Below are 72,089 nucleotides of genomic sequence, written 5' to 3'. Positions count from 1 at the left end.
CAACCATTGCAATTGGAATTCAGTGGGAAAGGGGTTACAGGTTCAGTAGCACAGCAACTACTGGACTAGTAATCCAGGCACCTGGATTAAGAATAAATTCAAATCCCACCGTCACAGCTTCAAAATTTGAATTTAGTATTTAAAAACCCTGAAAATATTAAATAAAAAAATAGAATTAATAAAAATGACCTCAAAAACCCTAATGTCCTTTTGGGGTTGGAAACCTGCCATACTTAACGTGTCTGACCTATATCTGACTCTAATCTCATTAATGTGGTTGACTCTTAACTGCCTTGTGAAGTGGCCTAACATCCACTCAGATGTGTCAGGGCAACCAAGGATGGGCAACAAATGCCAGTCTTGCCAGCCATACCCACACATTGAAAGTGGATCACAAGACGAGTGGGTGCTGTGGAGGGTGTGGATAATATACAGAAAGATGCACATTCACTGAATAGTAATATTTGTATTCTCCTTAGGTTGCAACTATATATCAAGAAGAGGCACTTCAATTATTAAAAAACAAGTACACTGGATATGGTGACAAAAATTTTGCAAGTTATGGATGGGATTCTGTTATGTCAGCTGTAAGTTCCACACGATTCCGCATTATTCTGTACTGATGGTATGATAGAAAATCAAATAACTACCTTGGCATGCTAATCCAGAGGCAAGGAGTTCACTAGACGCTACACAACTGCAAAAGGAAAAGCTAGATGAAAAAATAAGGATGGCTAAGGTAGAAAATTGTAGCTCCCAAATGGATCAGCAATTTTATCCCATGAGCCGCTGAGACTTGTGGACCATGAAGACTTGAGATCGATCACTAGTTTGTTTTGTTAGCTTATCTTATTTGAGCTGTGAGCATGCATGTGTGGAATTTGGATGGCCAGCAAATTTCCTAACGTATTTGACATCCTGTGAACTTCTTTTTTCAGAAAAATAGGTTTGATTGGCAGCTATATTTGAGTTGAAGGCTTGAGTTAGATCTGTGCTTCCCGGGGCCATAATTCTTTTCAGCCTATTTGACGGACAGTCCTGGAACTAGAACATGCCACATGTGGTTTGATATTTGACAGCCTGCATGCTGCTCTCACTGCTCACTAGTCAGTCTGAAACCATCAGGATTATAAGGCTGATCAGAGGCTCAGTGTTAGCAAGTAGCCGTATAAAATGAGAAACTATATTTCAAGAGTTTTAAGAATAAATTAGATAGATACATGGATGGGAGAGGTCTGGAGGGTTATGGACTAGGTGCAGGTCAATGGGACTAGCGGAATAATATTTCGGCACAGACTAGAAGGGCCGAATGGCCTGTTTTCTGTACTGTAGTGTTCTATGGTTCTATGGTTGGTTTTATGTTGGGAGTTAGTGCAGGAGAAGTATCTTTGATGTTTTGGCATTTCAAGAAGAGGCAAGTAATTACAAAAGCCTACAATTACAAATATCATGTTTGTACTGAGCACAGTCCTTCTTTACTTGCTTAATGGTCAACATATGTCTAGTGGCTTATAGTTTGAGCCATGGTCTGAAAGTGTTTATTCTTTGTTTACCAAAGTCTGCAAGATTATGTGGTGGTACATGGTACTGGGACAAGGGATGTCTGACTGTTAGGATTCACTACTTTTATGCAAATTTTGGGCATTTTGATGGATAGGAAACATAAGGCCCACTTACATGGATACAAAAATCTAGCTCAAAAACCCAAAAGTGCACGCTATTTCAAATCCAGGCCAGATGAATTAAGAGTGTTCTCTTTCAATCTACTTTAAGTAACTTAAATGTTTAAGGCACAAAGTAATTTGTCACTAAATCGGAAGCATAGTGGCTCAAAGGTATCTGCAGTATTTTGCACTTTTTGTGATGGCAATTTAGAAATGTTTTGTAATGTTCTTCCAGATATTTTATGAATAAAGTGTATTTTTCAACAAAAAAAAAGTTTTTGCTTTTATATTATAGCACAAAGGTACTTTGGAGAGGCTAAATGAAACTATTAAACCCTAATCCTTAGCTCCCCTGAAATTTGTCACAATCTATAGAAATTCTGTTTCTCTTTCCACAGATGCTGCCTGACCTGCTGAGCATTTCTAGCATATATAGTATTTTGCTTTTGTACAGAAAAACAACCAGCTTGGAAGGCAACATCCTGAGATGGAATGGTTGTTGTATGATGGAAATACTATGTTGTTATAGTAAATAGTGTTTTTCAGAGGTTTTGATAAGAGGCATATTGTAGAGACAACTTTATTTTGCACCAGACCTGCATTATACTTCACTGGAGACCTCTTAATGCTGACATCCAGTGACTAACCGTGAGAAGCACAAATATTCTAGCCTCACTGGAACAAAATAAAATGAAGTAATTAAAACTAGACTGACTCAACATGAGATCTGAACATTGAGGCGGTTATTTCAAAATCATATGTAACAGTAAACTCTGGTACTAATGCAAAATCATGCTGATGCTGGATATCTGAAATGCAATCAGAAAATGCTGGAAATACTCAACCGGCACTTCCAAGGAAAGGTCTCCGACCTGAAACACAGATGCCACCTGTCCTGCTGAGTATTTTCTGTTGGTTTTAACAATAAACTTTTAGATTTAAAGAAGCATTAGGAGCGAAGTGGCCTTGAACAAGCCCCCAGGCTATCTTCTGATTGAAGAAGGTACAGTACATAAGGACACCATAGAAATAAATGGAGCGTAAAGTCACAACACAAGTTAAAACAAAATGTTCAGAAGAGCTCTTTTGTACGATAGTACTTGTCAAATATGCTTTTATCCTCGTGTTTTTCATTGTATTAGATGGTACATTTATAACATGTTTGAAGAGTTTTCTGAAAGAGCATTCTTTTTGCCATTTCAGTTTCACTGCTGTGGGCTAAATAATTACACAGATTTTATAGGATCATTCTATCAGGAACGAAAAGGACGCTTTTATCCTAGGAGCTGTTGTCAAGACCCTACTTCTCCTGACTGTGATGGCATAGACATATCAGATACAGTTATATATTCAAAGGTATGAATTGCTGGCTATGAATTGCTGATTGGTAAGAACGCCCAGAAAGATGGGATTTCATAGTCAACTTTTGCTTTGCCAACTTTTATGGAAAAAAAGCAAGGATACCAATTTTATTCTTTTTTAAGGGCTGTTTTGCTGCTATAATCTCAATGATCAAAAGGAACAGTGCTGTTATTGGTGGTGTTGCTGTTGGGATTGCTGTAATAGAGGTAAGGTCTAACAATAGCAATCAAAAGATAGAGCTGGATTGTCAGTAAAATGGCAGGGTGTGACTTCCGTCTGCCCATGTATTCCCACCAGCAGCTGTTTAGATTCCTCTGAAGGAGCGGATGGTTGGTGGAGTGGAGTGTGGTGTGGTGTGTGTGGAGAACTTGAAAGTTTCACTGCAACATTCAAAAGCAGTGACATCAGAAAAGAGCACCATTTCTGTGTTCTGCAATCCCGCAATTCTCAGAAACTGTAGTGGTGCGAACACTGGCAGGGTTATCGTCCAGAAGACAAAGATTCTTTAGTAACTAACCAATGCATGAAGCTTGGAAGGAGATGGCACAAGCAGCCAATGCCAACTCTACCATCCCACAAACAACTATTCAGTGCCAAGCTGGAAAAGGAAGTAAAGGCACAAGTGCTCAAGCAGAGGCTGCAGCATTGCTGAAATCATGATCTACCTTCATACTATCCAGGACCACAGTGTCTGTCTCTAGTGGACACAAGAAACCCCCACCATTACCGTCATGGGTGCACCGCATCTCCTACCATTCCGCTGCTAAAGATAACATTTCCCAAAATGTTTTGACAATAACATCTCCTGAAATGTTTGACTGAGGCAGGAATGATATAATGGAATATCTTGCTAATTGTGAAACTGAGAAAGTGCCTTATGACATTTGACAGTGAGGTCCGTTCTGTCCCACACAGTGCTTTAGCAAAACTACTGAATTTAAGGGAAATCTGAAAGGAAAAAGCACACAGGGCATGAAGAAGGACAAGCTAACCTAAATATGAAAGAATTTTTCTTTAGCAGTTAATCTTAATTGGTGACAATCAACAGATTACTTTGAAACCAGAAATTAATAGGGCAACAGATGGGAATCTGAAATAAAACCACACATTATTGGTGAGAAAGGCTGTGTACCCAAAATATTAACCTGCCATTCCCATTTCACATGCTAATAAATTCTGGAAATAAATCACAGGTCCATCATTTTCATTTTCGTTCTAAAATAGATTTGCTTCTTATGTTAATGATTGCCATTTACACTGAGATTCTTAACCTTTCCTCTTTATTTTCTTTCTCAAGGTGGTAGCTATGGCCATTTCATTGACATTATTCATCAACCTATTCCGGATTGTATAGTTTGGACTCAGAAATCTTAGGTTTCTGTTGGGCTCTGTTTGATCTGTTAAATATGTATGTAAATAAAGGATAGAAAAAATGGGTGAGTAGGAACAGTTACAAGAAAATCTCCTCAAAGGATTCCAATACTATCATAAACCACTCCAGCAACAAGCTAATTGTTTAATAGGATTCCATCGCTGTCATAATCCACTCCAGCATCAGCCTCATTGTTTAATGCAAACTGTTTTCATTGTAACTCAATCTCAACCACCCATTCTTTTATTTTTTTAATATATAAATACTTGTCTTTGTGACATTTATATGTTATTCATGATGTCATTGAGGGAGTAATTTGTGGTATCAGTTCTGCAAGATTTGAAGAATTCAATCTGCAGCGGCTTTATTGGAAACAACACTGCTCTATAGAGTAGATTTATTTCATTTAAATGGAACCATGCCCTGCCATATCCATTGGTTAGGGATCATCATAATTCATATCAGTGACTATGTCGGCAGTCGCCTGCTTTTCATGCAGAATGCCCTCTTCTAAATCTTGGGCAGTATGAGTTAAAGAAAAAGAATTCTTGCGTGTCATTTCTGCCCACGGGCAGTCCAAATGTAGAAAGTCATAATTACTCAGTTGAAACAACTGTATTACTCCCATTAAGCACAAGGATGCACAGAGTGCTATGGATGGATAGTCTACTTAATTTTGAGTGTTTTTTTTCCAACCACATTTCTCAGTCTGCCTGTGTGAGTTAATCCATTCTAATTCAGAATATATTTAAGGTTTATGCAGAAGATGTATTGGATTGTTGCTGTCAAACCTTGAATATGAATATTTCAGACTAAGAGAGAAATATTATTAAGGCCGGGGCATTAACTTAATACTGTTTGATTATGGATGGTTAGTGGTTATAACGCTATAATATGATCAAGAGATTTTAATGATATCACAAACAACATCGACCTTTGACTTAATTTTTTTGTCATCATAAATCTATGATGAAATTATAGTCTTCTACCATCTATTATCTTTATTTTAAAAATAAATACATATTCTATCATTTTAACAAAACATTAAGTTTGATTTAATACAGAAAATATTTTCCAATAAAATGTAATTGATTTCAATCTTAAAATACATCCCATTATTATTGTTCTTCAATAATTTAGATTTCTCTTAAATTGGAGGTTGGTACAATGGTAAGTTGTGAGTTCACAGTTAGAATTTCCAACTTTCACAGGGTTGAATGTCTGGGACTTTGATCAAAATAGTTATTTTGCTTCTAAATGTATTTTGAGCATAGTTCAAGACATTAGACCCTGAAAAGTAAGATCATATTCAAGATTGTGCTCTATCTATGCACCCAAAGAATTTGAGAAAAATATAAGAAAACATCAACAACGCAGGTTTTCCTTCCTCAGTTATTTGCAGCTGTGATACAGCAAGTTTCACAAGGAAATCCTCCTTGAAAGATATAACATTCTCCAGTGTTAAACTACATTAGACATTTATCACAGGTACAGAGAGGAAGGTGATCCTCAGTCTCATGACTAAGTGTTTTCGTGCATGACCAAAGGGATAGAGAATCACAGAAAATGGACGTCTGTTACAGTTGAGACTGCTTTTCTGCAGCTGTGATTATGACACCTTTGGTCACTCACCATAAGAGGATTAGATGCAAAAACAGAAAAAAAAACATTTATCCTTCTGCATCAGCTTCCTTTATTTACTACATGGAAGATTGTCACAGGTTGTCTACACAGACTGGTAGCCATTAGTCTGTATTCTCTTCACCACTCAGTGTTAAGGTGTGTGGAAGCACTATCTCAGTACTCAGAATCACAGAATCTCAGGACTGTTAGGGCACAGAAGGAGGCCATTTGGCCCATCATGTCTGCACTGGCTCTCCAAATAAACATTATGACTCAGTACCATTCTCCTGTGTTTTCCCTGTATCCTTGCATATTGTTCCTATTTAAATAATCATCTAATACCCTGCTGAATACCTCGATTGAACCTGCCTCCATGGCAATTCCAGGCAGTGCATTCCAGGCTTGAACCACTCGCCTTGTGAAAAAGTCTTTTCCTACATCGCATTTGCTTCTTTTGCAAATCACTTTAAATCTGTGCCCTCTCGTTCTTGATCCTTTTATGAACAGGAACAGTTTCTCCCAATCTATCCAGCCCCCTCATGATTTTGAACACCTCTATCAAATCTCCTCTCCAAGGAGAACAGTCCTAAAATCTCCAATCTATCTTCATAACTGATGTTTCTCATCCCTGCAACTATTCTTGTAAACCTCTTCTGCGCTCTATCGAATGTGTTCACATCCTTCCTATTGTGTGGCACCCAGAACTGTACACAATACTCCAGCTGGGGTCTAACTGGTATCTTATATAAGCTCAGCATAACCTCCCTGCTCTTGTACTCTATGCTCCTATTAATAAAGCCCTGGATACTATATGTTTTATTAACTGCTCCCTCCACCTGTCCTGTCACCTTCAATGATCTGTGTACATATACATCCAGGTCCCTCTGCCCCTGCACACCCTTAAGAATTGTACCCCTTATTTTATATTGCCTCTCCATGTTCTTCCTACTAAAATGCATCACCTCACACTTCTCCGCGTTGAACTTCATCTGCCACCTATCTACCCACTCCACCAACTTGTCCAAGTCCGTTTCAAGTTCTACATTGTCCTCCTCACAGTTTATAATGCTTCCAAGTTTTGTATCAACTGCAAACTTTGAAATTGTCCCCTGCACATCAAGATCTTGATCGTTAATATAGATCAGGAAAAACAAGGGTCCCAATACCGACCCCTGGGGAATTCCACTACAAACCTTCCTCCCCTGAGTATAAGGAAGACTGAAAGGTTATGGCCAGTGCCCCTGTAATTTCCACTCTTACTTCCTTCAATATCCTTGAATGCATTTCATCCAGTCCCTGTGCCTTGTCAATTTTAAACACCGACAATTTATCCAACACTTCATCCTTGTTAATTTTGAACCCTTCTAGTGACAGTTTCCTCCTCTGTCACCGTGACCTTGGGAGCATCTGCTTCCTTGGTAAAGACAGATGCAAAGTATTCATTTAACACCTCAGCCATGCCCCCTGTCTCCAAATAAGTAATAACCAAGTGGAATTGGAACTGACAAATAATTGGCCCTTGGTAAACTGTTCTCTATTAACAGACATCAGAGTAGATTTCCTTATGTGATGCAGGGGTTGGGCAAAGAGATTAGGGTATCTGCCTGTGCTATCGGGAAGGGCCTGTACATCATGATCACTGCCTGTTCCAGTGTCAAAATTGCATTGGGGTCCAATAAACTTCATAGGATGTTGGTCTTTCTGACAAGAAAGTGGACCATCCTGAGATCAAAATCAACGTCACTCTTTTCTGGCAAAGCAAGTAGTACCAGAGGCTTTTTATTCAGAACATTTAAGTACAGCCTAATAATAGACCTGGTGCCAACTTCCAAAGTACTCCTTTTAGCTGCTCTTGAGAGAAATGAGGTCTTTACTCCAGCAGGTACCCACTTCTTCCCAATTACAGAGTGAACTTGTTTCTCTATTTCTCAGTTAATGTCACCTTCACTGCAAACTTAAACTTAGGACTGGAGAAATACAGTTATGAGGAAAGATTGGATAGGCTGGGTTTGTTCTCCTTGGAACAGAGGAGGCTGAGGGGAGATTTGATTGAGATGTATAAAATTGTGAGGGGCCTGGATAGAGCGAATGGAAAGGACATATTTACTTCAGCAGGGAGATCAGTGATAGGGGGCTTGGATTTAAAATGATTGGTAGAAAGATTAGAGGGGAGATGAAGAAAACTCTTTTCACCCAGAAGGCTGTAGGGGTCTGGAGCTTACTGCCTGAATAGGTAGTAGAGGCAGAAACCCTCAACTCATTTAAAAGGTGTCTGGATATGAATCTCAAATACTGTAACCAGCAGGGCTATGGTCAAATGCTGGCAAGTGTGATTAGGCTGAGTGTCTCTTTCCTCGGTTGGCGCGGACACGATGGGCCGAGTGGCCTCTTTCTGTGCCGTAAACTTACTATGATTCCAATATAAAACTAGATAAGGAAAAAGGACAGTATTTCTGCAAATTTGCCTGTACATGGTGAAACAGGTACAGTCTGATAGGAATCTCCCCAAACTTGGCACCACCCCACCCCCCCCCACCCCCCAGTTTTCTGGAAAATACAAAGAGAATTCCCTGAACCATAAACAGCGGGAGGCACATCTGGTAGAGTAGAATCACTGCATCCTTTGGCCTCCTCACAATCAGCCATGAGGAAAGGTCCAAGGAGAGCCAGGGGCAGGACTACTCAGGTACGGGAATGGGTAGCACTTGGAGATCTCAGTCCCGTTCTCACAGTCAGGTAGAAAAGCAAAGACTAAAGAGTGGATGGCAAAAGCAATAATTTTTACAAATACAGGAAGAACAAAACTTGAAGCTTTGGAGAGAGAATCAAAATGATAATGAACTGCAGGTGCTAACCATTAAAAGTGCTCACACTGCACAATGCACATGCACCCCAGCTAACAGACTCTTGCTGCACTCTACTGACAGGTTCAGAGACTGCAACATCTGCTCCATTCATGTACAGTGAACTTCATTAGCTTCAGAGACTGGTACTTACATTACCAGTACAGAGAAGGTAAGTTTCTGGAGGAGTTCTTGCTTCTTATCCACCATCATTTTAGAAGAACAGTCAAGGAAATCCTAGGGAAAACCCACAAATACCTTATTTTCCAGGTATTTCAATGGCCCTTCAGTCACAGCTATAGTCGAGGATTCCTTCCCTGTAGGCATTGGCGCCGGCTGAGTTGAGGTCTCAAATGACTGGCAGCCTGCACAAACCTAACTTAGGTGCCCATTTTGCAGTGCATCACCTCTGTACATATCAGCGTATTTGACAGCAGAGGGCTAAGCTGATCCAGTTCAACGCTCACCGAGTGCAAACACGTATGCACCTTCCAGCAGGAGTTTGCAGGTCAGGAGGAAGAATGCTGCTGTTCCCTGCCTAGAAACTGGAATACTGAGACCAATTGGAGATCCCTTCGTCCACCACCTTATCTGAGATCAGTTTACTTAGCAGGGACCAGGAATTGAAGCTGATATCTCCCTGCTCTGTGTGACTCAGTGCCACATGTGTTAATACACTCACCTGCAGTTCCTACTAGGAAGCCACCAGATGGAACACATTTTGCTTTTCTTCAAAGCTTCAACCAAGTCTCAACCAACATGTTTCCAAGCACCCTCTACAAACTGCACACCTACATAGAAAATAATAATTTTCTGATTTAAAAAATATTGGGTAGACATAGACCTTAAAGCAATCAGCAAATTGAGGTATTGGACCAGTTAGAACAACTAACCAACCAGCGAGATCTTCGAAATTATCCCTATGCAACCAACATATGCTTGACAGAAAGATGTCTTTTTTAACTCATTCAGGGGATGTGGGTGTCGCTGGCTAGGCCAGCATTTATTGCCCATTCCTAATTGCCCTTATTCAGAGGGCATTTAAGATTGCTGTGGGTCTGGAGTCACATGTAGGTCAGACCAAGTAAGGACGGCAGATTTCCTTCCCTGAAGGGACATTAGTGAACCAGGTGGGTTTTTACAACAACCAACAATGGTTTCATGGTCAACATTAGACTTTTAATTCCAGATTTTTATTGAATTCAAATTCCACCATCTGCTGCAGCGGGATTCAAATCTGGGTCCCCAGTGCAATACCCTGGGCCTCTGGATTACGAGACCAGCTACAATACCACTACAACAAAGCCTCCCCTAACTATAGTTTCATGAATTTACAATGTGGTATATCACTTGAAGCCTCCATATGTGTTCATTGCCAGAAGAACATATTGGTGTATTAAAGTTTCTGGGAACCATCTGCCTGTGCAGAGGACAAATTGGATTTTTGCAATTTGAGAAATCTGAAATATAAAGAGAAAATGCAGCAAATCTGGCAGTATCTGTGCAGCGGAAACACAGTGAATGTTTCAGGTGAATGACCCTCCATCAGAGACCATTGTTGATCTTTGAGCTATCAGTTGGATGTTGGACGTGGCATTGGGGGTTGTTTTCTTATGATAGGAAATGTTAGCAAAAGTATTTTCGAACAAACATAAGATCATAAGAAATAGGACCAAGAGAAGGCCATTCGAGCCTGCTCTGCCATTCAGTAAGATCACGGCTGATCTGGTTGTGGTCTTAACTCCATATTCCTGTCTGTCTCCCACAACACTTGACACCCTTGTCAAAAAAAAATCTGTCTAACTCAGCATTGAACATATTCGATGACCCAGCCTCCACTGCTCCCTGTGGAAGAGAATTCCAAAGAATAGCGACCCTCTGAGAGAAAGAATTCCTCCTCATCTCTGCCTTAAATGGGCAACCCCTTATTTTTAAACTGCACCCCCTAGTTCTAGATTCCACCACAAGAGGAAACATCCTCTCGGCATTTACCCTCTCAAGCCCCCTCAGAATCTTATATATTTCAATCAGATCACCTCTCATTCTTTTAAACTTCAATGAGTTTTGGCCCAAACCTGCTCAACATTTTCTCATAAGACAACCCTTATATCCCATGATCTTAGCAAGGGGCAAAGCAGAGACTCGAAGGGCTGAATGGCTTACTCCTTTGAAGGCTAAGAGGGTTTCCTCAGGGATAAGTTGACTCCCAGACCACACATCCTCATTAAAAACAGCCCTTGTGAAAACCTAGCCCAGAGACCTAAGGCAGAATAGATCAGCACAAAAGAAATAAAGATGCAAAGGGGACTGAGGTAAAACATAGACAGAACAAAAACAGAATTACCTGGAAAAACTCAGCAGGTCTGGCAGCATCGGCGGAGAAGAAAAGAGTTGACGTTTCGAGTCCTCATGACCCTTCGACAGAACTTGAGTTCGAGTCCAAGAAAGAGTTGAAATATAAGCTGGTTTAAGGTGTGTGGGGGGGGCGGAGAGACAGAGATAGAGAAGTGGAGGGGGTTGGTGTGGTTGTAGGGACAAACAAGCAGTGATAGAAGCAGATCATCAAAAGATGTCACCAACAATAGAACAAAAGAACACATAGAACAAAACATAGACAGGTTTGACGTCATCCTCCAACAGACTAAGAGTAACTACCCCATCTGAGGCAAAAAGATTTTCCACTTCTGTGGCTTCCTCAGGAGTTTTCTTGGAGGCAGCACGAAAATGAGTTTTCCTGCACGCCAAATATTAGGCAGATCAAAAAAAAAATGAAATGTTTGACAAAATTGGTTTTGTTTGCTCGAAATAAACCCTATTGATGAAATTTGTACCGAGAAAGTGTGACCATGGGTAGGGATGATGCAGAGTTAGTCAGGCCAGGCCTTCACCCTGAGAACACACTAGTTTCACACGAGTATTTTATGTATTTGCACCTGTTGCGATATTATGACAGAGATCCAACTCTAGGATCAAGAAAATGTTGGATCAGGTCATGGGTTTACCACCAGATGGTGCTAAACTCCACGTTCTAGCTCCCAGTTCTGAAGAAGAGCCACGTTCAACTCAAAAAATTAACTCTCTCTCTCTCTGTCTCCCCATACAGGTGCTGCCAGGCCTGAGTCCTTCCAGCACTTTCTGTTTCTGTTTCTGATTTCCAGCATCCGCAGTATTTTGCTTTTATTCCATTTCCAGACATTGGATACTTGTATCTTGATCATCTCCCCTTCCATCCGAAAGGTACTGACTCACGCTGGAATCCAACTCTAATAGAACTGGTAGTCTGCCATTAACTCATTATTTATATATGTCAGCAGGTAACTGGAAATGTACCAAGCTTGAAACCTTTATACTTTTCACACTGTTATACTCAAGGAGATGCTGTACTGTTTAGAGTTACCAACGTTCCAGGATTAGCCTGGAGTCTCCAGGAATTGAAGGTCAATCTCCAGGACACTGCTGTGTACAACCCTGGAGATAAAATCATCGGGACGTTCAAAAAGATTGTTTTATTTTCTCATTTTCTTTGAACATTTCTCTTAATCAGATAAAACTATTGAACAGAAAATGCAGGCCTGACAGCATCGGTGAAGAGAGAAACAGAGCTCAGTTATATCGGAAGAGTTATATTGGACTCGAAATATTAACTGTTTCTCTCTTCAGAGAGGCTGCCAGAGCTGCTGAGTTCTTCCAGTATTATATTTTTATTTCAGATTTCCAACGTTCGCAGTATTTTGCTTTTATAAAAAAATATTGAAAATGAGTAAAGGAAAGGCTGTTTGGCTGACAGTCAAGCATCATCCAATTGGGTAATGTGTCTTTTTATTTTCCAATTAGCTTGGAAGGCAGTGCGTCACAAGGATGAATGTGTTAGCTGACTAATGGCCAGAGCTAGGGAGTGATAGGGGGAAATCATGTGATGAAACCTCCAGAAATACATTCAATCACAGTTGGCTACCCCCTAATACTGTTGGAAGAACATTGTTCGGATGAGACAGTAAAATGAGGTCCCATCTGTCATGTCAGGCAGATGTAGAAGATCCCCACTGCAGTTTTGAAGAAAATTTATCTTTCAATCACTAATATGAAGATAGATATTCTGGTCATTACCGCATTGCTGTTTGTTGGAGCTTGCTGTGAGCAAATTGGCTGCCATGTTTCTTACCTTACACCGGTGACTACACTTCTTCATTGGCTTTAAAGCACTTGGGGTGTCCTGAGGTCATGAAAGGTGTTACATAAATGCAAGTCCTTGTTTTTATTATATTTTTCACACTCTCACTTTCCAGCAGAAGTCAAGAATTTGAACTTTACCTGACCTTTCCCCTTCTCTGGACCTGGACGCCAACTACAAAACACAAACCCGCTATCAATCAATGCATCTGTAACTCTTACATTGTATTCACACATCTGTAACAGGCCATTTAGCAAATTGTTCTGTGCTGGTGGCTCTGCTCCATTCAAGCCTCTTCCTACCCTTCTTTTCCTAACCCCACCCAACTCCAGAATCAATTTTCCCCTCCTAGTTCCTTCACTGCCTCTCAAGTGTTTTGTGAGGGGACTAAGACCTCACCCTATATAATTTTTTATAAAATAAATACAGATATCCTCATGGCTATTTCTAAAATTTTAAAAACTGGAAAAAGACCTTTTAAAATGGCTGAAGCTATGTCTGCCTGTCACCCTCAAACAAAACATGGCAGTATCAAAGAAAATTGCCCCTCATTATCTCTGAAGGCACTAACTAACCCTCTGTAGCTTGCAAATACCAAGCTCAAGGAGAGACATACAAAAGCCTTTCATAACCCAGGCTGGCCAACCAGAGTCTACTCGTCTGTTAGGACAAAGGGCCCCTCAACCTTCCTTTCAATTCTTAATGGCTTGGACATTTAATAATCTTGGCAATCCAGACAAGGAATACACATCCCTTGTCAAAGACAGTGTGGAGAAGTAGGGGTCATGTGACATAGACCTCTAATTTGTGAAACCAGTAATATTACTTTGTGGAACTGAAAAATCTCATTCTGCTATTTACCATCCGACAAGCAATCTCACAGAAAAGGGGCTCTACCCAGGTTTGGACACCTGGACCCCATCTACACAGCTTCTACTGGGAATTCGGTACCATCACCTACAAGACTGATTCTTCTCTGCATACCAATCTCGTCGTGTGAGGTCAACACCACCGGAAAAGTGAATTATACAGCATCAGTTTTCAGTCCGCCAACCTCAGTGAAGGAATACCTTACTGGACTTTGATTCTGGACCCATATGAAACAACATTTCTCTGTGGTCTCTTCAATATAAATCTTTCTTTTCTCTATCCCTGTTTTACCGTATGAAGGCAAAGGAGGCAGTTGTTGCCACCCTCCTCCTGTGTTGTGTGTGTTTTGAGTTCATCCTATCTCGAGTTTGCTGTGGGGTTATTAATAGAAATTGGGTCACACCAAAGCTGAGGGGTTGAGAAATATGCCACCACTTATAAAGGGGGAAGCAAACCAAAAACACTCTTCTGTTTACAGACGGATGGTGAAAGGGGAAATTAATGGTTTAACTTAACACCCCTCCTGTCCGTAACATTTTGGTCAGTTATCCAGATGGCATTACTGTGGCTGTTCATCCTTCCCCTGGCCAGAAAGGACAGCTGAGTGGCAATGAGTTAGATCTCTTCGGTCCCCTTGCTGAGACCGAGCTTGATTCTGCCTAGATAAACACATGAAACATCACTGAAATTCACCTCCTAAGGGAATGCTGAATCACAGACTATAGAATGATTCATTACAGAAACCGTGTCACTTATCAGTGCTATCATCAGCACCAACGGAAACTCTTAGATTTAATCTTGAAAGTAGGTTGAGTCACTGTTACTTCCTCACTGTTGATTTACTTTCTCTTCCTGTGCCCCCTTTCCCTCCCAACCCCATTGAAAACATTAATTCTTACTAAGGTTCAGCTCTGCAGACAGCATCAGTCTTATGTCACCTCAACCAAACCAAGTGACTCTAGGCAGAAGCTGTTTTTGCCCTTAACCACCACTTTCAGACATGGGCCCAGAAATTCATGCAAGCCCATTTTTGGGGGCAACAAGGATTGATCACAGTGTAGGTGGTGAGGCCTGAGGCCCAACATTGGGGAAAAGTGAAGCTGAAGATTGGATAGCCAGCAACAACCCTCGGGTATTTGAAGAATGGGGAAATGGTGGGACAAATCAGGTTTACATAGGTTAGCAGGTACAATCATGTCTGGAAGTAGCCATGGCCTGTCTTGGAGGAGGGAGAATCCCACACAGTCACATCTTTTATTAGAAATACAAGTGAACTAGAAGGACATTTTCCACAAAGAGTTGTTAGGCTATGGAATGCTTTACCATGTGTCACTCTAAAAGCCAAGTCAAACAGGACTTATTTATCTGAAGGAATATGAAGAATTGGGACAAAGGTACAGTGAAAGCACATGAGAATGGGAAAACTTGCTCCAGTGGGGAGCCACCAACAGACTGACTTTGATCTGCCAAATATTTATTCCCTCATCCAGCATGATTAACAACAGATATTCTAGTCATGATCACATTACTGTTTGTGGGATCTTGCTGTGCACAAATTGGCTGTCACATTTCCTGCATTACAGCAGTGTGACTACATTTCAAAAGTGCCATTGAACACCTTGGAGTGTCCCAAGGGCTCTTTTTCCCCTTTCCCTTCTCATTCTTACTTATTGTAGAAGCGGGGTGAAGTTGGAACAAGAGACACAAAATGGATTCTTGGCGGTTAGAATATTAATCTTTATTTATTGACTTAATTTTTTCCAACATTAAACATACAGGAAATGTTCAACACAGACAAGATGGCTACTTCTATGGGGTCAACAGAAAAATACATGTACACAACAAGATGGAAAAGTTGACAATCCTAGTGCTTTTTTATCTTCCATTTGTAACCTTCTTCCCCTCCTCCTCTTGCCAAAGTTTGCACAAAAAAATTCCCAAATCATTATTTGTAGGCAACATGGAAGTATTCTTGCAGAATTTGGTTCATTGGATATATAATTTATAGCTCTCATACATATAGTACAGGTCCATGCAAAGGAAATCTGCATTAAAGGTTTAACTCGCAACTATCATGAGTTGTTTTAGGGCTGATTCCTGTTTTTACCAAGGTCTCCTGTGCCAGTCGCCTCTTACAGTTAAGGCAATGTAAATGTGAATGAGCTACTGCACGCCCCCCCCCCCCCCAAACACTGGTAGCGTTGCGTAAATCCAACAGTCCTCAATGCCCCGATTTTGTCACGGGTCCCATTTCGCCAACCCGGTTTTGCGCAAGGTCCTACATCATCCAACAGACTGCCCCTGTCGTCTCCAATACCTTGACAACAATGCAGTGACAAGTAGATCACTTTGTTTTCCACCTAGGTTCTAATTGGCTGAAAACACGATCAATCAAGAGTCCTAACCCTTCCCTGCTGCAGCCATCACCTAATTTCAGGCATTGACTACATTATTGGCATGCGGTGCTGGAAACACTGAAAGGATAGTAATATGGAGGTGACAGTGAAAGGTGTCCACCACTGGCCCCACCTCAGTAACCATCCATCATTTGGATACAGGAGAATCAACAGGTACTTGCCTCAAACGCATTTGGTTCCTATGTGAGGATTCCTAGCAGCTGAATCCAGGACCGGAATTTGAATTCTTAAAAAATTAACACTTGAAGAAAGGTTTGCCATTACCTCAGAAAGCTTGCGTAGTTCATGAGGCAAAATGGTCTTTGGTTGCAGAACTGTAAACCAGACAGGAAAACAGCACAGCAAGGCAACAGGATGGTTCATTCTGGAACATTCCTCACTCCAGTTCTCCAGCGTCAGGTGAAAGTGGAGAGAAATTTCACCAAGGTGTGAATTTGGACAGAAAACCCCCTGTGGCAAGGAGAGTTTATTGTTTTAATACCTGCACCTAGAGTTCATTGAATCTGATTTGGCATTAATTATTCCACTTAATTTCCCAGTTGTATGTCCCTCCAAAGGTTTCCCTCTGGGTCAGTGAAAGTACAAGACACAGATGAAACAATACCAAATCTAGGGGTCATAATATAAGATAGTTACTGATCAATTCATTAGGGGATTCATCAGGAGAAATAGCTTTAACCAGAAAATGGAGTGAGGTAGCAGAACAGCCATGTTCTCATTGAATGGCAGCAGAACAAGGTAAATGGCCTCCTCCAGTTCCCATGAAAAATGCCATATAAATCTCAAATTTGTGTTAACCAGCCTCTCAGGCCACAGCTACACAAGCCTCCTTCAACAGCACCTTCCAAACCATCTAGAAGGACAAGGGCAGCAGACGCATAGTGAACACTGCCCTGCAAGTTTCCCTCCAAGCCACACCCCATCCTGGAACTATATCACCATTCCTTCACTGTTGCTGGGTCAAAGACCAGGAGTTCCCTTCCTAACAGCACTGTGAGTGTACCTACACCAGATGGATTGCAGCGGTTCAAGATGCTGGCTCACCACCACCTTCTCGAGCACAATTAGCAATGGGCAACAAATGCTGACCGAGCCAGAGATGCCCATATCCCAAGAAAAATAAAATGTGTACACTGTAATACTGACAGTCAGGCCTGCAAAAGCACCACCGATATATGAGAAGACAACAACTCTAGACCGGGTTATCTTCTAAAAGTTACTCCTGTGAACAGGTATCCATTGGCAGCAGGCCACAGACAATGGGGATTACTGATATCTGCTGCTGTTTGGGTTCAAAGCCAAGGAACAAGCAATGGGACATCCTGCCAGGGTGAATCAACAAACAAATATCTTTAAAACCAGCATCTTTGAAAAAGAGCAAATGAAAAGAATCTCCTCCCATTACAGCGCACCCAAGTTTTGAGCCAGTCTGAATTTTGGGTGAACAGTTTATAAATTCCCGAGTCTCCTTATGTGACAATGTCACCATCAGCAAATCAGAACTCAAACCACGAACCCACCTCTTCCCCAACCCTTGGACAAGGGTGAATGTCCACTTTCAACCCCTCAGTCTGAAGAAAGCTAGACCACAGAGACTTTGACAATTACTGTCCTCAATGACACGGTGCCAGTGAACTGAATGTATGCCCACTCTGTGGAATCAAGTCTCCTTGGTCAGTTTAGTCCTTCTGAAAGAAATGCTCTAGCAACCTGGCAAAGAACTGAAGAAACACACCTGTGGAGGAGTCATAGAATTTATGAAGTCTACTTGGCAATTCCAACCCCTATGGGTGGATTTCAAACACTCCTTGCTACCAAATACTTGGCCTCTTCATTTAATTTAGAAACCGCAGGCAAGACGATTTAGAAATGTTTCAAAACATTTCAAAACAACATGCTAAACTCGTATCGAACCTTGGCTAGGCCACACCTGGAGTACTGTGCACAGTTCTGGTCTTCATATTATAGAAAGAATATAGAGGCACTGGGAGGCAAAAAAGGTAGATAAGCACATGAAGGAGGAAGAAATAGAAGGATCACACAGAGGGTGAGATAGATGAAGGGTGGGTGGAGGTTAATGTGGAGCATTAACACTGGCACAGGCCAGTTGGGCCAAATGGCCTCTTTCTGTGCTGCAAATTCTACGTAAATGTAATTTCACTCAATGGGACAGGTTCCTTTTGCTGGTTTTAAAATCAGAGACAATATACTGCGCCTGCTGACTTCATGCTGATCAGTCACTACACCTGCTGAGGCAACCTTCAATACAAGAAGACACACATGAGAGATCTCCTGTAAAAGCCAGTGAAAGACAGGTACGGACATGTAGCAGCTAGGGGTCAAAGATATGAAACACATTCACAGAGAGTCCTTCTAGTGTGAGCTTCGCTTCCTACAGGTGAGTCAACTTCTTGAATGGAAGTCAAAACCGCATTGCAGAGACATGAGCGAATAAAACACCAGCTCACCAATTCTGAAAACAATTCATTTATACATATAGAGCAGAGAACTGGCAACATGCACACACAAACACTGCTCCAAATTTGGCGTTAATGCTTTACATTAGTCACTGCACTAATGCCAGGGCTGCAGTAATGGCAGAAGACTCAAAGTCCTAAGCTAGCTTCCTTAGTGTAACATTCCTCCACATTATGGGGTAGGAATGAAGAAATGGGTGGTGGGGCATGGTTTCATTGAGCAATGTCTTCACGCATTTACACCATTGATCACCAATAACCCATGAAGACCCTAGGAAGTGGTACTGTTATTTCCATCCCAACCCGCTCAGTGGTTAATGTCTGCGCCAGTCTTCATCTTATTTTCAAACGGAAAGATTAAAAAAAAAACTCCAAACTTGGGGGTCACTTCTTTTTAAATTACTCTTGATCCCAGTTTCCCGATTTGGAAACACCCCTCCCAACTATAGACGGCACAGGGCCCCACCTACCAATGCCAGTGCTGACATGTACTATTTTATCCACCAATTCCTGCTTCCCTTGGTGGTTTAACAATAGCTGCCTTAGACCTGTATGAGTAAGTGTTGAAAGCAACACCTCAACTGGATGGGCAGGTGGAAACTAGTGCCTGTCTATCACACGTAGAAATGTTTGGCCAAGTTCCTAATTTTTAAAAAAATGATACACTCTGACAAGTTTTAAATATGTTTTGAAGCCTAATTTCACTCCCTTCCCCAAATCCATTCTTAGCGGATCCTCCCTCTGTGGTTGATGATTTAGGAGACTAAGAGGTCAGACGTGAGGGTTCCTAGCATGGACAGCTGCTTTGCTGTGGCTGGGGGTTCTCGGCAAGGGATGAATTCTTGTTGTTGCCGATCAGCGTGGGGTCCACATCAAGGGTCTCGGACATCTTCACGCAGATGATATCGACTAGGCGTTCGAAAACCTGCTTCACGTTAATATTTTCTTTGGCACTTGCTTCGAAAAACTCAAAGCCTGCAGAACAAGATTTTTTTTTTAAAAAAAAAGAGGAATACAGTGGTGAACATGAATTAATAAAGCCTTATTTCACCCTCAGCAATTTAGTTGGATGGCTCCCTAACTATGACAAAAAGCATTAATAAGAGGTGAGCTGCGCTAATGCTGTTCTGGTCAATCTCCCAGTTGCACACTGTTGCAGCTTGAGCTCATCCAAAACTCTAATACCTGTATCTTAACTGACACCAAGTTGCATACACCCATCACCCTTGGCGCTACAATGGCTCCTGGTCTGGCAACATCTGAATTTAAAATCCTCATCCTCATTTTCAAATCCCTCTATCTCTGTAACCTCCTCCCACCCTACAACCCTCCAAGACCTCCATGCTCCTCCAATTATGGCCTCTCATGCATCTTCAATTTTTATTGCCCTCAGTTACCTAATACCAAAATCTGGAATTTCCTCCCCCAAACCTATTTGCCCCCTCTCTCCTCCTTTAAGATGCTCCTGAAAACTGACCAAGTTTTTGGGCACCTGTCATAATTATCTCAAGCAGCTGGGTGTCAAATTCTGTTTGGTAATCACTCCTGAAAAACTCCTTTGGACATTTTGCTACATTAAAAGTGCTATATAAATGCACATTGCTGTTGTTGTGACTGCCTCCAGAGACAAATCACCTCTGCTTCTTCTTACTGAGCATTCTGGCTTTGTACTTGCTAAAACTGACAATAATGACCCAAATCCCAAGGCTAATTCCCAAGTCCTGATTCTCAAAGAATTTGGCATGGGTTCCATCTCTGGCCATATTCTCCGTTGGCTTGTGGTCATACAGTAAGCAGTGTATAAAACATGTAAAAAAAATAATAAGCCAGTTCAATTTGAAATGAACATGGGAGAACAGCAATGAAAGCCGACCCTTCTGGTTAGATATTGGGGATGGAGATGACACTTTTTAGTCTCTCACTATTCAGTGTGTCAGATCACTTCCTTGGGCAAGTCCTCATCCTGTACAGGCCTGGAGCATTCTTTCACCTGGCCAATAAAAGACAGATTTACGTTTATATAGCACTTTTCACAATCACCGGATCACAACAATCTAAATTACAGGAGAAAAGGGTGCTGACTGGTTAGCAAGTTAACTCTGATTTCCTTTGAAATTTGGCATTCTTGTGTTTGTCCTGATGAGTGCACAACGAAAAGATTTGCTAACATTGTCTTTCTTTTTTAGCAATATTCATGTTCTGCCCTACCAAGGTTTGTAGAAATCAAGAACTAAATTAAACAACGAATATGCTCCAGGGCTCCATACTCAGGTTGTAGTTTAGTTACATTCCTAGCACATCCCAGCACTCAAAAAACATTGACAGACAAGCTCAGCCACCTCTAGCCTACAGGACTATTGTAGTAGTCCCCATTCAAATAGCAAATACTGCAAACCGTATTTTGTATACCTAAATCGTCAGCCAGCCGCCTTCCGTCTTCTGTGGGGACTACACGGTCATCTTCCAGGTCAGATTTATTACCAACTAGGATGACCTGAGCATTGTCCCAGGAGTAGGTTTTGATCTGCGTAGCCCTGTTAGACAAAAGGACACCACAGGAATGAAGAGACAACTGTTAAAGACCATAAGACCATAAGTCATAGGAGCAGAAATTAGGCCATTTGGCCCATCGAGTCTGCTCCACCATTCAATCATGGCTGATAGGTTTCTCAACCCCATTCTCCCCGTAACCTTTGATCCCCTTACCAATCAAGAACCTATCTATCTCGGTCTTAAATACACTCAATGACCTGGCCTCCACAGCCTTCTGGAGCAATGAATTCCAAAGATTCACCACTTTCTGGCTAAAGAAGTTTCTCCTCATCTCTGTTCTAAAAGGTCTTCCCTTTACTCTGAGGCTGTGCCCTCCGGTCCTAGTCTCTCCTACTAATGGAAACATCTTCCCCACGTCCACTCTATCCAGGCCTTTCAGTATTCTAAGTTTCAATCAGATCTCCCCTCATCCTTCTAAAACTCCATCGAGTATAGACCCAGAGTCCTCAAATGTTCCTAATATGTTAAGCCTTTCATTCCTGGGATCGTTCTCGTGAACCTCCTCTGGACCCTCTCCAGGGCCAGAACATCCTTCCTGAGATACGGGGCCCAAAATTGCTCACAATATTCTAAATGTGGTCTGACCAGAGCCTTATAAAGCCTCAGCAGCACATCCCTGCTTTTATATTCTAGTCATCTCAAAATAAATGCCAACATTGCATTTGCCTTCCTAACTACCGACTCAACCTGCAAGTTAACCTTAAGAGAATCCTGGACTAGGACTCCCAAGTCCCTTTGCACTCCAGATTTCTGAATTCTCTCCCCATTTAGAAAATAGTCTATGCCTCTACTCTTCCTACCAAAGTGCATGACCTCACACTTCCCCACGTTGTATTCCAGCTGCCACTTCTTTGCCCATTCTCCTAACCTGTCTAAATCCTTCTGCAGCCTCCCCACCTCTTCAATACTACCTGTCCCTCCAACTATCTTTGTATCGTCTGCAAACTTAGCCAGAATGCCCTCAGTTCCTTCATCTAGATCATTAATGTATAAAGTGAAAAGTTGTGGTCCCAACACTGACCCCTGCAGAACTCCACTAGTCACCGGCCGCCATCCTGAGAAGGACCCCTTATCCCTACTCTCTGCCTCCTGCCAGACAGCCAATCTTCTATCCATGCTAGTACCTTGCCTCTAACACCATGGGCTCTTATCTTACTGAGCAGCCTCCTGTGCGGCACCTTGTCAAAGGCCTTCTGGAAATCCAAGTAGATAACATCCATTGGCTCTCCTTTGTCTAACCTGCTTGTTACCTCCTCAAAGAATTCTAACAGATTTGTCAGGCATGACCTCCCCTTGATGAAACCATGCTGACTTTGCCCTATTTTACCATGCACTTCCAAGTAAAATGTAAAGCTACCTTGACAACAACATCCCAGGGTCTGCGTTGGCCAAGACTGGATTCAGTCATAGAATCTTACAACACAGAAGGAAATTGTTTGGCCTGTCATGTATGTGCTCTTTGAAAGAGCTGTCTAACTTAGTCCCACATTCCACAGTTTATCCCCCCAAAATCTGCAACTTATTTCTCTTCAAGCACATCTTCAATTACCTTTTAAAAGTTGATTATGGAATCTGCTTTCAGGTATTGCATTCCACATCTTAATAATCCATTGTGTGAAGAAATTTCTTCACATCTCCCCTCTAGTTCTTTTGCCAATTATTTTAAATCTGAGAGCTCTGGTCACTGTCCCATTTTTCAGAAGAAACAGTTTCTAACTACTTGCTTTAGCAAGATCCTTCATTCTTTTAAATATCTCCGTTAGATTGCTCCTTAATCTTCGCTGCTCTTGGGAGAACAATCCCAGCTTCTCCAATCTTTCTACATAAATGAACTCTCTAATTCTTGATAAACTTCCTCTGTACCTTCTCAAGGGCTTTGACATCTTCCAAGGTTTGGTGCCCTGGAAGACTCCAGCTGAGGCCCAACTCCGATTTTAAAAGGTTTAGCGGGACTTCCTCATTTCAGTATTCACTGCCCTGATTTAAAGCCATGTATCCCGTAGTCTTTCTTAATTGCTTTATCAACTTGCCCTGCCAAGACTTGTGAGCATGCACCGCAGGTCCCTCTGCTCTCACAGTGATGCTGTCGCCAAATCACAAAGGCAGCCATACAACATAACTGAAAAGACTTTTTATTTCTATCAGTGAGGGAAAAAAGCACTTGCACAATTAAACATTTTCTCTAGGGTTACAGGAGAGACAGAAATTGAAGCTAATTTTATATTTAGAACATAACTCACTTACTGAGGAACCTGAGTGCAACAAATCCACGGACTACATCAAGCAGTTAAAGTAGCCTTTTGATAGTGGACAATGGGTGTATGGAATTTTATTTATTTATTCGTTCACAGGGTGTGGGCATCACTGGTTAGGCCAACATTTATTGCCCATCCCTAATTGCCCTCGAGAAGGTGGTGTGTGAGCTGCCTTCTTGAGCCGCTGCAGTCCATGTGGTGTAGGTACACCCAGAGTACTGTTAGGGAGGGAGTTCCAGGATTTTGACCCAGCGACAGTGAAGGAACAGATTCCAAGTCAGGATGGTGAGTGGCTTGGAGGGGAACTTGCAGGTGCTGGTGTTCCCATGCATCTGCTGCCCTTGTCCTTCTAGGTAGTAGAGGTCACGGGCTTGGAAGGTGTAGTCGAAGGAGCTTTGGGGAGTTGCTGCAGTGCATCTTGTAGATGGTACACACTGCTGCTACTGTGCGTTGGTGGTGGAGGGGATGCCATCAAGCGGGCTGCTTTGTCCTGGATCAGTACCAGTATTTAATTTAGCATCTTCAGATTCGGTGTCTGGGGGAAAGGTAGACTAAAGCAGGCTGCTCACATCCAGTCTGAAAAGCGTGGAGGTTAAACATTCCAACAGATATTTTAACCTAACTGACTTCAAACTCCCTGGGTTTAATCTCACAGCCACAGAGCAGGTGACGTGCAAAGTTCTCCGACCGCTGCAGTGGGATGAAGGGATGACCTTTCATTTGTACAATGTCTCGAAGTGTCTTTGTACATGGGCAGTGTGAGCGATGACAGTTGGTGGTGCAGTACCAAATACACCCACGCATAGCATGAGCCATGGAATGCCCATGGAACCTATTTGCCTTCGAGATTCATTGCACATGGCAACTGCACACCAAGGCCCAAATGTACCCAGGTGTGTCCCTCTGTCCACGATACCTGCACCCCCAACACAGGTCAGCACCTGTAGAGTCTGTCACTCCACACAAGACACCACAAGAAACCAATAACCCATCATGCATCATTGCCAGGGCTGCCAACCCTCCTGGATTATTCTGGAGTCTCCAAGAACTAAAATTGATCTTCAGAACAATGTTGCGAGAAAAGTTCAGGAGAAAAATTATGGGGGCGTTTAATAAAAATTGAGGTTTTAAAAATTTTTCGTGAAGCACTTTTGTTTAGCGGCTGTAAAAATATCAAAATTGAAAAAAATGATGTTTGAAGGACTCTGGTTATGAATGTCTGGTCTCTTGGAAATTGGCATGGGAAGGTGGAGTGTCGTTCAGGTAGATGCACTGGGTGACCCACAGGGGGAGCGTGGGGACAGGATGATGGCAGGTAAGAGGGCACGTGATGAAACCTCCAGGAATATGCCCAAGCAGAATTGGCAACTCTAATCAGTGCCCGTACCCTTACAGAGTCAGCACCCGTACCCCAGCATGAGTCAACAATTTTAGGAGAGGAGTTGGTGGCAGCTGGAGGCAAGGAGGGGTGTGCAATGGAAAGCACCAAGAGTGGGAATAACATCTTGTAGACATCAAGACCGGAATGACCATTGTGAATTTGACCCAGGATTTATGTATACTCACCAATCATGCACAGCATTGAAGGAGTCCTGGTTGGCAATATCATACATTAGCAGGAATCCCATGGCACCTCTGTAGTATGCTGTAGTGATGGTACGGTAACGTTCCTGGCCTGCAGTGTCCTACCAAGCACAGGGAAAAAAAAAAGGAATTTAGTGCTTTACAAGACCTGGGTCGGGAAAAGGCTTCTCCCAGCAGAAACCTATAAAACAAGGAAAGAAATCTCGCTCTTCTTCCCTCCCCACCCTATGCCAATTGTCTCCACTGCTTTTGAATCTGTTCACACATATTAAGATAATGTTCCATGGCACTGTCAAAGAGGCCATTCTTTGGGCTGATGTCAGCTGCAGAGCCATTACAGCTGAGACCAGTGCTGTCCTCATTCAATTTCCAATCATATATTTTCCACCAAGAATCATTAAGTCATCAAGGGTAAGTTAGCTAATCAGGGGGCATCAGGCAATGGCACAACAACAACTTGCATTTATATAGCACCTCTAATGTTATAAAGCATCCTTCATAGAGTGCAATCAAACAAAATAGGACACCAACCACATAAGGAGATATTGGAGAGCTGACCAGAAGCTTAGTCAAAGTGGTAAGTTTTAAGGAGTGTCTCCTTTTGAGGAATAGTAGAGCAGTGGATTGTAATGCCCTGGCTGAGATTACCTAACTTAACCTAGACCAGAGACTGAACCCAAGACCCTCAAGACTCTACGACTTGGCATCAAATGAGATCCTACTGGGGACTTATCCCCAAAACCATCAGGAAACTATCATCTCCCACCCAAAACTCACCCAAAGCCAGAAAACCTGCCTCCACCAATTAGCAGTCACTCGAATTTGAAGGCTATCCTCATCAGTGAGGTGTCTCTTTTAATAAGATGATCAGATTCTGGCGATGCACAATTTACATTTTCTCTGTTGCTATCTATTACTCCCCTACTTAATTTTATCCATTTTCAAACAAACGATCATTCATAAAGGATGTTAGAAATTTTAACAGATAAACCTAGATGTAACCTAGTGCCCAGAGTGGTTAGCTGAGCCAGACAGCCAATGGGAAGCTTAGTGGTTTAAAGAGATGAAACTCCTACAGCATCACGTATACACATTTGGGGGCCCCAAGTCGTTATTACTTATCCGTGACAATGATCATTGAATGCAGTTAAGCATATTGGAAGTACAGTAACATAGTTGTGTTACAGGAATCTAGAAGCCCAGGCTAATAATCCAGCAACAGGAGTTCAAATCCCACCACAGGAACTGGGAATTTAAATTCAATTTAGTAGATTATTATGGTATGGAAAGCCAGTCTCACTAATGGTGACCACAAAGCTACTATTTTGTCATGTAAACCCATTTGATTCACTAATGTTCTTTTGGGTAGGAAATCTGCCATCCTGATCCTGTGATTCCAGACCCACAGCAATGTGGTTAATAAAAACAGAATTACCTGGAAAAACTCAGCAGGTCTGGCAATTCTGTTTTTGTTTTGGATTTCCAGCATCCGCAGTTTTTTTGTTTTTATAGCAATGTGGTTAATGTTTGATTTCTCACTAAGAGGTCTGGAGGCTTGTGAAGTTGAACATAAACTGTTCAGTGTTAACACACAACTATATACAGATCTCCAAGGTATTACCCTTCATGCTGATTTCTCTCAGACCCTCTCTACCCTCATGTGACTCTTTACATCATAATGTGGTGGTACTGTTTCCCCAGTCCTGCATTAAACCTTGCTATGCTGAACATCCTTATACTACAGTCGACTCTTAACAGCCCTCTACAATGGCCTAGCAAGATACTACGTTCTATTCAAGTTAGTTCACCACTACCTTTTCAAGGGCAATTAGGGATGGGCAATAAATGGTGGTCTTTTCCAGTGGATCAATTAAAAAAAGTCAGCTGTCTCCCTACAGAGACAGAGCTTGTATCCCACATAAGGCAGCAAAAACTACTCGTCATACTCAGTAGCTCAGTTTCCACACTCTTAAGCATGCAGAAGATAGAAGAAATACAAGTTCTCAGTTAGCGCAAGTCCTGGGCGATGCGGCTGAATCCTCATTATTGGGCATTATAACTAGTCCCCAGGCTCTCAGTACATCAGCTCCCAGCTCCTGCTCCAATCCATCATGTCATAAATAGTCAATATATTCTTGAGGCAATTAGGATAACGCAGTTTGGCTCCATTTCAAACTGTGTTCCCGCATCTTGACAGAGGTGCAGTTATTGTCGATTGCTATTCCCTTCTTCATTAGGACTCTGCTTTGAAGCCATGAACATCAGCAGCTCCAGATAATTGGGTCTCGTGCATTCATCAAAGTCAGTGTGGAGACCCAGTTATAGAGGAAACAAATGGTCTTTCCAACCTTCAGGCTCACACACCTGACTTGTGCCTTGTAGATGGAGGTCAGGCTTTGGGGAGTCAGGAGGCGAGTTACTTGCTGCAGGATTCCTAGCCTCTGACCTGATCTTATAGTCACAGTATTTATATGGCTAGTTGAGTTCAATTTCTGGTCAATGCTTTATCTTCAGGCTGAAGCCAGTGACCTGGCAGAAGTTGATCCACAATAGTGGTGCAGGCACTGGCCATGCATGCTGGTTTGGTAGGACAAGAGCAAGGCTTACCACAGACATTTCCTCAAGTGCACGTTAACACTTCTTTGACAGCGCTTCCCAAACCCATACCCTCCGCCATCTAGAAGGACAAGGGCAGCAGGTGCACGGGAACACCACCACCTCCCAAGTCACACACCATCCTGACATGGGGCAGATATCGCCACTCCTTCATTGTCACAAACTCTCCACTTAACAGCATTAACCATACAGGCTGCAGTGGTTGAGAAGGGCAGTCCACCAGCACCTTCTCAAGGACAAGTAGGGATGGGCAGAAAATGCCATTCCTTACCAGTGACAACCACACCCCAAAATTTTTTTTTTTTAAAAACTCCGTTTTGGAAATGCACCTTTATCTCTGGTCTCACCAGGCGCCCATCCACTCATGTGCATTTGGAACACAATCGGAACCTTAGATTGAATAACCTGCCACTCACAGCCTGGGCTCACAATGTTTCTCAAAAGGTTTAGTGTTCTCCTCTATCTCTTTGGGAGGCGGCATTGTAACTAAACAGCAGAATACTGCAGGCGCTGGATATGCTCAGTAGGTCAAGCATCGCCTGTGGAGAGAACAGATAAGTTAACAGGGCCAGATGTAGACGGCCTGGTCAGAACTACAAGGAGTCTACACCCAGAACGTTAACTGTTATCCTCCCTCCACAGACACCGACTGACCTGCCGAGAGTTTCCAGCAAATTGAGATTTTATCTTAAGCAATGACTGTGCTAAGCAAAAGCTTGTTGAACAAATCCAAATAGAAACTTCAGCTCCACGTTTTCAAGCACTTAAGTATATTCAGTTTTAAGATGATGATGTTTCAACTGACAAATCCTGAAAACATCTTCCAACCATTTCAACGATGGAAAGATGCCTCTTGCACCTGGAATGACGGCAACACAACAGCTTCAGACAGAAGCCTGCTGCCAAACGTCTCCAATAGCCTAGCAACAGTAAGTGGCCTAGGTGCAGAAAATAGCACAGTAACATCGGGTCCATTGAAAATTGTTCAGTTGCCATAGGACTCACCGAAGGGGTGACGCACCAAGTGTCCGCTCCTGTGTCACGTTGCCTGAAACAGCCGCCCGGCAGGAAACATCACTGTGGCTAAATTTGCTTTGAAACAAATTTAAAAATGGAGGCTGACTCACAGAGTAACTCGATCCTTGAAATGCATGGATTGTGAGTGATGAGCATGAAAACTGCCAAGCCTCCCTTGACGGCAACAACAGCTTGCCTTTATGTAGCACCTTAAAACAGGAGCATTATCGAACAAAGTGAGGCGCCGAGCCACATAAGGAGATATTAGAAGCAGCGATCAAAAGCTTGATCAAGAGGTGGGTTTTCAGGGAGAGAAAGAGGTTAGAGAGGTCTGGGGAGGGAAGGCATGGCCGCCACTGATGGGCTGATAAACATCGGGGATACTAGGTCCCAGATTTGGATGGGCGCAGGGAATCTGAAAGGCTGCACGGTTGGAGGTGGCTAAAGATATAGGAAAGGTGAGGCCATGGTTGGATTTGATTACAAGAATGAGAACAGGAGAATATTTCACCTCTCTTCTATTTTTACTTAGTTCTGTTGAAGAGTCACACGGACTCGAAACGTTAACTGTGTTCCTCTCCGCAGATGCTGCCAGACCTGCTGAGTTTTTCCAGGTATTTTTTGTTTGCGTGATGAGAACAGGAGACATTGCCTGCAGTTCCATAATGCAAACCAGCCTAAGTCTATCAAATAGATTGTGTATGCCAACAAGTATCTGAGCATCACACGTGACCACAGACAAGCCCTCTCCATTTGTACGCAGGGAGATGCACAGCTTCAGCAAGCCGGAGGCTCCTGATCTGCTGTATTCTGGGAATATGACTACCTCTGAGGAATGGTTGCCTTTCCATGCATGAAGTGTATACTCTTCTCCTGTGGAAGCCAGCAAAACATGGCGAGTGGATGTGGCATTGTGTGAATCATTGTGTGAATGTCACAATGCAAGTAGCATGACTGCAGTGCTGGAGTCTCTCAACGCCCACCTTGTGTGATTCCATTATGCTTCCAGATGTTTCTCTGGTCCCACCAAAGCCAACCGACTGATCAAAAGATTAAACTCTGCTTCTAGGTACTGGGTGAATAGCCTATGACACGAGCATCATTTTCCTTTTATCTCACAAATCACCCCAACTACTATTCAACGTTACCGGGAAAAAAAGCTGGGGAGTGGGTCTAAATTGGACAGCTCTTTCAAACTGCTGCCAGTAGCACAATGGGCTGAATAGCCTTCTTCTGGGCAGTTTGATTCTCGGGCTACAAATTCCACTTTAGTGCTCAGGTCGCCATGGCAGGAGCACATGCTGCACAACCATAGCCCAATGACTCTCCCTAGAACTACAGTGAAACCTGTAAATTGGTGTCCCATTAGGGGCTGGCACCAGCTTGCAGGTGCCCTTATTTTCAAAATGGTACAAATTTTTTTTTCTTCTTTCATGGGAGGTGGGCATCGCTGGCTAGGCCAGCATTTGTTGCCTACCCCTAACTGCCCTTGAACTGAGCGGCTTACCATATCATTGTAGAGAGCAGCTAAGAGTCAACCACATTGCCGTGGGTCTGGAGTCATGTGTAGGCCAGACCAGGTAAGGATGGCAGATTTCCTTCCCCATTGGACATTAGTGAACTAGATGGTTTTTACGACAGTCACCAATGGTTTCATGGTCACCGTTGAGACTTTTTAACTCAAGATTGTAACTTGAATTCAAATTCCATCAGCTGCCATGGTGGGATTTGAACCCTTGTCCCTAGAACATTAGCTTGGATTTCTAGATTACTACTCCAGTGACATTAACGCTATGTTACCATCTCCCCCAATTGTAAAGGAAGTTTCAGTAGAATGCAGCATTAATAACCCAGCATCCATAGCAGCAGAGAAATCACTATCTCTGGAATAGAGCTGTGCAAATGTCCAATCCCAGAGATAGAGTTGTTTACCTACCAGGTAATGAGCTCTCCATCCTATCAAAGTGAGCATTTTGTGTGAGCAATCCTTTTTCTTTAAATTTGAATTCTACAGGGTGCTTTTCCCAATTTCAGGATGTCCCTAAGCACTTTATAGAGAATGAAGTACTTTTTTTTTAAGTATAGTCACAGTTGGAATGAAACACAGAAGCCAACTTGTGCAGAGCAAGCTTCCACAAACGATATCAAAAGGCACTATGCAAAATGCAAGTTGTTGCAATAATGCAAGATGAAAATTTATAGCTGCTCCTTCACTTCAGTAATTATCATTACCCAGTCACTTTCATATGAGACAGAGTTTGATCATTTCCTTAACAGCACTAAGCCTGTGAGAGCTAAATCAGAGCAATGAAGGTGGACAGTTCTGTCTGGTCTGCACTGGCCCCAGAATGACTGATACATTGTCTGTTCATCCAATTATTCCATAAGGGTCCCCTTTTCCCATTGAAGTGTGAATTCCATTTGATAAACACAGGGAACATTGAAATATGGCAGCAGCATGCCATTTACAACACTCTGTGCACCAAAAAGGACTATTAAGACCTAAACAAGGGATCAGCAAAGTACCTTTTTTTAAACCTAAGAGCCTTTTCAAAATAATTTACCTAAAAATAAAACTATTGGGAGCAACAAGACGTGAAATTCAGCATTCCTAAACCAAATTTTTGGCAAATTGCCATTTGTCGCTGGTAGAATGTATAATGTACGTATATAATAAATTCAATGCATTTTATTCATGTATCAATAGAACAAATGAAAATAGATCACACTCAAAATTATGATGTTTTTATTTTTAATTTTGAGAGTGAAACCATCTTTAAAGCAAACATTAAATTACGATACACAGAACGAGGGCAATTTTTCAGCTATTGATTCACGTGTTTTCATGTTGATTCGAGCCCGATTGTCACCAAACTAGTAACCCAGAGGCCCAGGCCCATGCTCTGGGTTCAAATCCCAGCTGGTCGAATTTAAATTCAATTAATAAAATCTGGAATTGAAAGCTAGTTTTAGTGATCGTCACCACAGGCAGAATTTTCCTAATTTCTAACATGTCCCTGATCGTGTGACAGAGTCATTTGAGGGGACATGTTATAAACGTTTCTAAATTCATTATTTTCATTGTTCAAAATCTTCCCTCCCCCACCACAGGCAGCGTTGAGTACTACAGCACGTGTTTCGCACTGGGCCGGCCTTAACTAGCCCACCTTGCGTGAAATCGTGGTTGGGCCCCGATCACGGGCAGATGCCCAAAATCCTGCCCCATGAAACTATAACTGATTGTCGTAAACGCATCTGGTTCACTAATATCCTTTAGGGAAGGAAATCTGCCATCCTTACCTGGTCTGGCCTACATGTGACTCCAGACCCACAGCAAATGTGGTTAACTCTCAACTGCCCTCTGGAATGGCCGAGCAAGCCACTTACAAGGGCAGTTAGGGATGGGCAAACAAATGCTGGCCTCGCCAGCGATGCCCACATCCCATGAAAAAAAATAAAGCTTCTAAGCACATTTAGAATAATTCGTCTTGTTGTTCGACTTAGGAACTCTCTGCCCCAGAAGGCGATGGAAGGGGGGCTCATTGAATATTTTAAAGGCGGAGGTAAATTGGTTCCCTCGCCCAACGAGAATTTAGGGCTATCGGAGGTAGATGAAAGTGTGGGAATTGAAACACTAGCAGATCAGCCGTGATCTTATTGAATGGTGGAGCCGGCTCGAGGGGCTGAATGGCCTACTCCTGCTCCTATTTCATATGTTTGTAGGTTCGTATGTCTCAGCTACATAGAAGCAACAATGCTCGTAGCCATAAAACCTGTCCCTCAAACCAAAGATGGTCTTTAACTGTGTTGTAGCTAGAACACTCAAAACAGGTTTATTTAGAGCACAATGATGTTTTTCATTAAAATAATAATTTGAATTTGCAAAGCGCAGCAAAATGATTAGCTTTTTAACCCCATAATAAATTCACGGCTCTTAACTTTTCTTGACTTTATTTTTTTTTAGGCCTTTTTCGTGCTAATCCGATTGCCACAAACATGATGTTGAAGAGCCCATTGTGGCTCTGGAGCCACAGGTTACAGAGCCTTGCCCTTGGTCTTCCGACATTCAAGGCTTGCCTTGGGCAAGGTTCTTTAAGCTGCTCGTTCAGGTCTTTTGGGAATAAGTTATTTCCCTACTTCAAAGCTTTGCTGGCGGCAAAACTGGTTTGCCTCTATTCAAAACTGGTGCAGCTGAATGGTAACATGCCTGAAGTGAGCGACACACTCCCTTCAGTTTAGAGTATTAGCAGTCTCAACTGAAATCAGTAACAGAGCCAGTTTTCCTAATGAATGGGGCACCGCCCAAGACAGGCTCCTTTGAAAAAGACTGGTGAAAGGTTGCGCTGCTGTGGTACTGGGCTGTGCTAACCAGAAGGTGCTGGTTCAATCTCCAACCCATTCTAGTTCAAACCCCCACCTCGGCCAAGGTAATTGGGGAGCTTCAATAGGAGATAGAGAGGTGGGTGTGGGGGAGGTTGCAGCCCATTCAGACCCCCTGCCAGCTGCATACATGGACATCAAGATTGGTCTCACCGATGGCGAAACCCCCACGGTTAAATAGCCTGCCCACACAGAGCACCTAGCCTCACACATGAAGACCAAGCTAACTGGTTACAGGGCAATTAGAGCTGCTTACCCTTCAGCAGAAAAGGCAAGTTGCGTGGAACCAATTTCTAAAATATCACAGCGAAGGTTCATTTCACTGTGTCAGGCCACACTTGGGTTAATAGATTTCTGACAACACTGCACCTTTAAGAGAGGCTTGGATGACCTGAAAAACTGACACAAGCTGTTTGCAACATAGAAACTGGGACAGAAAACACAGGTCAGGGCTGATGTGGCAACACCACTTTATCTGTGGCAGTTTTTAATTTCCTTTATCCACCCTTTCCTTATATCCTTACTTTTCTAAGCCTTTATCTGTCCCCCTTTGGAACAGATCGACTGATTTGGTATCTGTGGAGTTTGGATGAGTGTGTTCCATATTCCAGAAACATTAGGGACAGGAGGAGGCCATTCTGGCCATCGATCTTGTTGCTGTGAAGATATTTTTCTGGTCTCTCTAATTAGTTGGAAAGGTCATTCATCAGGCACTCCGTTAATACCCATCATTATTTTTAAAACACCTCAATCAGAAAATCCTTTAGCCTCCTGATCTACCAGGGGACTATAACCAAAGATTACCAAGTCTTCAGTCCCTACATTCCTGGTATCTTCCCGATTAAGCTGCTGTTGGACTCCTTCTAACTCTGACATATCCTTCCCCGAGATAATAAACACAACCCTGAGTTCCAGGTTTAAATCTAACCTGGCAGACAGGAAGCAGTTGAGGCAGATCAGACCCACTAAGTCAATGGCAATATAATCGGGCCCAATAAGGTAGGCTTTCAACGCAAACAATCGCCACTGCTGGTGGATGCTCCAGGGATTGCCAATCTCCCCCTGGAGTCTCCAAGAATTAACCCCCAGGACACCGCTGGGAGAAAACCCAGGCGAAAGATTACGAGGATATGCATTGAACATATGAATGTATATAGGAACATATGTCTTGGGAGCAGGAGTAGGCCATTCGGCCCCTCAAGCCTGCTCCACCATTCAATAAGATCATGGCTGATCTGGTTGTGGTCACGATTCCATTTTCCGGTCTGCAGACCCCCACCCCCCATAATGCTCGAGTCACTTGTCTAATCAAAATCTGTCTAATTCTGCCTTGAATAAATTCAAATGACCCAGCCTACACTGCTCTCTGGGAAAGAAGCGTGTTTTTTTTTAAAACATTCTCCTATTGTTTTTTCCTTAATAATTACAAAAATACCAAGCATGGGGCAAAGGGCTATTTGACTGACAGTCAAGAATCATCCAATCGGATAATGAAGAGTATTCTCTTTCAATTGGACGTGGGAGGGCGGGGCACCATGAGGGTGGGCCTGACTCGCAGCCAATAGTGGGAGTGTGGGGGAAAGGAGTGGGTCAGCTGGTCATGCAATGAAATCCTAATCCTGTGCAGGGTGGGTTAGGTTAACACTGGGGGCACTGCTGGTTAAAATACTCTTTTAATTACGGATGAAGATCATATTTAAGTATTAAAGCCATTCAAGTTTTGAAACTTCATATTATGGGTTACTACAACATAAAGCTTAGATGCCCTTTTGAATATATGTACTGAGTAGAAAGTCAGTGCTTGCTAAATGGTTTTATAACATCCCTTAACACAACATACCGAGTTTAGATAAATAGCTCTTATTTAGGCAGCAAGTATGAGATCCTAAAGTCAATCCCACACTTTCAGCTCTGGCCTATCGACCAGTGTGACAGCAGCCGGTGACACGTAGGGAAGCTGCTCCATCAAAAGCAGGAAATTAGTAAACCTGATATCTCCTCTGTTACCAGGTAACATCAGGGCCCTAGTTTCACACCAACATTGTGTTTGAAAGCAAACTGAAACTGGTTGTTTGGCAAGAGGGATACAGGAGACCGAGGAATTGACAATGGTTTATATTTCTCTCACGAACTCAAGATGTCCCAAAGTGCTTTACAGCCAATGAAGAACATTAGTAGTCACTGTTATAGGGTTTCCAACCCACCAGGATTGGCCTGGAGTGTCCAGGAATTGAAGATCAATCTCCAGGAGACTGCTATGTACAGCCCTGGAGAAAATCATCGGGATATTAAAAAAAAATTGTTCATTTTGTTATTTTCTTTGAACATTTCTCTCTTTACCAGAGATATTATGTTGAAAATGCGGGTAAAAAAGGCTGTTTGGCCGGCATTGAGCATCACCCAATTGGGTAAAGGGTGTTTTCGCTTTCCAATTGAGCGCGTCACAAGGACGGATGTGTTGGCCGACTAATGGCTGGAATGTGGGGCAAGTCATGTGATGAGATTCTAGGAATACATTTAATCACAGCTGGCAACCCTACTGTTGTAATGTAGGAAATGTGGCAGTTGTTCAAGCAAAGCAAGATCCCGCAAACAACATGAGATACTCTGTTTTAGCGATGCTGTGCAAGAGCTGTGTGGTCAGGCCACACAGGAGAGCTCCACTCAAGAGATCAGTTGGGGCCTCATCCAAGGCTTCATTTTTGACAGTGTAGCACTCCCTCAGTACCGCACTGGTCGGTACAGATTTTGTGCTTAAGGCTCCGGAGTAGGATTTAAACCCACAGCCTCCTGACTCAGAGGAGAGAGAGTGCTTCCCACCGAGTGGAGATGTAGCACACCAACACAGGAAGATGACATGAGTGAGTGGGAAGGTTGGTCCAGGAGTACAAGAATAACCTGTAAAGATGGTCAGGATGAATTTGAAGGGAAGCTATCAGCATATAATATAGGATAGAGGACGTGAGCCCAATATTGCCAAGTTCCTGGTCTCAGCTCTCCTCCCCACTCTTCACCCAATCCACAACAGGTTGGAGAAAGGGAAATCAAGCCAGTGGGTGGGTTGTCCACAGCTTCTTGTGGCCCACTATCTAGCTCTGCTCAAGGTTCAAGAACAGATCACCCACTGCCCTGCCAATCAGACTACTGGAGAAAGAATACTGGGAGTTTACTCATAAGGTAAAAAAACAAAGCCTCTCAATACATCAGTGTTAAGTTTGCTCTTCATACATTGAGTAAAGGATGAATCTGGAGCCAGTCTTTTCCCTAAGACAAGTTTATTCACAAAACCACAGAGTACAGGCACAGACTCCCCTTTTCCCCCTACACCAGTGCAAACCAGTTCTTATATACTTCAGAATAATTCCCTATTCTTTCCCCCAGTTAGTAACAGTTGCCCTCTTACAAACTAAAGCTTGCACTTCATTGTAACAGGATTCCAACATTATCGATACGGCTTTTATACATCTTACCCCATCTGATATGTTAGCTCCTTACCAAGTCTAGCCTCCAGTGACCACACCTTTTAAGCATCAGCCATGGCTCAGCTGGTCGCATTCTCACCTCCGAGTTACAAGGTTCCAGGTTCAGGTCCCACCCCAGAGGGCCGAGCACAAAAATCAAGGCTGACACTCCAATGCAGAACTGAGGGAGTGCTGCACTGTCAGATGGATGCACTATCTTTTGGATGAGATGTTAAACCAAGGCCCCAACTGGCCTGCTCGGGTGGATGTAAAAGATCCCATGGCACTATTTTGAAGAGGTGCAGGGGAGTTATCCCCAGTGTCCTGGCCAACATTCATCCCTCAATTAACATCACAAAAAGGAAACAGGTCATTTGGTCATTATCACATTGTTGTTTGTGGGAGCTTTCCGTGTGCAAATTGGCTGCCACGTTCCTATATCGCAACAGTGACTGCACTTAAAAAGTACTCCATTGGCTGTAAAGTGCTTTGAGGCATCCTGCGCTCATGAGAAGCACTATATAAATGTAAGTCTTTTGTTCATACCCCAGCTACAAGCATGGGCAAGGGCCCTAATAGCCATCTTTCAAGATTAGGAACTTGGTGGAGCTCTAAAAAAAAAGTGTCATTGGATGACTTATTCTCTGATGTTGGCCCCTCACTGTTTGCATTGCGGGGAGGGGGATGGAAAATATTGCATCTCTTAGAGGAAACAGTCAAGATCAAACCTTCCAGTGATATACTTTACAAGCTCAAAATGCTTTCAATGTCCCCTTCAATTGTGTTTATGCTTTGACAGTTACAACAATTTGGAGACCAGGAGACTATTTCGGTCTCCATGCAGTATAATATTAATAACAAAAGCAAAGGAAAGCAAGTTTAAGAATTTCAAAAATACTGAACCATCTCCACACGGAGTAATTTCAATCAGTGAGAGGTAACTCGTGACTCTCTCAATTGTTCTATTTTTAAAACCTGATAAGATCAGTTTTAAGTCATTGAACATCGGTGAACAGTGACAGCTACACACCATTTAAGCCGTAGCCAATGTTTTATTAATCAGTTTGGTGAAATCAAAAGATAACACAAGTATGAAATGCGAAGAGGTAATTCAGCCCTTCGGAGGTCCAAAGATCTGAAAATTCTCCCCAACTTTCAGTTTAAACTCGGAGGTACAAGTTTAACCATACAACAGTGAACAAATAGAGCTCAGAGAGGGCATTTCCATGGGGCCAGGATGAAATTTATTTTTTTACTCATTCATGGGATGTAGGCAGCATTGGCAAGGCCAGCATTTGTTGTGCAAATCTAATTGCCCTTGAGGGCAGCTAAGAGTCAACCACATTGCTGTGGGTCTGGAGTCACATGTAGGCCAGACCGGGTAAGGATGGTAGATTTCCTTCCCTAAAAGAACATTAGTGAACCAATGGGTTTTTACAACAATCAATGATAGTTGCCATGGTCACCGTTACTGAGACTATGGGTGGAATTGTTCCAGATCTTGCACTAAGTGCGGTAGTGGGTGGGTAAAAACGATGTTTTACCCGCCGTCCGCAATGGCGGGTTTTCACGCTGTATTGTCCCAAATGTCCACCTGGCCTCATCTCCTCTGGAGACTGCCTCCTCAGCCCTCACCGTTTTAAGGCCACTTGCACAGATCAACATGTGTCCCACACACACCCTGGGATACCCTCCTTCCCCAGTACAGCCCTCACCCTGCAGCTTCTTCCCTTGCTTGAGGCCACTTCTCCCCAATCCCCCAGCAAGCCCTAGCCCTGCGGCAACTGAAAAGCCACCTCCACCTTCCGGCTGGTCTGGTAGGTAAAGACCTGCCCATGAGCCCCCCCTAAAAGTGATGTGGTGCTGTCTGTGAAGCCTGGTGCTGATGACTGCGAGTATGCCCAAAGCAAGGTGGGCAGACAAACTTCAAAATCCCGAGCAAGTGCAGCCCATTAGGTGCACGTCGTTTATGAGCTGTTGTGAAACACATCAGTTTGTTTTCCTGCCAATGTGGACGGACGATCCAGTGGCGGGGGAGGGGGGGGTGGGGGTGAGTGCAGCAGGCTGGCCTTATAATGATATTCAGCTGTATTGCAATGAGGTTCCCGGCGTCCAATGGTGGGAAACATGACCCGCCATTGGCAGGCTGAGGGGACGATCGCCAGCTGGTTTCACACCATTGTGAAACCGATAATGCCATATTGTCGCTCGCGCCACCGAACATGCCCAACACCGCCGGGCACAGAAAATCTCAGCCTTTAATTTTTAATTCCAGATTTTCTTTTTAATTGGATTAAATTTCCAACAACTGCCGTGGTGGGATTTGTGACCCCAGAGCAATAACCTGGGCCTCTGGATTGCCAGTCCAGTGACATTACCACTAGACCACCATCTCCTATCAATGCTCAATGTTGTTGCTAACAACATCTGATCAACTGGGTTCCAAAACTCACGAGGCTCATCCCTGCGATCAAGGCCATTTACTTGCAGTTTTCAAAGAAAAGGAATATGTAGAGTTGAGGAGTTCAGTCACTACAACACAGGGAAATCTCAGAAATCACATGTTATCTTGAACTAATGTTTGAAGCTCAGTCTTAACCAGATGTTTACCCATTGACTGTTTAAACCAGTTCACCAGCAGTGCCGTAGCATCTTTCAATGGGAACCCATTTAGGGCCCTGTTAATTCCAGTAATTGTAAACTCGAGTCTCTCGTCCCTGATCTGTATTAATTTTGAACCCAGGGCATACAAGGCAATGGGCCCTGTGCTGGAAAATGGGATTAGAATAGTTAGGTACTTGTTTGGCCAGCACAGACTCGATGGGCCGAAGGGTCTTTTTCTGTGCTGTAGACCCCTATGATTATGACCCCTCTTCTACAACCACGGTTTACATTGAACAAGCTGCTTAACACATCTACAATGCTAACCCTCTCAAACCTATTCCCTCTCAGGATTCTTTCCTCCAATCTCAACTAGTTCAAATCTGCGGGCCAACAGCAGTACAGGGCACTCTTTTAAAGATATCTTTGATCTTGTCCTCTTGCTGCATCAGCGCTGGTATTAGTGAATGAGCCACATCTTGCTAAGCTTCCTCTTCGTAAAGCACTATTGCCAATAACAACTGGGCACGGAGCCAAAGAAACTGCCTTATCGGCAGAGTCAGTGAGCAGGAGAGTCACGAATCAGGAAAAGCAGAGCAGCTCCATTTAAAATTTAATCTCTCTTGCCCCTTGATCTAGCAGCACGATCCTTAGGGAACTGAACACTATCCAGTCCCAAGCAGAAGGCAGCTCCCTCCTACATCCCTCTCTGCACACACTGGAAGCTTCGCGAGTGTTTAATAAGTGAGTCAGCTCCGGATTTCGCACACCCGCCCATCAGCAAGGACAATTGCAGGTTTATTTTCTGGGTGGATTGATGGGGCCTCCGCACATTCTGTTGTTACTTCCTGGATTCCAGCCATAACAGCCTTGTCGACATCTGAAACACTCGAATGCCTCTTGCAGTCACATGGCTGCAATGACTCTCCTGTGAACTGCAGGATCATAGCAACCACTAAACGTGACAGTGCAATGCTCGAAAAGTAAAATGATGCCAGGAGGGCAGTCAGACGGGGAAACAGCCTAATATTGAAGTCAAAAGGCTCCCTGCTTTCTTCCTCCAGTCCAGCCAACGATCAAACTAGGATCTTATTTCAGGAACAATTACAGTCGTATAGCTTCACTGAACTTGGAGAGTCTCTGGTAAATGTACCCAATTCTATAACATCTTGCCTTACAAACGGGACTGAGGAGACCTTTGGCAATACCATCAAGGGTCAAATATCTTTTGACCGCCATGACCCCATGGTCTGGAGTCTTCTCGAAGCTCCACTACCTTACCCACCTCCCCACTACTTTCAAAAGGTTCCTTAAAGCCTCCGAGACTATACCTTCTCCTCAACCTCGGTCTCCCTTCTCTCTCCGATTTGCAGCCGAGTTCCTGCCAAATTTATTCATGGGATGTGGACGTCACTGCCAAAGCTAGGATTTATTTTTTTTCTTCAGTTCTCTGCCCGAAGGGGGGTCCGAGCCACAGTGCCACAAGCTCCACCACGTGTAGGGCAAGGAGGCAGAGCCCAGATCCATCCCAGCCGGAACGGAGGCCCCATGCTGTTGGCAGTAATCGGACACAAACCAGTTGTCCAGCCAGCAGAGTCACCAGCCCCCTCCAAGGCGTCCGAGTTGCTATGGCAACATACTCATGCACGTTGTAGTTTGGAGTTATGGATAGTGATGGTAAAGGCTCCAGTTTCTTTCCATCGCATGGCTGACCAGGAATCTCTCTCGCTCTTACCACATGCCATTGGTGAGTGTTGGGAGGATTTACAAATTGATACTCAACCTGTTCGGCCGTGTTATGAACGCACCTTCCTTGGCCATCAAGTCCCAGAGTGGCAAACCAGGAACTTATGATTCAGAGACAGGGGCGCTACCCACTGCGCCACAAGGGTTTATTGCCCATCCCCAATTGTCCTCGAGAAGGTGGTGGTGAGGTGCCTTCTTGAATATAGCTGAATGGCTGCAGAGGGCAGTTAAGAGTCAATCATATGTAGGCCAGACCAGATAGGGATGGCAGATTTCCTTCCCGAATGGACATTAATTAGTGAACCAAATTGACTTTTATGACAATCTGGTTGTTTCGGAGAGACCACACCCGATAAAAGTATTTAACCCATTAATTGAATTTAAGTTCCCCAGCGTCTGTGATGGCATTTGAACTCGTGTCTCTGGATCATTAACCCAGGCCTCGGGGTTACTAGTTCAGTAACATGACTACTATAAAATGAACCCGAGGTTGGAGAGTCGGGGGTTGAAGCATCACTCTGAGATTTAAGCACAAAATCCAGGCTGACACACCCAGTGCAATACTGAGGGAGTGCTGCACTGTTGGAGGTGTCCTCTTTCAGTTAAGACATTAAACTCAGGCTCCACCAGCCCTCAGGGATAAACATAAAACTTCCCATAGATACTATTTGAAGAGGAGCAGGGGAGTTCACCCAAATGCAAATCTCTCAGAAGCTACCAAAAAAAAACCATAAATAAGCAATGTAGCATTAAACCTTTAAAAAGGAAATAAATTTATAAAACACATACCCATATCTGCAGCTTCACCCTCTTCTCATTTCTGTAGACGGTTTTCACTTTGAAGTCAATGCCCACCGTGCTGACAAAGGCAGACGTGAAGGAGTCATCTGCATATCGGAACAGGAACGAGGTCTTGCCAACACTGCTGTTGCCAATGATCAGCAACTTGAACATATAGTCAAAGTTCTGGTCTGCAGCATCTTTCTGCACCTGTTTGGACTCATTCGCTGAGGCCATCTACCGAATACAAAGATAAGAGACAGAGGGCTTTCATTAGTGTTTGTGCCTTTCTTTTCAAATAGGGCTTTTTCTGTACGCTAAGCCTAGAAAAGATTCAACACTGAAATCATAACTTTCCACACTGCAATTTAGCTAATTACACAGAATTTACAGCATAGTAACAGGTAACAGGGAATTTAAGAACAAGAGGCGACATGAGGAAACTTATGTTTAAAAACACAGTGAATGGTTAGGTGGTTAGGATCTGGAATGCAGTGACTGAGAGTGTGGTGGAGGCAGATTTACTCGTGGCTTTCAAAAGAGAACCGGATAATCAACGAAGAGAAAAAAATTGCAGTGCAAAGGCAAAAAGGTGAAGGAGTGGGACTAGCTGAGTTGCTCTTTCAGAGAGCTAGCACAGACACAAAGGGCCAAATGGCCTCCTCCTGTGCTGTAACCACTCAATGACTCCATTCAGCCTTGGTCCATGTCAATGTTTATGCTCCACACGAACCTCTGCCCACCTCGCCTCATCTGTTAGCATCAGCATATCCTTCTATTCCTTTCTCCCTCAATCAATTATCTATCTTCAATCCTATCTGGTTTTACCTGAGAACGTAGTGGAGTTGATTGAGCCTTAGTTCAGGATCGCCAGTCTCCGGGATTGCCTTCGAGTCTCCAGGAATTAATTTCCCGGGCACTCCAGGAGAAAATTCACTGCCGCGTTTAGAGAAATTGTGTTTTCTTCTATTCCTTTTGTTTGTTGCTGCGTCAAAAAAAATATTGACAACAGTTGAGATTTATCTAACTGAGCAAAGAAGGGTCGGTTCCCTTTCTGACTGGTGCAGGAAGGCAGGGCGTCATCATGATGGACATGTTGGGTGACCAATCATGGGAGAGTGGGCTGTGGTGGGGGTGGTATGTCAGGCTGGCGATAAGAGGTCATGTAATGAAACCTCCAGGGATACAACGAGATTGACAGCCATTTAACGGTTGCCATTTAAGAGAGCGGGTCAGCACGGCATTGCTGTGACACCTACACCTGGCCTAACTCCACAGGGTGAGGTTACCTGTTCACAACTACACAAAGAACTCACAGAATAATTCAACTCCAATATCAGGGCCTCAGTTCCAAACCACACCTCAGCACAAACTAATGCTGAATTTGTTGAACTGATTCCATTAAATGGAAAATAAAAGGTTGTGGTTCGTGAATACTTCTGGGTTCCATTTTTCTTTCAATCCCTTAAATCGGGGTAGTTCCCTTCATTCACAAAGAATGATCTCCTACTCGAAGAGGAGAAGATAAGTCTTCAGCAGCAAACATCCGTGAGACACTCCGATTCTACTTTGCCTCCCCAATGCCTCCTGACCAGGGATACCCAGCATACATGCACCTACAGGGGTATTATGATATCGACTGCTGTCTCAGTGCGTAGCTCTCTGGTCTGAGTCCAAAGGCTGTGGGCTTCAAGTACCATTCCAGAGACTGGACAACAAAACTCAGAACAGTACTGAGACAACACTGCCATGTCACAGGTGCCACCTTTTTGGATGAGACATTAAACGAGGCTCTGTCTTCCCTCTCAAGTGGGTGTAAAAAACCCCGCAGATTTGAAGAAGAGTGAAGGAGTTCTCCCTTGGGTCCTTGTCAATATTCATACCTCCACCAACATCACTAAAATAGACAATCTGGTCATTTCCGCATTGCCATTTGTGGGAGCTTGCTGTGCACAAAATTGTCTGTCACACACCCTACGTGACTATTGTGCAAGAGTCTGGCACATAGCGGGTTAATGTGGGACTGAGTACAGTACCACCCCAAAAGAGCGCACATGACCAGGGTCAGTCTCATGTTGGACAGAGCCATGTGTACCAGCGAGTATGGAGATAGTTCCTAGCTTGTACCCTTTACTGTATATTTGTAAATAGTTCTAAGAGTTAATGCGTATGAATCTCTTTGCACTCTGCACAGGAATACCAGCACTGGGACTTACAGTTAACCTACGTATGACTACAAAGACTTCTTCAGACCTACCACACTGTAACCAACAACCCAGAACAATGACTACCCTTCAAAAGCATTTCACTGGCTGTAAAGGGATTTGGGATGTTGAAAGGTGCTTTGGAAATGCAAGTTCTTTTCTCTTTATGAGCTCCAAGGCCAAACACGTTGCCCTTATTGTAGCCAAGGTCAGATAGCTTCAAGGCTGTGTTGAGTGTTGAGTTATGAGTCTTCCTGATCTGCACAGCTCTCATCAACACCAGGAGAACAAAATGCAGCAACCAAGCTGGTAAAGGGCTAGTTTTTAAACATTTCGTAATGAGGTAAACACCAGGGACTCTATTCGAATTGCAGATGTGCCAATCTTACCATTGGCTTTCTGGATTTACTGCAGGTAAAGAAAAGGGAAAGCTATCGGCCGAGGCCACGGAGATCCTGAACCCATGCACACACCAATGAGCACCAGTAATCCTGCAATGCCTGGTATCTATGCTCAGAATTTCACAACGTTAACTTTTCCGCATTCAAGCCGTGAGCCAAGGAGCTGAATACTTTCAATGCTTAGGCCACAGACAACACCCAGTGCTGGCATTCTTGCGCAGAGCACAGAGATCCATACACATTACATAATCCAGAAAGTATGAGTCTCTAAAATCAAATATTACGTCAGGGGCAGGTTGGGAGTCGTTTGTCTCTGGGATGCATAACTTACAAATAATTACATTGAATCAACAACAATTTACATTTATATAGCACCTTTAATGTAATGAAACATCCCAGGGTGCTTCACAGGAGCATGAGAAAACAAAGTACCAGGTTGAGCCACATGAGGAGATATTAGGTCAGATGCTTGGTCAGAGAGGTAGGTCTTAAGGGGCATCTTTAAGAAGGAAAGAGAGTTAGAGAGGTTTAGGGAGAAAATTCCAGAATTTGGAGGTTAGGCAACTAGGGCCACCAGCAGTGGAGTGATTAAAATTGGGGGTGCTCAGAAGATCAGATTTGGATGAGCAGAAGTATTGGGGGGGGTGCAGGTTGGAGGAGATTACAGAGATAGGCAGGGGCAAGGCCATGGGAGGGGCAAGAATGAGAATTTTAAAATCAAGATGTTGCTCGAGTGGGAGCAGGTCATCGAGCACAAGTTAAGTGTTACAAGTTAAGACACAGGCAGCAGACTTTTTTTTGAGTGGCCTCAAGTTTAGGGAGTGTAAGATGTGGGAGAAAAGCCAACAGTGCGTTGGAATAGCTGGAGTCTAGAGGTGACAAAGGAATGGATAAGGGTTTCAGCAGCAGATGAGCTGAGATAGGAGCAAAATCCCGCAATGTTACAGAGGTGGAAATAGGTAATCTAAGTGATGGCACGAATGAAGCTGAATATGAAACAGACCATTCAGCCCAACTGGTCTCTGCTAGTGCTTACGCTCCACAGCAGCCTCCTCTAATTGGAGTATCGTGACTAATTCTAGACCCCACACTGGGGAAGGATATCAAGACTTCAGGGGAGGTACAGAGGAGATTTAGTAGAATGGTACCTGGAATGAAAGACTTCAGTTACTGGAAAGACTGGGCGATACTTGGGGTAGTTCTCCTTACAGCAAAGGAGGAGAAGGAGAGATTTAATAGGGGTGTTCAAAATCTTGATGTAAACGAGGAGAAAAGGTTTGCACTGACAGAAGGGTTAATAACTAGAGTACAAGTAATTGACAAAGAGAGGCAACGTGAGGAAACTTTTTTTTTCTTGCACAGAGTTGTTGTGAGCTGGAAATCACTACTTGAAAAGGGTGGTGGAAACAGGAATTGTAACTTTCAAAATGGAATTGGATAAATACTTGAAAAGGAAAATATCTGCAGGGCTATGGGCAGTGGGAGTAATTGGATAGCTCTTGCGACGAGTTGGCACAGGCTTAATGGGCTGAACAGTCTCCTTCTTTGCTATATCATTCTAATATTTGATGATTCTAATGACTTTTCCCACTCTGCACCTCTACCCCAATGTCACACCCCACCCACCCCACTGCCCAATCTGTCTACCATGGGTGCACTGAGCCTTCCCTTAAATGCACCAATATCCTTTCCACTTTAGCCACTCAAGTGAGCCCCACTCTCATCACTCTCTGCAAGAAGGAATGTCCTCCGAAATTCTTTACTGAATCTGTAAGCAACCATACCCCTCGTTCTCGAATCACAAGTGAAAATAATTTCTCCACACCATCCTATCAAACCCCTTCATCATTTTAATGACCTGTTTTTCTTCCTATGAGAAAAGAGCCCCGAGCCTGAACCCTGGAAGGAACATTGTTTTCTGAAGGGGAGGGGAATGGATTCCTGATTTAAGCAACTCATCAGAATGTGAAACCCCGACTCAAGCCCATTCTGAAATTTCTCAGCGACTTGTGCACCCAGCGTTGTCCCACCTGCCGGACCCCCTTACATCAGAAATCAGCTTCACCCCCTTGAAATAACATATTGGCAGACCAGATTACTGGAGGATTGATTGGGTGAGCTGCAATAAATGAGGTTTGCCAGTTGGCTTGGTTCCTCTCTCTGCACTCCGTCAATATCCTGATTCAAGCAAAACATTCGCTGATAAAATGAGACGTACCTTTCGCAAAAACTCATTGCATCAGCACACAGGAGACGGAGGTGCCAAGTGAAAATTAGGGACCAATTTATCTCTGACCCCTCCAACGCCATTACAGACCCCGCAATAGCTCGTGTGCTGTTTGCTCAAGTTTCAAAAGGTTTTTTTTAAGAGAAGATGTCCATCAAGCACTGAATGTGAACATTCTGGAAGCTTCACTATGAAGACCAGTCCTTGGAATTACTTCTTCAAAATGGCTGCACTCTCCTTTTGCAACTTAAAGGAAAGCGTAATAAGTTTTAGATTTAACAATCCAGAAAATGCAATGCAGCACACTCTGCACAGGAAAGTGAAACAATAGCTTCCTTCCCAGCTTTGCCAAGGTGTCAGTGTCAGCCAAGTTGCTGTGGAGGTCCCAACAAACTGTGTGTTTCCCACTAGGGAAAATACAGACTTGCATTTCAAGTCTTTCATGACCACAGGATGGCCCAAGCGTTCTTTGAAGTTATTGTAATGTAAGAAACATAGCAGCCAATCTGCACACAGCGAGCTCTCACAAGCAGAAATGGGATAATGAGCAAATATCTGCTTTTTTTTGGAATAACATAGATACAAACCAGAACACCGGGGAGAATCTTTTAAAAAAATTCATTCATGGATGCGGTCATTGCCGGCAAGTCCAGCACTTGTCCATTCTCAATTCCCCTCAGGAAGGTAAGCCAACTTCAGGAGCCGCTGCAGTGTGGGTACAGACAGTTTCGTTAGGGAGGGAGTTCCAGGATTTTGATTCAACAACAATGAATGAATGGCGATATATTTCCAAGCCAGGGTGAGACACTTGGAAGGGAGCTTGCAGGTAGCGGTGATATGATCCCTCGCACCTGCTACCCTTCTCCTTCGGCAGTCTTGGTTTGGAAGGTGCTGTCGTAGAGGTTTGGCGAGTTGTTGCAGTGCATAATGTAAAGTGGTACATACTGCTGCCAGTGTGCACTGGTGGGGTGGGGGGAGCGAATGTGGTGGATGGGGCAGCAATCAAACAGGCTGCTTTGTGCTGTATGATGTAGACGAGAGCTTCTTGAGTGTTGTGGGAGTTGCACCCATCCAGGCAAGTGGGGCATATTCCATCACACTCCTGACTTGTAGATGGTGAACAGGCTTTGGGGAGTCAGGAATTAAGACACTTGCCACAGGATATCTAGCCGCTGACCTGTTGCTGTAGCCATGGGTTCTTTTAAGTCCACCTGGGAGAGCATTTAACATCTCATAGGAAAGGCGGCACTCTTGACATAACAGCACTCCCTCAGTGGAGTCCTGGAGGGGACTTGAACACCTGACCTTCTGACTCACAGGCGAGAGTGCTACTCACGGAGGCACAGCTGAGGAGTCAATAGCTTCTGCGCCGAAAGGTTCTACGTTTGATAAGTGCTCCTTTTAAACTCAGAAAATCAGTGGCTATCAAACTGCTGTTTGAAAGCTGCAGTCGAATTGAATTGTTAAATCTAAGGCTTTGGTATGTTTGCTGTGTAGACATGGTATGTGTTCCACACAATACAACTTGTTTACTTTCACTTTGAACAGCCCAGTTAATGGCCCGGTCACTTGATTGTACTAAAAAAATAGTCACAAGATGAAAAACACACCACAGTGTATTTTTGCAACAAGACATCCCCTCAGAAAACCCACACCCCCACCCAGACCGAGCCAGCGGCAACGCCTCCAAACAAAGCCAAACTTGACACACAAATTCCATTCAGATTAGGTGGTCCTGTTAAATTACTCAACGCATCGCACCTTAATTCCTCCTCATTGCACTGATTTCCACACCGCTCCCCCCCACCCCAGCAAAGTTCGCCCTATCTCGAGAGGCTCCAACTCACCCAACAATCCTACAGGCAGGCCCTCAGACCTTCACAGTGCCTCACGTAAGCTGTCCTTCATGCGATGCCTAGACAGTTAACTTATTGTCCAACGTATGCTCGCTTTCTCTGAAGTGTCACCAGGTAAGCAGCAGGAGCAGCTGCCCAGCAACATTTTCCATTGCCTGTTCTAGGGTGATGGAGGGTATTTTATAGACACCATCTCCATCCCACACTGTAACCAGCCATTTTGTGCATCAAAGGAGGCACCAACTGATCTCCAAGTGTCACTACCCACAATGGACACTGTATTTGCCCATTACTAATTTAGCGCAGTACAGAGGGAGGGCTGTATTGTCAGAGGTGCCTTCTTTTGGAAGAGAGGTAAAAACATGTGTGCCCTGTTAGGTGAATGTGGAAGATCCCAGGGCACAACAGGAGTCGTCCCCAGTGTTCCAGGAAAATATTTTTGCCAACTACGATTAAATGGATGCCTGGAGGTCTCACCACATGACTTGCCCCCCACACTCGAGCCATTAGTTGGCCAACACATCCATCCTAGTGACGTACTGCCTTCCTACACCAAATGGAAAGGAAAAGACTCTTTATCCACTTGACCGTCAGGCAAACAGCCTTTTTGCCCCCACTTTCAATATTTCTATCTGGTAAACAGAAATGTTCAAAGAAAATTTTTTAAGAAGTATCTTTTGAATGTCATGATTTTTCTCCAGAATTGCACACAGCAGTGTCCTGGAGATTGATCTTCAATTCCTGGAGACTCCAGGCCAATCCTGGAGGGTTGGCAACTCTAAAAACAGATCATCTGGTCATTATCACATTGCTATTTGCATGAAAATTAGCTGCCACGTTTCCTACGTTACTAACCTGACACTTCAAAAATAAAGTACATTTGCTGTAAAGCACTTTGGGGCATTCTGCGGTCATGAAAAGGTGCTATCTAAATGCAAGTCTTCCTGATTTTTCGCCCATGTCTTGGCCTGTTATCGGGCTGAGAGAAGCAGTTCTGGAACTTGATAGTGCGGCATTCCCTCAGCGGAGGGGACACCCTTCCCTGCAGGGGACTTGAACACCTGACCTTCTGACTCACAGGTGAGAGTGCTACTCAATGAGCCACAGCTGAGGAGTCAATAGCTTCTGTGCCGAAAGGTTTTACGTTTGAGAAGTGCTCCTTTTAAACTCAGAAAACCAGTGGCTATCAAATATACAGGAACTGACAAACAGCCAGCAGGCAAGTTAGCCATCTTGACATTAATCCAATCCTCCAAAATGAGCAGCCACATTAAACAGCTCCCCCACAGCACGTCATGGCTTTATACTCGAGATCCAGTCTAATTGCAGACAACTTGTAACACTCAGGATGCTTTGGGGTTGCCAATTCCGGCTGGATATATTCCTGGAGGTTTTGTCACAAGACCTCCTATCTGTAACTGCCCTGTCCTCACAGTCTTGCCATTGTTCTCCCCACGCGTTCATCCTCACGGAATTTTAAGCATAGGAGGAGGCCAGCATTCGGACCAAGAGGTCAACACCAGCGTTTGTTGTCCACACAAGCCTCCTCCCATCCTACTTCAACTACTGGATCAACATATCCTTCATGTACTAGCTTCCCCTTGAATCCTTCAACGCTATTCGCCTCAATCACCCCATGTGTCTATTGTTAGAACAAACAACCGTGAGTTGAAAAAGTAATCGTTTGAGTATAAAAATAAGACATGTTGGGCATCACCAAGGATGCGTTTTGCATAACAGCATGATGCTAACTTATTAATGCCCAAGGTTTTCATGGTAAGTAGTTTTTTTTGACAGTATCTATTGAAAAGATCCCTACTTATTTTAATTTATTCTGGATGGGTTTCCATTTTAAAAAAAAAAAATTCTGATACTATTCATCTGAGAAATGTGCGCACCAAAGATGCATAATTGTTGAATATCATGATAGATGTTTTTGAACAGAATTCACGATGTATGTACTCAGTCAATACCGCTTGATTTATACATTTATGGTCCCGTGATTATGGCCCAATTTTTATTAATATACAAGCAGGTAGGAAACGTTAAATTTTTGCTAAGTTTGAAGGACAGTGCACCATTTAGCCTTGGCTAATTGAAAAATGAACAGATTTAATTACCTGACTGGATAATTTGTGACTGTCAGTCAAATAGCCTATCTGCCCCAATTTCAATATTTCATAATTAATTTGCAAATTTGTTCAAAGCAATTAAATTAAACATCCTGACGTTTTTTTTTCCCCCTTAGGTTAGACCGCTTCTGAAGAACTGTGTAGAGTTTTGGTCTCCTTACTTAAGAAAGGATATAAATAGTCGTTTGGTAGTACAAAACTTGAGTATTGTCAAAAAAGACATTTTGTCGAAGCTTTTCATCTTGCACTCAGCAGAACAATCACAAGAATACCAACGTCAGAGGAAGCAACAATTTTATACTGTACGAGAAGAGGGTACTGATTGGTTGGCAAGTGGACTGTGATTGGTAGATGCAGTGCCATGGAGAATGCACCAATTAAAGGTGACAGTTAACTGCTAAGCATTGTTCAAAATTTAAACCAGGCAGCTTGACTCTGACTGATCAAGACATTGCCCTCTACCAATCAGAGTCCACCGACCAAACAATCAGCAATCTCTTACCATACAGTATAAAGTTGTTGATCCCCCTGACATTGGTATTCTTGCGATTGTCCTGATGAGTACAAGATGAAAAGTTTTGACAAAAATGTCTTTTCTCAGCAATATTCAAGAAAGGGTATAATTGCATTAGAAGCAGTTCAGAGAAGGTTAGCTCGACTGATTCCTGGGTGGACGGGATTATCTGAGGAGGAAAGGTTGAGCAGGTTGGGCCTATACCCTTTGGCGTTTAATAGAATGAGAGGTGATCTTACTGAAACATAAAAGATCCTGAGGGGATTTGATAGGGTGGGCGCTGAGAGAATCACAGAATCAGAGTGCAGAAGAGGCCCTTTGGCCCATCGAGTCTGCACCAACACTTGAGAAACACCTGACCTACTTACCTAATCCCATTTACCAGCACTTGGCCCATAGCCTTGAATGTTGTGACGTTCCAAGTGCTCATCCAGGTAAATTTTAAAGGATATGAGGCAACCTGCCTCCACCACCCTCCCAGGCAGTGCATTCCAGACCGTCACCACCCTCTGGGTAAAAAAGTTTTCCCTCACATCCCCCCTAAACCTCCTGCCCCTCACCTTGAACTTATGTCCCCTTGTGACTGACCTTTCAACCAAGGGGAACAGCTGCTCCCTATCCACCCTGTCCATGCCCCTCATAATCTTGTATACCTTGATCAGGTCGCCCCTCAGTCTTCTCTGCTCCAACGAAAACAACCCAAGTCTATCCAACCTCTCTTCATAACTTAAATGTTTCATCCCAGGCAACATCCTGGTGAATCTCCTCTGCACCCCCTCCAGTGCAATCACATCCTTCCTACAATAGTCTCTCCCATAAGGATATTTCCCCTTATGAGAGAGACTAGAACTAGGGGACACAGTTTAAAAATAAGGGGTCTCCCATTTAAGACAGAGATGAGGAGAATTTTTTTCTCTCAGAGGGTCGTTAGTCTGTGGAATTCTCTTCCCCAGAAAGCAGTGGAGGCTGGGTCATTGAATATTTTTAATGCTGACTCCCTTGTCAGTCAAGAATCTAAAGGTATAGGGGGTAAGGCAGGAAAGTCCAGATGAGGCCACAATCAGATCAGCCATGATCTCATCAAATGGCGGAGCAGGCTCGAGGTGCTGGATTGCCTACCCATGCTCCTAATCTGTATGTTCATATGTTCACTGCTTCAAGCAGTATCCGGGAAATTAACCTAAAACTTCCGGAGACTCCAGGCTAATTCTGGACAGTCGGCAAGCCCATCCTTACTGGAACACATTTTCTTTGTGAGATAGATTCGTGGTGTCATAGCATCCCATCCCCCGACATAATCAACAGGAAGAATTACTGACACAGCTCGTTGGCACCAGAAGGGACCAAACCATCAGTTAATGAAGACTGTCACACACCCACACACACACACAAACACAGACCTAGCTAAAGCAGAACTGCCGGCCAGCATTTTATCAGCAGTTGCTTAGCATTGCCGATCAATTCTAATGAACTTAAAACACTCATTCACTTTTAGAAAATTCCAGCTATCGACCAGCTGTGGTGCAGCAATGGCTAGAAGAGTGGACATTTAAAAACAGCAGCCCTTAAATGAGGTGATGGCTGTCAGTACTTAAAGGGATGGCGTGATCCAAATGGAAGTCTCTCGGGCCAGCTTGCTTCTTAGAAGAGCATCTCTATTGAAATCTGTGCTGGGGTCGAGCGAAAGGGCAATTAGCCTCAACCTCACAATTGAGAAAGGGCAGACAGTGAAAGGACAACAGAGCCAGAAGGTTGGGGATATTCAAGATTTAATTGTTACGATCCTGAGTGCGCTGCCTAAAAAGGTAGCGGAAGCAGATTCAGTAGTAACTATCAAAAGGGAATTGGATAAATAATTGCACAGGGGAAATTTTCGGGGTGATGAGAAAGCAAGGGGAGTGGAACTAATTTACCAGCTCTTTCAAAGAGCCAGTACAAGCACAATGGGCCAAATGGCCTCCATTTGTGCTGCAAGATTCTAGGATTGCTATAATGAGATGCTCTCAAGAGAGAGGTCATGTCCTGTAGGAAGGACTTAACAGTGGCCTTATCCACTCTCATGGCTTATCGTACATGTGAAGAGGTCCACAGGGTGGGAGACACAACACACTGAATCTCTAACACTGTAGAAGCCAGTTAAAAGGAAAGATTAATTTCAGCATTCAGCAAAACAAATCTCTTCACATTCTGGTTGAGAATCCGTTGTGAGTTAACCAGGATCATTGCTTGATGCGCTCCCACCAAAAATGCCCAGCTCAGGCCACATCGAGACAGACAGGGAGAGAGGCTGACACATAACAAGAAATGACGAGTAGATTAAATATGCTCCATACACCAATTAAATGTTGAGGACACACGAGAGTAGAAATAACCCATCTCCCTAAAAAAGATTTCCTAAGCAACATCGCTGGATTCAGCCCGAATCCTGCCGAAGTAGCACAGATCATTCCCAGAATCTGCCCTACTTACAACAACTTGCATCTTTAATTTAGGAAATCATCCTAAAGCACATGAAAGGAGCATTAGCAAACAGAAACTTGAAAGGTACCGCACCAGATAAAGAGATTTCAGGGCAGCAGACCAAAACATTGGTCATCGTTGTAAGTTTTAAGGGAAAATTTAAGAGGAGGAGATAAGGGTGGAGAGGCAGAGATGGTTTAGAGAGGGAATTCCAGAGTTTAGGGTCCAGGTGACTGAAGGCATGGCCACCAAGGCCAACGTGAAGAAAATCAAGGACAGGCAAGAGCCGGAATTGGAGGAACGCAGAGACTTCAGGGGTTGTGGGGCTGGAAAGGGTCACAGGGAGGCCATTGAGGGGGTCGAACACGTGGACGAGAATTTTGACATCAAGGCTTTAATGGAACAGGAACCCAATGTAGGTCAGCAAGCACAGGGCTGGTGGATACATGGGACTTGTTGCAAGTTAGGATGGGGGCAGAGTTTTTGATGAGCTCAAGTTCAGGGAGGCTTGAAAGTGAGCGATGAACCAGGATTTCTAAGAGATGTGTGTCAATAGCCTGATGAGGATTCACCTGCTTCTACAGCACAGCGCTGGACTTCGAGAAGGATGGTGCTTCACTGGTTTATTGGATTGCCAACTCTCCTGGATTGTCCTGGTGTCTCCAGAAATTAAAAGTTAATCTCTAGGACACTGTCACAGGCAAATCCAGAGCAAATCACCACGGGGACATTATTATGGAATTATTGTTTTTGATTTTCTTTGAAAATTTATTTTTATTGGTTCTAAAAGGTGGGAAGTGAGGCTGTTTGACTGGATGGTGTGGTTAGAGTTGGAGATTACATCATAATAAACCCAACCAGAGTTGGAATCCTCCTACGCTGACTAGAAAGTGGGAAGGATAGGAGCACAGATGTGGCATAAGCAACTTCTCACACAGGCACTTCCTTTGGTTCTCAGACTCCCTAACTTTAAGGCATGCACTTCTTTTCCAGACCCAATTCAAGCAAGAAAGCTGCCACCAAATCTTTTAAAAATTCCATACTGGAGTAACTTAGGAGGGACTGGACCTCTAATTCACCCTTCCTATTGGGAAGTTCAATGCTTACACGTTGCAAGGAGTAAAGGATCAGCGAGCAATAATTAAGAGAAACTGCAAATGGAAGACACACATCCCACAAGGCTAAGTATATTGGGCTCAGAGTCCTCCCACCGAACATGACTGAAGACCAATTAAAGTTCATTGCATTTGGGAACAATAGTCGAATAGTTTTAAAATAATGCTCCTTGTTCGCCGGAGTTTAGAAGAATGAGAGGCAATTTCATTGAAACCTTCAAAATTCCGAAGGGGCTTGTGTCACGAAACTACCATATTTTTCATAATATTAGTGTGAGGTATTGTAAAGCAGGCTTATTTATATTTGTGCGTGTGTGGATGGTTCTGTCTGGGTGCCTGATTTAATTGGATTAGAGTAGGATAGACTGCAAGGTTGAAATTATCAAAAGAGTTAGGTGTAAAAAGTTAGGTGTATTTGAAAGGCTAATGAGTGAGCTAGGGTAAAGTCAGTAGATAGGGTGTGAATGAAATTTGCATTTTAAGGTAAGTGGAGAGGTGTTTAGTTTTCAAAGAAACATGGTAAAGTTTTATAACTGACAGGATAAACAGGGCAAGGTTATTACATTTATTTTTCCCGAAAGGAAAAGTCCATATTGACAACATGAAAGCTTTGTATAGTATGAGAAAAGTGAATTCTAACAACATATGAAAACAATGGGATTTACAGATTAAAGAGGAAGGAATATATTTAAAGAAGGATGGAAGGTTGTATCTGGAGTAGCCGTGTAAGATCTAAAAGATACACTGTGTGAAACAGACTTGGGGAAACAACCTCTAGCCACTTTGTAGAATTCTGCTGTTCCAGTAACCAAAGGTGTGTTAAAAAGCCTTTGGAATTACACTGTTGAGTGGGTGCTGTGGTAAACTTGCTGGATTACCTCTCTAAATTTAAAATCTATTTTGGACTGTTGCCTTAAAGGGTGTGTGTAGTTGGGAGTCAGGTTAATTAGGAATTTTGGGATGTGTTATAATACTAAGTAATGAGTAACTGTAATCTTATGTATGTGCTTTTATTCTTTTCTTTTGCTAATAAACATTTTAATTTAATTTTTAAAATATCTAAATGGTGTTAGTGGATTCATTACTTCTGAATTCAATGCACAAGCCTTCTCGTAATAAATACAAATTGCAAAACCATTGTGATAGTGTGGCCAAATTTCACTTGTGAATTTGGTCAGCCTGGCAAATACCACCTGAGAGATTGTTTCCACGGGTCAGGGAATCCAAAACATAGGGGCACAATCTCAGGATAAGGAGCCGATCATTTAGGACTGAGGCGAGGAGAAATTACTTCACTCAAAGGATTGTGAATTTTTGACATTCTCTACCTCAGAGGGTTGTGGATGCTCCATCACTGAATACACTTAAGGGTGGGGTAGACAGATATCTGGTCTCTCAGGGAATCAAGGGATATGGGCGGGAAAGTGGAGTTGAAGTCTATGATCAGCCATGATTGTACTGAATGGTGGAGCAGGCTCGACAGGCCATGTGGTTTACTCTGCTATTTCTTATGCCCCACTTTATTCTTCGCAATAAATTAATTTTCTGAAATTGAGCCCGTTTTTGTCCAGAGTTCTGTTAAACAGAGACTTGACCACACTTTAGGAACAGCATGATATTATGGTATCCACTGAAGCTTAATGATTTTGTAAGGACATATGACATGACTCTACACAATGGGGCATTTTTATAACTGCGCCAACTCTTGGCATCCAAAAGAAAGACTTTCGTGAGCTCAGGTCTGGGGAGGGGGGTTTGGGGGGTGGTCTCAAAGCGCTTTACAGCCAATGAAGTACTTTTATTTGAAGTGTAGTCACTACTTTAATGGAGGGAAAAGAAACAGTTGCTTTGCTCACTCATCGAGTGCTCCACTGAGTATGGCTGACGCCCAATTACTCAAGGCAATAAAATTTACTGCATTTGGTAACAATAATCAAATAGTTTTAAAATAATGCTCCTCATTAAAAGCTGCAGTCAAATTGCAGAACGGCATCATTGCTTCTGACTCAGTAACAAAACACCTGAGGCAACTGACTTAGCTGGTAGCACTCTCTCCTCAGAATCAAAAGGTTCTGGGTTCAAGTCCCACTCAAGAACTTGACGACAGAAATCTTGACTTGCCAGTCCAACACGGTACTGAGGGAGTGTAGGAGGTGCCATCTTAAGCTGAGGCCCTGTCTGCTCTCTAATGTGTATGTAAAAGACCTGGTGGCACTGTTTCAAAGAAGGGCAGGGGAGTTATTTCTGATTCCTAGCCAATATTTATCCCCCAATCAACATCACATAAAACAGATGACCTGGTCATTATCGCATTGCTGTTTCGGGAGCTCACTGTGAGAAAATTGGTTGCCAAGTTTTCCACAACAGTGACCAGACTTCAAAAAGCACTTCATTGGCTGTAAAGTGCTTTGAGATATCCGATGGTGGTAAAAAGTGCCTCAAGTCTTCCTTTTTAGCTCAAGGCATTTTGAATTTATTCAGCCCTTGGTTGGTTCAATTGCATGAAGAATCTTTCACCATCAAGTCAACAAACAGATACAATGAGGTTTAGAAGGGTCAGGGTCAAGTCTGCAGCTGTTTATTGTCAATCTCTCATGTAATAAGTGCACATGGGGAGATATTTTAGGAATAAAACTCCTAGTTAAATAGCATCTTCCGCACATTAAAAGTCCCCGAAGCATGTTAACAAAATTTGACAGAGCCACAAGGTGATACCGGGACACGTGACCCAAACCTTGGTCAAAGAGGCAGATCTTAAGGACCATCTTTAAGAAGAGAGAAGCAGCGAGGTTTAAAGTGGGAACAATGGAGCCATCAGCTGTGATATCATGTCGCGATAACACTTTTAATACCATATTCAAGTTCCCATTGGCCCACGAGCGTTTACGGAACTTTGCTTACAATGTGATAGTGTTATATATCAGAGGCTTCCAATCAGTCAGTTCTCCGGATTCAAAGGGCAAAATCTGCCCGAAATTTCCTGTGAGGTGGCAGCATCCCCTTCGCTGAACAGTGTTTGTGTCTCTAGAGAGAGAAGCAGAGTTAACGTTTCGAGTCCGTATGACTCTTGGAGCTCTGAAGAAGGGTCATAGGGACTCAAAACGTGAACTCCGTTTCTCTCACCAAAGGTGCTTATAGACCTGCTGAGATTTTCCAGCATTTTCTGTTCTTATTTCAGAGTTCCAGCATCCGCAGTATTTGGCTTTTATCTCAGTGTTTATATCTCAAAGCAATTTTTCTAAAAAAAAAAAGAGCTGGATAAAGAACTGTTTGGAAATGGGAGTAGAGACCGTAGGCATGGAAACAGTCCGAGATATTCAAATATTCTTTGGGAGAGGGGGGAAAGAGAGTGGGGGCAACAGTCGGTACAATTGAAGCTAAGGGCTGCAGATATCAAACACTTGGCTGACTTGCTAATTCAAGGCACTGCTACTGCCACTGGCTTCTACTGATCCAACTGATACACTCATTGCACCAAAACTCCATACTCAACAGCTCGAAACCAAGGGCAGAATTTATCCCTTGTCGGGTGGGGCACACCCAACCCGAACGTGAGTTTAAAAAAAAAAATAGCGCACGATAATTTCGCTTGGTGGGCGCGCACGAGAGGTAGCAGCGTGCCGGCCGACAATTAAGAGGCCCGTTAAGGCCCTTAACCAATTAATTAAATTGAATTCTTCCGTTCAGTTGGAGGGTGGGCGAATAGACCAAGCAGCCTTTGCGTTTTTTTTTTGTGAAACCTCAACCACAGGTGGGGGATGAGGTGCTGATCAGTGATTAAAAAATAAAAACTTTTAGGACTAATTTTTAAACATGTTCCTGCTCATGTGACAGAGTCGCACCAGAGTGGGTGGGGGGGGGTGTTTTTCCTTAGCGCTCAGCTCTTCATTTTTAATGTTCCGTGCCTGCAGGGAGCTTTCTGTGAGCACACGCCCAGCGTACGCTTCAGTGCTTGCCCTCCTCCCGTACCAACCCTGGCAGCTCTGAGGCTCTGAGTGCGCCTTTCACATTGGCTGGCCGATATTTGGCCAGCCGGCGATCGGACCATTGCTCAGCTGCTCCCGGACCGGGTCTGCCTTCCCGCCTGCCAGGTCATTACAGAGCATCGTAACAGTCCTTCTCTCCATGCTGAACTGAACGCAGGAAGCACGTGTCTTGGTTTATGTCGGTCCCGAGGAGATGGTTTAGTGTAAGAACATAAGAAATAGGAACCATTCAGCCCCTCGAGCCTGTTCCGTCATTGGTCATCTACCTCAATTTCCACCCTCCGACCATATCCCTTGATTTGCTTATTGGAGAGAAGCCTACTGACCTCAGTCTTGAATATATTCAATAACTGAGCATCCGAAGCCCTCTGGGATAGAGAATCCCTAAAATTCACACGCGCGAAGAAATTTCTCATCTCGGTGGTAAATGGCTGACCCTCCATCCCCAAGACTATGACTCCTGGTGCTGGATTCTCCTTTCAGGGAAACAGTTTCTCAGTATTTAAAACAAAAACAGAATTACCTGGAAAAACTCAGCAGGTCTGGCAGCATCGGCGGAGAAGAAAAGAGTTGACGTTTCGAGTCCTCATGACCCTTCGACAGAACTTGAGTTCGAGTCCCACCCTGTCAAGCCCTCAATGTTGCAATGAGATCACCGCTATAAGGCTCCCTCCACAGATGCTGCCAGACCTGCTGAATGCTTCCAGCGTTTCTGTACTTCGTGTCAGATTTCCAGAATCTGCAGTGTTTTGCTTTTGTGGTTTAAGGCTTCCCAAATTCGTCCCTCAATTTTATTTTAAGCAGTACTCCCCGCTACACCCATCCCCCCCACTCCCACCCCACAACCCCCAGGGAACCCAATGGCAGTCCAGGCTCCTCCATTGTGATAGGGTCAAGGGCAGTGTCCTCAACCTTGCCCCATGAGACAATGTTATGAAGCACAGATGTCGCCTCAATAAAACTCATCGGGTTGACTTGGCACCAGGAGCGGCCTAGTGGACACAGATAGACGCTTGGGGTTCCCACCCAATCCGGAGGCACCTCTCAAGATTTAATAAGTGCCTCCCCCTGTGGCTCAATTGATAATTGCATCATCCAGTACAGATTCACACAGAGATAAAAACAAAAAAACTAAAAAAACAAAAAAAAAAACAAAAACAAAGATAAAAACAGATTTATTGTTGTTGACATCTTTTGATGATCTGCTTCTATCACTGCTTGTTTGTCGCTACAACCACACCAACCCCCTCCACCTCTCTGTCTCTCTATCTCTCCGCCCCCCACACACACACCTTAAACCAGCTTATATTTCAGCTCTTTCCTGGACTCGAACTCAAGTTCTGTCGAAGGGTCATGAGGACTCGAAACGTCAACTCTTTTCTTCTCCGCCGATGCTGCCAGACCTGCTGAGTTTTTCCAGGTAATTCTGTTTTTGTTTCAGATTCACACAGACCTGGAAAGGTCTTTGTTTCATTCCTCACTTTGTGCCGAGTTGGCTTACGCCAGTCAGGTCTGATGTCACAGAGCTCCATTTAGCTTCGCTGTCCCCAGGCTAGGGAGTGGGTCCAGATTCCTGACCCCCGCCACCTATCCAGTTTTCTCTATGTGGTTAACAAAACCGAGTAGCTGCCTTTAAAACACAATAGGTCTAATTCATTGGCAAAATTTAGAAGCAAAACACTTCAAAGCCACTTTATAGTAGTACAATTTACTTGTGGCACAAGATTAGCATGCAGGTACATAGTAAATTACATGCAATTGCCACAACATTTCAAAAGGTTGGACACATGAGATGTGGAGGGAGGGATGGAAGGGGATCCAATCTCAGGTAAACTCCTCTGGCGAGCTGCATTGCATTTACTTATAGGAAGGGGGCAGGGCAGAGGGGAGAAAAATATTGAAGGATAACAATGCGCAAACTTTCTCCGCCTTTAATCCACTTTACGTACTATTCATACCCAGGATTGCTGCTGTCACCTCCATGCCCAGGCTCGGGGGGGGCGGGGGTGGTAGCAGGCTCAACTCGGAGTCAGAAGTTTTAGTTCCCACCCGAGGGCCAAGCACAAAATCCAGGCTGACGCTCCCAGTGCAGGACTGAAGAAGCACTGCAGTGTCGGAGGAGACACAGAGAGAGATTTGCATTTCTGTCGCACATTTCATGACTGCTGGATATCTCGAAGTGCTTTAAAGCTTGAAAAATAATTGGTGGTAATGTGGAAAACATGGCAGCTAATCTGCACACAGAAAACTCCCAGAGACAGCAACATGCTAATGGACAGATAATCCATTTTTTTTTTGGAGATGTTGACTGAGGAATAAACATTGGTCAGGACTTCAGGAATAACTCCCCCTGCACTTCTTCGAAGCTGTGCCATGGGACCACTTGCATCCACCTGAGAGGCCCTGGTTTAATATCACATCAGAAAGATGTGCCTCCAACAATACAGCACTCCCCCAGTGCTGCACTGGACCATCAGCCTTGATTTCTGTGCTCAAGCCCTGGAGCGGAACTCAAATCAGGAACCTGGTTTTTCAGAGGTGAGTGCACTACCAGCCGAGCCTCAGCTCTCTTTCAAAAGAGACTTTAAACCAAGATAAAGTCTGCCCTGCTATGGTCTTAAAAGATCACATGTCAGTACCGTGAAGAGAAGCAGGAGAGATCTCCCTGGCCAATATTTATCCTTCAGCTGACATCAACAAAACCTGGTCATTGTCATTTGTGGGATCATGCTGTGCACCAATTAGCTGCCATGTTTCTATAGATTTCTAACAGTGACTACACCTCAAAAAGCACTTTTCAACGTCCGAAAGTTGTGAAAGGCGCATTAGAAATGTAAGATTTTCCTTATTCTCCTTCCCTCACCACGCTCTGCTCTGCTCAGCAGCGCAGCCACTCTCAGTGAGCTTTCCCTGACACCACCTTTACCAGACTGGCAGTCTGGCATTCCTGCGGCACACGACAGGGCTTAAAGATTTGGTGGGGGTGAGGAGCCAGACCAGAGCAGCAGAAAAGGTAAAGAAACCACACCCAATAATTACCACCATGGTAGCTCATCAATTATCCATTGACGAGAGAGTAAAGAGCCCACTGCATGACATGGTGCTTTCAATGTAGCAAAGTTCCCAAGGCAAAGGGACGAGAGAGTAGGAGTTAGTTAACTGGAGTGGTGAAAGGCAGGAGGAAGATCCCAAGCCTGGAGGGTGGAGATGGTGGGGGAGGGATGCACAATTGGCCCAGCATCCAAGGGCAGACTGAGAGCTGGCATAGAGAAACACGGGTGAGGGGGGTGGTGGGGTGGGGGTGGGGGTGGGGTAACGCAGTCTGAGAGCTGGCATTCGGAAACAGGGGAGGTAGGGAAAGGATGGGGGGTAGAAGGTAGGGTGGGGGTAGAGGGTGGGGGTAGAGGGTGGGGGTAGAGGGTGGGGGTAGAGGGTGGGGGTAGAGGGTGGGGGTAGAGGGTGGGGGTAGAGGGTGGGGGTAGAGGGTGGGGGTGGGGGTGAGGGTGGGGGGTGGGGGTGGGGGTGGGGGTCCCCCCTCACTTTGCCCCCAATCCTTCCTGCCCCCTCCCTCTACCTACTTCTATCCTCCAGCTCCTTGCCTCCCTCCCCCCTCCAACCTCCTGTCCCCTCTCTGCCTCCCTCTCAAATAGTAAGGAACACCGTGCTGCACTTCCTCCCCCCCCCAGCACCCCCCCCCGTCTCCCCCCCTCACAACTCCCCCTCTCCCCTACCCCTCGCCCCCCCACAACTCCCCCTCTCCCCAGCCCCTCCGTCCTCCCCCCCACAACTCCCCCTCTCCCCAGCCCCTCCGTCCTCCCCCCCACAACTCCCCCTCTCCCCAGCCCCTCTCCCCCAACTCCCCCTCCCCCCAGCACCCCCCGACTCCCCCTCACATCTCCCCCTCTCCCCACTTATCCTTCCTGCCCCCTACCTCTCCCCCCTGCTTCATTACTCCTGCCCCTTGCCTCCCTCCTGTCTCCCCCCTCCCCCTCCCCCTCCCTCCTGTCTCCCCCCCTCCCCCTCCCTCCTGTCTCCCCCCCTCCCCCTCCCTCCTGTCTCCCCCCCTCCCCCTCCCTCGGTCCCTTCCCCAGTCCTCACTATTTGGTATAATCACTCACCCATGGGGTCCCATGCTGCTTCTTGACACACACACACACACACACACACACATACATACATACACAGCGACCGGTTTACCACGAATTCCCCACGTTCCGCTGCCTTTATGTTGAGAACATTTTATTTTGAACTCTCGGTTTCCGAAACGAGTGGCAAAAAGGAAAGAAACACGGCCAGCTGGCCGCGCGTGTTGGGCCGCCTCCCGGAATGGACAGAGCTGTGGAGACTCCAGTCTGATTCTCAGGGCGAACAGTGCGTTTGATTCTTAAATAAACACTGGCTTCTCCCTGCTGCATTAAAGACAAGGTGTGACTTCAGCTCTGCCTAACAGCTGCTCACCACAACGCTGACGTTGAACACGACCCTGAAATATTTTAGCTTTGAAAACCAACAGCACCCGAAGGAGGATTTCCCCATAACTAGTCGGGCAGCTCTCTTTTAAATCGTGAGATTAAAATGTATGAAAGGACTGGTATGGACAGCGCATCTGACAAGAGTTAATTAAACTAAAGCTACTCTACAAACGCAGCATTACACGCCCAAGAGCCCGATTGATGATATAAGACAAGAAATAGATTAAGCAAAAATTGAAACTTTGGGTATTCCAAAGTGTTGCGTCTTGTGATACCATCGAGTAGAAATACATCTTAATCTGTTAAACATTTGCCATTCTCCGATCCTCTTGCCAAAGGCTGCCCTGTAATTTAGATTAAAAAGAAATAGTTTTCTGGATTAAAATTGTTTCCACTGCTTGCAGGGGGGTAGCCGAACTTTATAAAGGAGGTCGTTACATACTTAAAGGGCCCCGGTGCTATAAAGCTCGGAGTTTTCTTACCTCTCTCTGTCTCTCCCTCTTTGCTCTGCTCACTGTAAACTGGTAATTGTTGCGTGTGTCTGTTCTCCTCTCCAACCGGATCTACACACAGAGGGAAGGTGTGACTGACTTAAGAGCAGACCGCAGCAATCAACTCCCCACATCATCCACCCAAAAATCACACACACCAGCCACTCGCAGACCAATCGATGAAGGAACACAGTTTCACCATTGGAAGGTGGGAGAGAGCATTTCCTGACAAAATGGGGATCAGAAGCGTCTGCCGGGCTTCAACCCCATTCAGCTTTAGAATCCACCCCACCCACCTGGCCCCTCGTTTTAAGACGCTCCTGAAAACTGACCACGCTTTTTGGGGGTCACCGGTCCTCAACCTTCTTATACGTGGGCTCGGTGTCAAACGCCAAGGCTCCCCTGAAAACCCCTTGCACCATCGCATTGCGCGTCAAAGGCGCTACATAAATGCAAGTTGGTGTTATACTAGCTGTTGTTACACAGGTTTCTTGTGAAACCTGGGCCAGCAACTCCCCTCGGTGATGCCACTATCTACACGCACCATTGAAACCAATACACATCCTTAGTGAAAATGGACAGGGAGAAATACCTATTTTTCTCTCTCTGCAGTTTTAAGGGGACCCCCGGGGGAGGGTGGGGGGTGGCTGGGTTGGATGTTGCCTAGTTCTGCAGGCACTTGGAAAAGGTTACCTGGGGACCTGGCGTAAGGTAAGCTATTTGCAATGGAAAGCAGCCCTCACCACTTGTGCAGAAAGGACATCATATCTGCTCAGTCCAGGGAGTGTCTCCAAGGCTCCGCCCTCCGGTTGCATCGCAGAACTGCAAGGGAGGGAGCCAACGCCCAGCTGATGTGAAAGATGATTTTTTTTTTTGCCAAGTTTTTATTTTCGACTGTCCTTTCATCACCGTCAGTCAGAGCACGCTGGATGGAACTCTTTCCTTTTATTTGCTCCAGGCTTAAATTCTCGCGGGGTGGGGGTTAAGTTCATGTGGATTTTCCCATGTCGCACTCCCAAACGGGTGGCCTCTTCCCTCTGAATCTGTCAGGGACTCTGCCCAATGGAGGTGTATCGGCCCCCCATCACTTGAGTCCCTGAGGAACAGTCACTATTGGACTCGAAAACCTTCACCCTGTTTCCCTCGCCACTGATACTCTTTTGAGTAAACCTGTTTCCAATGAAGTTACATTGTTTCATAGTTTTGCCATTGTGAGATTTGAACTCTTGATCTTAGGGTTACAAACCCAGTACCATAACCACTTGGCTATTTAGGCCAAGCTTATAAAGCAGCTGTGAGTACTGAGTAACTCTTTCGAGTACAAACATGTTTCCATCTGTTTATACATATGAAGTTACATTGTTTCATAGTTTGCCATTGTGAGATTTGAACTCTTGGTCTTGGGGTTACAAACCCAGTACCATAACCAATTGGCTATTCAGGCCAAGCCACTGATGCTACCGGACCTACGTCCAAACAAGGAGCGGGGAATAGGCCATTCAGCCCCTCCAGTCTGCTCCCCCATTTAATAAGGTCATGGTTGGTCTATTCCAGTAACCTGAAACCTGCATCCCACCCACCCCGATAACCTGTCACCCCCATTGCTTACCAAGAACCTATCCATCTCTGCCTTGAAAATATTCAAAGTCTCTGCTTCCACCAACTTTTAAGGAAGAGGGTGCCAAACGTTTACCCCCTGCTGAGTTTTTCCAGCACTTTCTGCTTTTATTTCAGGTTTCCAGCACCTGCAGTATTTTGCTTTAATTACGTTCATCACCAGGGGGTGGGTGAGGTACAGAGGCCCTGACATACAATTCCCCCGCTCCCTCCCCTTCCCTCCTAATGTTAACCTCAGTTCAGCATGATTCTCCATCTTTTGCGCTATCTGGGGGTGCCCTCTTGCGGGTGAGATATTAAACCGAAGCCTCGTCTGCCCTCTTGGGTGGACGTATAAAGATCCCATGGCCACTATTTTGAAGAAGTTCATGGGAGTTCTCCCCACTGTCCGGAGCCAATATTTATCCCTCAGCCAGAAGCCAGTCATTCTCATAAGTGCTGTTTTGGGGAGCTTGCTGTGCGCAAATTGGCTCCTGTGTTTCCTGCATTACAACGCTGACTACAATTTAGAAGTATTTTAAGTGTTTTTTTTAGAAGGCCTGAGATCACAAAAGCCCCTTTCTAAATACAAGTTACAAAAAGGAGCAGGCTGTGTAGTAGAAAAGGAATAATTTGGGAAAGAGCAGGGGAGTCCAGACTAATTGGATAACTCTCAAAAAGCTGGCACAGGCACAATGGGCTGAATGGCCTCCTACGCTATAAAATTCTAAGTTCTGAAGAGGAGCCATATTCGACTTGAAACTTTAACTCTGTTGCCCTCTCCACAGATGCTGCCAGATCTGCTGAGTTATTCCAGCACTTTCCCGTTTTTATTTCAGGTTTCCAACATCCGCAGCATTTTGCTTTTATGAAATTCTAAGACGGGGTTTAAAAACGATTTCAAAAACAAGATTTCTTTTCTCTGCAGAAATGGAAAAGATACAATGTCACTAAACATAACATGTATAGGTAAACTATTACCTCCCTGAGTGACTGCTGCCTCAGAGTCCCTGCATTGGTCATCGAAAGTTAGCGTGGGAAGGGAGCTGTTCTGTAAGAGCAATGACACCACCTGCTGACTGAAATGTGAAATACTGCGCCCACTAGCTGGAGATTGGCCCCTTTTGTCCTGTGCCATTGCTTTAGAGCTGAGAATGACACTGGACTGTGACGACTGCACCAACTTCTCACTTACGCCAACATGGACCAGTTAAGCCAAACAGCCTGTTCTTGTGCTGAGAACTCAATGTGGAGCACAGACTGGGTACGGTTGAGGACATGGAAAACAAAGAAGTGGGATGGTGTTATATAGCGAAGTGAGAGATTTACCCACTCCCTTCCCGCTCTGATCTGGCCAACTGCAATTTGCAAATTACAGGTACCGAGGACACCCACCTGAACCAGCGGGGTCCTCTTTAAATGCCCTGGTTGGGAACCTAATCCATTTAATAATCGCTCCTGTGAAGTGCCTTTGGGTGTTAAAGCAGCTTTCGAAGTGAAAGTTTTGCTGTTGATGTGATTAGGGCCTGATCTGCCATTTTGACCTGATCCCTGAGCAGACAGCAGATCCCCCAGGAGGTGACATTGGCTGAGAACAGGAGCCAGGCCCAAAGGATTAAACCCATTTTTTCTTTCAACTGTCAATTCATAATAAACATTGAGCAGCATTTTGTTTTTAATTTCCACCCTTGTACTCCTCTTCCCAACCAAAGGTGTTCAGTGGTCTAAAAATGGACTCCACTTGGCTGATACTTGTATCACTCAGAGAATGGCCAATAGATGTTGTCCAGGCCACACAAGGTAACTTTGGGCTTCCTCTTCCCTTCCAGCAAACCCCTGAGTCAGTTTGCCTTCTCTAGCAAACGGGCAGCATCTACCTGCTAACACTTGCCAGCAGACACTCACTGGATGGGTATAGCACAGGAGGCCATTTTTAAAATTCATTCACGGGATGTGGGCGTCGCTGGCTGAGCCAGCATTTATTGGCCATCCCTAGTTGCCCTTGAGAAGGTGGTGGTGAGCCACCTTCTTGAACCGCTGCAGTCCATGTGGTGTAGGTACACCCACAGTGCTGTTAGGGAGGGGGTTCCAGGATTTTGACCCAGCGACAGTGAAGGAACGGCCGATATATTTCCAAGTCAGGATGGTGTGTGGCTTGGAGGGGAACTTCCAGGTGGTGGTGTTCCCATGTGTCTGCTGCCCTTGCCCTTCTAGGTGGTAATGGTTGTGGATTTGGAAGACACTGTCTAAGGAGGCTTGATGAGTTCCTGCCCATTCAGCCCATCAAGCCTGTGCTGGCTGTCCGAAAGGGAAATTTAGCTAGTCCCTCCCTGGCCAATATTTTTTCTCTGAGTGCTTATCCAATTTTTTTCTTGAATACCTCGGTTGATGCTACCACACTTGCAGGCAGTGTATTCCAGATCTAACCACCTGCTGTGTAAAAATGTTTTTCCTCTCGTCATTGTTGGTTCTTTCCCCAATCATCTTCAATCAGTGTCCCCAAGTCCTCGACCCTTCTGCCAGTGGGAACAATTTGTCTCTGTCTGCTCTGTCTTCATGATTTTGAACCCCTCTGTCAAATCTCCTCTCAACTTTCCCTTCTCCAAGGAGAACAACCTCAGCTTCTCCAATCTATCCACGTAACTGAAGTCCCTCAATCGTGGAGCCATTCTCACCCTCAGGTACTCGTTCACTCACCCGCAGACACCAGGACTGACATTTCATCATCAATTTCAGCGGTTCAAGAAGGCAGCTCATCACCACCTTCTCAAGGAGACTTAGGGATGGGCAAGAAATGCTGGCCCAGCCAGTGATGCCCTCATCCCACGAATGAATAAAAAAACTGGCTTGAAACCCAGAGCCAAAGTCTTCACCTTCAGATTTGAAAAGAAAGCAGACGGACAACAAAGAGATTCAAGGATACAAGCTTTAATGTAAAAAAAATACACAGCCTTTCCTTCAGGGCAAACAAAGGTAAAACAATTCAATACTTTACCCAAACCATAGACTCAATGCAATAATTATTCTTTTTATTTTATGCATCAGTTTAGATGACTCTAATGTTAAATCTACAGTCCTTCATAAAATAGCAGACTGCAGTTTGTATCACACAAAGTACATTCACAGGGCGGGAGTAGAGCAAAGGCTTTCCTGCATAGAAGCAGCCCTCAAAAATAAATTGCATCTTGTGCCCACTTGTTAAAGTGACAGAATCATACTCTCACCCTGCAGCGCAGGACTACAAGCCCCAACTCTACTGTCTGAGACACACACCAACACGGACAATCTGGAAAACTCTAATTATCTCCCTCCTTCCCTGAAAGGTTGAAGTTCACAAAGGTTTCACGGCTATCAGTAATTTTAGAAACCATGAAGTCTCTAACACAAAACAGCTGAATCACCCTTTGGTGGAGAACAGGGAAAAAAAGTTTGAAGAACACATTTAATAGGATGATGTAGATATGAACAGGAGAATCAATCCCATCCCTTCAAATCGTCACGCTTTTTCATTTTCACTGGTTTGGATTTACGCTGCACTTTGTTGTGAAATAGTTTCTTTTATCCTTACTGCATGCAACATGACACCAATCCTTTAAAGCTCAACTTTGACTTTGCTGCTCTATATATTGATGCAAAGGACAACTCCTTGGAGACTTGAGTAAAGCCTCACCCACCTCTTTCATGAATTGGGATCATTTCACCTGAGAGAGGGCACATTTCAGAGGCAGGGGAAGGAAGGGCAGAGCGACAGGTCAAAGCGATCCCTGAGAGCAAGACTTCAGTTTGCGGAGAAAAACTGAAGGTTAGCATATTGCAGTGAGAGACTGCAGCCACCAGGCAGTGCTGTTGCCACACTTTCTGCAGTCAGTGATGAGAGACAGGATATGTGCCTCTGTAATCAATAACAGAGTGAACCAGTTAACAGTTCTGACAGCGACATAACAAACAGAACAAAACTGAATCTCAACAACAATCTAATAGAGGCTGCGGAATCTTTTGCAACCACTTGGATGGGTCGAAAGAGCCTCAGTTTAATGCTTCATCTGAAAGCAGTGGCACCTCCAACAGCGCTGCACTCCCTCAGTAGTGCACTGGAATGCCAGCATGGATTTTGCAATCTGGTCTTTAGAGTGGGGCTTGAAACCACATCCACTCAACTCAGAGGGAGGAGTACTGTCCACTGAGCACATAAGCACCGCCTGACACATGGCTTATTTGGTAGTGTACCCACCTCCGAGTCAGAGAGGTGTGCAAGCACAGTGCTCCCAAAATGTGGACGGATGAAGAATAAACCAGCTACGTTTTCTGGTCACCGGCATCCTGAACCTGCGTCCTCCTGAAAGCCCAGTGTCAGGAATGCCGTATCCTGTGGCGAAGGGATAATTCATCATGCAGCAGGTCCCTGATTTCAACCAAACAACCAGGGGCAAATTCAGAATGGTGCTCAGGCAGTCTGAGGGCTGAATACTGTTGTCCACTCATGCAGAGTGACTTAGAATTATCAGACAAAACGGCAAAAAAGCTATTTCCAGTGGCCAAAGTGAGTGACGACAGGAAATTAATTCAACAACAACTTGCATTTACATGGCACCTTTAATGTAGTAACATGTCCCAAGGTGCTTCACAGCAGCATTATGAAATAATAACTTGACAGTGAGGGAAAGAAGATTAGGATAGGGGACCAAAAGGCCTGGTCAAAGAAGTAGACTATAAGGAGTGCTCTGAAGAGAGAGAGGTGGCGACGAGAAGCATCTTAAAGGAGGAGAGATCGTGAAGTTTGTGGAGGGAATTCCAGAGCTTAGGGCTGAACAACCAAGACAGCCAATGGTGAAGTGATTAAAATTGGGTTGGGGAATGGTGGGGGTGCAGTGGATGTGCAAGAGGCCAGAATCGGATAAGTGCGGAGATCACAAAGGATTGTAGGGTTGGAGGAGGTTACAGAGATGGGGGTGTCCAAGGCCATGGAGGGATTTGAGCATGAAGATAGGGATGTTTAACTGCATGCATTGGTGAACCAAGAGCCAATGTAGGTCAGTGAGCACAGGGACGGTGAGTGAGTTAGGACATGGGCAGCAGGGTTTTCAGGATCATCAAAAGGACAAAGCAGAAATAACTTCAGAAGCAGGTTCATGAGAATATGAAACACCCTTGCAGTAACAATGGTGGAAGTGGAATTCATAAAAGCTTTTAAAAATAAAGGTTTTGGGGAAAGGAATTATTTGGTTAGCTCTTTCAGAGGGCTGTTACAGGCATGATGGGCCAAATGGCTTCTTTCTATGCTGTAAAAATGCAATAGTTCTATTTAATAGCTGCACTTTCACCCATTGCTTCGAAGCTGAAAGTGAAACATAGAAACTAGGAGCAGCAGTAGGCCATTCAGCCCTTCGAGCCTGCTCCACCATTCATTATGATCATGGCTGATCATCCAACTCAACAGCCTGCTCCCGCTTTCTCCAGGAGGATTCGGCACCCGAGGAGAGAGACCCGCAGGAGACAGAGGGAAGGGACATATGTCGCACACATGACCCCTGCCTGCCCTTTTGAGAAGGCACTGGCCTTAAACCTGTTTAAGGTGGGCCAGTTATTCAGATTCACAGCCTTAACTATCTCCTTAATGCAGTCAACTGAAGAACAAATGACCCTTTTCGCACTACACACACGCACACATAGAAATCACATTGTGGGGGTGCTGGGTGGCCCGCGAGGCAGTGACGCCACCCATTGTTGATCAGCTCAAGGCAACTTCTACCGACCCAGGAACAAAATCCAAATCTATTTTCCTTCATTTTAAGTGACACAGAATTAAAACAAAAAAAAATGTATTTCTCATTTTTCAAACAGGTGAACTCAAAAGGAGCAAATTTAGAAAGGAATATTTTTAAATTCCAAGTTGTACAAATTCCTCTACCACCCCCCACCCCCCCTCCCCCCTCCCCCCTCCCCCCTCCACCCCCACAACCTTCTGCCTAACCCAGGGGAGCCCTGAGAGTGGGGAGCACACAATGGGTCATTGTGACAGATGGTGCACAGCGAAGGCTAACATTCATACATATTCAGCTCGGGAACGTTTCCCAATCATTTAGTCACCGTTATCACCATTCCCATCATCTGACTTTTCTGTTGAGTCCTCATCTTCCTCCGTGGTGCCCCTCTCCTCCTCCTCCTCCTCCTCCTCTTCCAGGATGTCCTCTTCAATGATATCATTCACATGACACTCCATCAAGCTCCCCTGACTCAGGCAGGTTGCGATGGTGGATCCTGTGCTGTCGTGCTCCGGACTCGGGAACAGAACCTTCGGGAGCCCTTTCTGAAGCCGGCTGCGCGGGTGAACACAGTGGGTCCCTTGGATGTGGGGTTCTGAGAAGGAAAGGGATTGGTTGGGGGTCGGGGGGGGGGGAGGTGTTAGGGAGTGGAAAAGATAATTTGTCCCTGAGTATCACACACCAAACTTGCATTTACATAGCGCCTTTTGCCAGCTCAGGGGATCCCAAAGTGCTTCACGCCCAATGACACGTAGTTGTTGTTGCAAGTTAGAAAATATGGCTGCCAATTTGTGCACAGCAAAATCCCACAAGCAGCAATGCGATAATGGCCAGATAACCTGATGGTTTAATTGTGTTCATCCAGGAACAAATATTGACCAGGGAGAACTCAAAACAGTGCCCTGGGATCTTCCACACCCACCTAGAGAGGGCAGATGGGACCTTGGTTTTACTGACTCATTCCCCCAGTGGAGCCTCACAGCCTAGACTTGGCATGGCCTTGGAGGTCAGTAGGCCGAACAAAAAGCAGAGTACCAGCATCTTGACCACTTGAAGTGCCACCCCTGACACAGGAAGACTG

General features: G+C 44.3%; 2 protein-coding genes across 3 annotated transcripts in view; both read right to left on the bottom strand.

Annotated features, from left to right (window-relative positions):
* Positions 1–17,323: 17,323 nt before the first annotated feature.
* Positions 17,324–63,722, bottom strand: rab3da (RAB3D, member RAS oncogene family, a). The gene is made up of 5 exons (XM_041177363.1): positions 63,642–63,722; positions 41,802–42,029; positions 25,174–25,292; positions 21,209–21,333; positions 17,324–19,774 (listed from the first exon to the last, which is right to left on the bottom strand). Exons 2-5 carry the CDS (start codon positions 42,027–42,029, stop codon positions 19,587–19,589), a joined length of 660 nt encoding a protein of 219 aa, XP_041033297.1. The 5' UTR covers positions 63,642–63,722; the 3' UTR covers positions 17,324–19,586.
* A 7,469-nt stretch (positions 63,723–71,191) lies between these two features.
* LOC121271421 (shiftless antiviral inhibitor of ribosomal frameshifting protein homolog) overlaps positions 71,192–72,089 on the bottom strand; it is a 24,194-nt gene continuing 23,296 nt past the window's right edge. For both annotated transcript variants that reach the window (XM_041177424.1, XM_041177425.1), the window contains one exon: positions 71,192–71,603. In XM_041177424.1, coding sequence (XP_041033358.1) covers positions 71,326–71,603 — 278 coding nt within the window. In that variant the 3' untranslated portion in view covers positions 71,192–71,325. The remainder of the gene's footprint in view (positions 71,604–72,089) is intronic.

This window comes from Carcharodon carcharias, chromosome 30 (assembly GCF_017639515.1).
Source record: "Carcharodon carcharias isolate sCarCar2 chromosome 30, sCarCar2.pri, whole genome shotgun sequence".
Classification (NCBI taxonomy): domain Eukaryota; kingdom Metazoa; phylum Chordata; class Chondrichthyes; order Lamniformes; family Lamnidae; genus Carcharodon; species Carcharodon carcharias.
The sequence above is the reverse complement of the archived record's forward strand: the minus strand, read 5'-3'. Positions and strand labels throughout refer to the sequence as shown.

Excerpts from the sequence above, each read along its gene's own strand:
- rab3da (XM_041177363.1), bottom strand. The coding sequence starts at position 42,029 with ATGGCCTCAGCGAATGAGTCCAAACAGGTGCAGAAAGATGCTGCAGAC. Across the intron at positions 25,293-41,801 it reads GGGTGAAGCTGCAGATATGG|GACACTGCAGGCCAGGAACG; the intron begins GTATGTGTTTTA and ends TGTGCTTGGTAG. Across the intron at positions 19,775-21,208 it reads GCGGCTGGCTGACGATTTAG|GCTTTGAGTTTTTCGAAGCA; the intron begins GTATACAAAATA and ends CTTGTTCTGCAG.